This window comes from Chenopodium quinoa, unplaced genomic scaffold (assembly GCF_001683475.1).
Source record: "Chenopodium quinoa cultivar QQ74 unplaced genomic scaffold, ASM168347v1, whole genome shotgun sequence".
Lineage (NCBI taxonomy): Eukaryota > Viridiplantae > Streptophyta > Magnoliopsida > Caryophyllales > Amaranthaceae > Chenopodium > Chenopodium quinoa.
The window spans coordinates 3,652,998-3,715,982 of NW_018745080.1; the positions used below are offsets into that span (position 1 = coordinate 3,652,998).

Genomic DNA, 62,985 nt, shown 5'->3' on the forward strand with positions numbered 1-62,985 from the left:
CATCAGCAACCGAGCCAGCATCAGGAGCAGACAGCGCAGCACCTTCAGCAGAGACCTAAGGATCAAGAACTTTAGTCTCCTTAGTCATATTTTGTAAGTCGACGAGGACGTCGACAGCTTAAGTGGGGGAGGATGTTAGGATCCAACCTATTTCATCATGTATTTTGCTTTCTTATGTCTTTACTTAGTTTATGTTAGACTTTCATTGTATTCGTGTAAGTAGTTTAGGCGCTAGAGTAGATTATTGTGTTACTGTCATTTCAGTGTTCATTAGTATTTCTCCATGTAAACAATATAAAGCTCTATATGGAGCGATGGTTGAATGAATGAAAAAGCTCCTATTTGGGTTGCCTTGCTTTAAGACTTGCGTGTTGATTTAAGCCTTTATAGATATTGTGCTTGCCTTGTTTTAAAGCTCCCCACCAAACCAAGAGACTCTCAAAGACGCCTACATCCTTGTCGGTTCCGCTTGTGCCCGCTTCGAAGTATCGGCCGTCACAAGCCCCGACCCTGCACTCGTTACTAACGATTGCCTCATTGAGATACCCTTGGTCCGTGTTGCTGTGTGCCCACGAACCTCTCTCACTCTAGGCTTGCGTTCTTGTTTCCAAAATATAAGAGCGCGCCGCACGATCCGGTGTCAAACCACTCGAACCGTGACACATAGCCACAACTCTTAAGAGTACTATCAAACTTCTCAAACCATTGCTTAGGTGCTTGCTTAAGACCATAAAGAGACTTTCTAAGTTTACACACTTTATGTTCTTGCCCTTTCACCATAAACCCTTCCGGTTGAGTCATATAAATTTCTTCATCAAGATCTCCATTAAGAAAAGCCGTTTTGACATCCATTTGGTGAACCACTAAGTCATGAATTGCCGCAAGGGCTATCAAGGTTCTAATGGTGGCAATCTTAATCACGGGAGAGTAGGTGTCAAAGAAATCTATACCTTCCTTATGGGTGAAACCTCTAATGACAAGTCTAGCCTTGAACTTATCTATGGTCCCATCCGGTCTAAATTTCTTCTTGAAAATCCACTTACAACTAATAGGTTTAGAATCCTTAGGCAAGTCACAAAGGTCCCAAGTATGATTGGACATAATAGAATCAAGCTCACTCTTAATGGCCTCTTTCCAAAAGCTAGCATCTATAGACCTCATTGCCTCATCATAAGTCTTAGGGTCTTCCTCCAAGAGAAACAAAGACACAACATGCTCATTCAAACAATTCACATCAAAGTCTTATACCACAAAGGAAGTCAAAAAGTCCGGTCCAAAGGAAGACTCTACTCTAGGTCTCTTACTTCTCCTAGGTACAACTTCTACCACTTTGGTAGAAGAAGAGGGGAGACTAGAACTAGACAAAGAATCAACCAAAGGCACATTCATACTTGACTCACTAGCATGTATATCAACATTAGAAGACAAAGACTTATTCATAGGAAAAATATGCTTAAAAAATACCGCATCTCTAGCTTCACAAATCGATCTATCATTTAAAAGCATGAATCTATAGGCCGCACTATTATAAGCATATCCAATGAACACACAATCAAAAGTTTTAGACCCGATGGTGGATTTTTTTTAAATCCGGAAGGGCCACCTTAGCCAAACACCCCCACACTTTCAAAAATTTTAAATTTGGACTATATCCCTTCCAAAGTTCATAGGGGGTTTTATCCAATTTTTTTATGGGGCACTCTATTGAGAACATAACAAGCGGAAAGAACCGCCTCTCCCCATAAACTATCGGATAAACCGGAACTAAGAAACATGGCATTCATAGTCTCTTTTAAAGATTTATTTTTCCTTTCGGCAATACCATTTGATTGGGGTGTGTAAGGTGGACTTGTTTCATGCATGATGCCATTGGCTTCACAAAAATCTTTTAAAGAATCTTTACCATATTCACCACCTTTATCGGTCCTAACTCTTTTGATTTTTAAGTCCAATTGATTTTCAACTTCGGCTTTGTACTTTAAAAATGCACTTTTGGCTTCATATTTTGTTTTAAGCAAATAAACTTTGGTATAGCGAGAAAAATCATCAACAAAGGTAATATAATAATTTTTCCCACCTCTACTAGTGCAATTTTTAAAGTCCGCTAAATCCGAATGAATCAATTCAAGTAATTTTGTACTTCTTGAGACCATTTGCTTAAATGGTTTCTTAGTATGTTTGGCCTCAACACAAATTTGGCATTTGTCAAGTTTATCATCCATTGAAAAATTAATCAAATTCATGTCCTTTAACTTTTTCAAATAAGAAGAATTTAAATGTCCCAAACGATTGTGCCAAACATTCAAAGACTCAATAATATAAGCAAAAGAAGTACTTCCATTCTCATTCATGATATTCAAAACAAACAAACCATTATTGAGGTAACCTTTCCCAACAAAGTCTCCATTTTTAGACATTACAATCTTGTCGGCCTCAAAGACAAGTTTTAGGCCAGCTTTGTTGAGAAGGGCTCCCGAAACCAGATTTCTCCTAAAAGAGGGAACATATAACACATTATTCAAAAATAAAGTTTTTCCGGAGGTAAGTTTGAGATGGACCTTTCCTTTGCTAAGGACTCCGGCGGTACTACTATTGCCCATGTAGACATGATCGCCGTCGGAGACATCTTCAAACTCAATCATCAAGGCCTTGTTTGCACAAAAATGCCTCGATGCTCCGGTGTCCAAAATCCACTCTATTTTGTTCTCCACCAAGTTGGCTTCAACCACCACTGCTACAATGATGTCCTCCTTCTCAACAAGATTAGCTTGGGAGGTATAACCATCTTTCTTAGCTCCATGCCTACGGGTGCATAGGTAGGCTTTGTGACCTATGACTCCACACACGTAGCACGTCACGTTAGCCTTTTGGATTTTGTTGTTATGAGTGAAATTGACTTTGGACTTGTTGCTTCCCTTAATTTCTTGGAGATTTTCCTGTTTTTAGATACGTTCAAAGAAGACTCAACAAGGTTAGCCTTGGAAGAATTAAGAGACAAAGTTTCAAACTTATCCTTGAGGCGATTGGCCTCTTCGGTTCTCATGTGGCTAATGAGTTCTTGGAGGGTCATGTCCTTCTTCTTGTGCTTCAATAGATTTCGGTAGTCATTCCAAGAAGGAGGGAATTTCTCCAAGAGAACATTGGCTTGAAGAGTCTCACACATCTTCATGCCTTCACCAAGGATTTCAGTCACTAAATTCTCATAATTATGGACTTAAGACATGATCGGCTTTTCATCGTCCATCTTAAAATTGATCCACTTGCCCACCATGTACTTCTTTTTACCAGCATCATCCGATCCATATTTCTTCTCCAAGGAGTCCCATATTATCTTGCTTGACCTGAAATTAACAAACAAATCAAACAAAGTATTATTAGCCACAAACAAGCTTGTTGTCCTTCTCCTTCTTTTTCAAAGCTTCCGTTATGGCCGCCGGGACTGCCTCAATAGCGGTCTTGGCAGCTTCTTCCGCATTCTTGAGGGTCTCAACAGCATCTTCATTCAACACATAGTCAACTTCCAACTGTTCAAAAAAGATTAACAATTTTTGTGACCACCTCTTATAGTTGTTACCATCAAGCGGTTCCAACTTAGAGAGGTCGAGAGGAGTCTTGTTCAAAATGCTACTTGTAATAGACATATTCGTTGTCAAAATTGTTGTAAAATAGGTGTCTAAAACAAGAGCAACGATAAAACAAAAGCAAAAATAAGAGAAGGAAATTCGGTGTGGCGTGAATAATCACTGCCTTTGAAAACGAATTCCGGTGCAACCCGGGTGCTCAATTGTATTCACCAGATCGTTCCCTAAGGTTATACACCACTCTCACGCTAAGGCACTTTAGAATGAGAGGTGGAGCCTACGCAAACTTATGCCCAAAGAGGAAAATGTGTTTAGCTTAATGTGTATCTTCAAGAGTATTTTTCATATGTATATCTTCTGGAAAAACTGACCATGAAATATATAGAACAATAGAGGGAAGATGAAAGATCAAGGGAAGTGAAAAGGTGTGAAAAAATAGAAGAAAAACATGTGTTTTAATCATCATAAAACACCTCTTAAGTGAGGGGTTACAAGAGATTGAAGAAGAAAAGAATTCAAGGAAGTTAAGCAACCCAACAACCGCACTCGTGCCCGGACGGGCGGAGCTTCGCCCGGTCGGGCGAGTATCCAGCCAAAAGATAGGCTGCTCTCGCGCCCGGTCGGGTGAACATCCCTTCATTTTCCAAGCTCCTCTCGCGCCCGTTCGGGCGACGGAACTCGGGAATTACGACCCTTCTCGCGCCTGGTCGAGCAAAACTTCGCCCGGTCGGGCGCCCGGGTCAGGCTATTTTGGATTCCTTCCTTTATTCCAACAGTCAATATATACAAGAATGATGGTCATTGGTCAAGAACTCAAGATGATAAAAGTGCAATGAGATAACTTCACTTATGGTGGTGGTGGTTTGGAGAAAGGAGTGAGGGTGAGTTAGATATCATGTTGGAGATGGTGAATTTCTGTTTATATATATGAGGGTAAATTTGTAAAATGAATTTTATTTTGTGGACGTTAACTGGAGATTCGAGGGTGGTTTAACAACCCCTTTAAAAAAAAAATCAAATGATGATAATTTGAAAATTGGCAATAGAAAGACAATAGAAAAGTAAAAACACAATTTTTGGTTTTTTTGTCTTCAAAAATCGGGATACTCTAAAAAAAGAAAAATGTCAAGCAAAACCTCAGGTGGCAGTTTCCATTCATTATACATTTATACGTCGTAATTTTTTTTAAAAAAAGAAAAGAAAAATTTGAAATCGAGTCATCAAATCTACGTAAGCATACAGGGTACAAATCAAGGATTAAATTGAGAAGGTCAATCCCAGATAAATAATACTCCAAATCGATAGTATAAATCAACATCAAATCACAATTTGGTTGGATTACACATAATTACAAAGGTTGACTTTTAGTGGCTTCTAGTTTTTTTTTTTCTTTTAGAAGTTCTCATTTAGTTCGCCGGAGATCGTCATTTCGTGGAATTCTGCCTCCATATTTCAAGGTATGTAATCTCATCTTTATAGTATCAATTTCTAGAAATTCATCATGATTGAACAGTACCAAAATTTTATTGAAATTTAGTTGGCTCAATATATTGGGAAATTTCCCGTTTCTCATATCGAGAAACGAAATTTGTTTCTCATTGGGTATTTTTTGAATAAATTAACAATTTTTTCATTATTATGGGCTCTATAATTGAATAAAGTTGAATAAAGTTGGTTTATTTACGAAAATGCTACGTGAGAAACAAAATTTATTTCGAGAATGTTTCTCACCATGAGAAACTGGGGCATTATAAATTGAAATGAATAATTAGAATTTCTTTTGAAGAAGTTGAAGTTTCAGGAAAACTTAAATTGTTATTTCACCTGGAATTATGGGTATTTGCCTGAATTTCCTACCATGTGTGAGATCTTGTGTTTTGCCTCGTTGCTCATTAGTGGAATTGTTGTTATTGTTTTTTTTTTTTTAGCTCAAGGAAATGTATTTGAGTTAAATTTGATGTTAGAAATAAAAAGGGAGCCCCATTTAATCTTCAAGTTAAACAAAGCGTTTATCCAGTGACAATTATGTAAATATATCAACATACTAATCATTATGATATTTTCGTAGATAGATCAACATTTGTGGAACCCGTGTTTGATAAAAGTTGTTTATTTATTTAGAGAAATGCTACTAGTAAACATTTTCTCGGAAAGAGGGAGCCCCAATTAGTCTCCATAACTTTGGTTGATTTATATCGTCATATCTTTGCTCCTAGGTATGTTACCTGCATGTTTTGATTGATTATGCTAAATAGCCCTAAATTGCTAAGATTGTTCTCTTGAGGAAGGTATATGTGTAGAGTATAGAGTGATTTCTTGAGCTAATTATTTTTACATAATGTATTACTCTTCCTTTAGAATTACTATTAGAGATTCCATTATATTCTTGATATTTATGTAAAAATTTTGTGAACAAAAATGTATCTACTTTCAATCTTTGGGTTCATTTGGTTTGATCAGGCACTTGTACGGTTTCAATTTCGTGCTCAAAGAAACAAAAGTGACCATGAGATAGATGGATTACATTAGTAAGCTACCGGATGCACTGCTTTGCCATATCTTAACTTTTGTGCCTACAAAACTTGCTGTTGCAACTAGTATATTGTCTAGAAGATGGGTCTCTATTTGGACTAAAGTTCCTGTGCTAGACTTTATCAAGCTTCCTATAAGGACTGTGAGAGATATAATTTCATGAGTTTCATAGATAATGTTCTGCTTAACAATGACGTTCATGTCTGCAACGTTTTCACTTTGAAATACTTAAAGATTTTATAACCGTCCATGTCAACACATTGATCAATTCTACACTGAGACGTGAAATTTGGGAGCTTTATCTGATTAAAGATGATTGGGGTTTACCAAATAAACTTGTGCGCCTGCCAGTGGACTTATTTGCTCGTCAGACACTTAAGGTGTTGAAGCTAAGGGGTACTTTCGAAATCAATGTTTGGTTGAGCTTGCATCTACCAAAACTTGAGACTCTATACCTTCATGGATCGAGGTTTGTAGGTAAAGATGTGCTGAAGATTCTTACTTCAGGTTGACCTGTTCTTAAAGAGCTGATGATTATATATTGTGAAGGCATAAAAGAGCTATATATAGATTCTCTGACCTTGGATAAACTGAAAATATGTAATGAGAGCCAATTTATTGCTGTTAAAGCACCAAATATTAGATGCCTTGATGTAGCTGTTGATGGGTCGAGATATGAAGTAAGCAACCTTAGTTCACTTGATGAAGCCAGGATTTGCTTAGGTGGTTATGAATACGAACCTTGGAAACTTGAACTTATCAGAAGAGTCTCCAAAGTGCAGACTCTATGGCTATCACAGTCTACTGTTGAAGTACGTCTCCTAATCCTTAATCATCTGAATGATGGCGCTAATTTCTAGTTACATTCTGTAGTTTACACTATGTTTTACTCTATAATGATCATCTTTCTTTTTGCAGTTGTTTGGTCATGTTAGTGAGAATGAGCTCCCCATGTTTCCGAACTTGACTCATTTGGAGATTGAAATTGAAAATATTATGTTCCAGATGCTAAAACTTGCTCCGAAGCTAACACATTTAATTGTGGATGTGGTAAGCGCGATATGTATTGGCATTACCTTAAGTGATTGTTCATTTACAGGATCTATGTCTATGAGTGCATGCCTTTCATTTTATTGACATTACCTTATGTGATTTTGTGTATTGATTGTCAGTGTCACTTATTAGATGATGACGCTCTTTCATTTCCATCTGAAATAGTGCCTCTGTGTATTTCATCCATTCAATATATTGAGAATCAAAGATTCTATTGTTTGGAAGAGGACACAAAACTAGTAATGTACATTTTGAAGAATGCAATGTTGTTAAAGGAGTTGAAACTACACATGCATCATCATTGTGTGAGTTTGAAACGTGAAAGGGATGCATTTAAGAAGCTACTAAGTTTTCCAAGGGTCTCCTTTTGCGAAGTCATTATTTGTTCATCTTGTGAATGGGAAACATTGCCCCTTCACTTTCCTGCTATTTCTCCTCAATAATCTCAGTAAGTAGAATAATTAACTCCAATGTTCTCATTGTGGAGGGAACTTTAATGTTTATGAATGTGATTGAAGACAATATATACTCTTTACTGTACATCTGCTTATCACAACTTTTTTTTTTTTTAACTAAAATTATTCTTATTTCAGCTTTGATGCTTATTCTTATTTCAGCTTTGATGCATTACTGATGTTATCTTCATAACATTTAACTCCTAGCCATCTATTTGTAGAACTAAGCTCTTATTTTGTGGTTCTGATTATTTATGTTGCATCTTATTTTGTCAGGAAAAATATTAATAACAAAATGGAAAAAAAAAAAAAAAAGGTTTGAAATTGTAAAACCTCAATCTTGACACCTCTTTCTTATGGAGGCTTTTGTTTGACCATTGCTTGAATGTAGTCCTAGGAAACGCTTTACACTATGTTTGGATAACAATAGTGAAAGGATGGAAAGAAAAAGTAGGAAGAGAAAGGGAGGTAAGGGGAGGGAGAGAGTTACTTTCCAATTTTCTTCTAATTATCCCTAGCAATGGAGGAATTTTGTTTATGAAAAATGGAAGCTCCATTTCCTTTCCCATCAATTGCCCGATGTCTATTCAGACAAGCTAAGAAACATGTGTGAGTAATTGATCATACTAATCATACTGATTGAATTAATTGAGCATACTATCACTTCTTTAGAATTGGTTCGATAACTAATTGAACATACTAATCATTTTAGACCAACCACTTCTTAAGAACCAAGCGCCCTCGTGTGAATAGAGGCATGCAAAAAAAAAAAATCTAACCTGTTCAACCCGATTTGAATTCTAGGATATCTTAATTGATTTTTATGTTTTAGATACTTTGACTCGAATTCGATCGTCGTATATAATTTTTGAATATCTAAAATATTCCATATTTTAATTTATTTTTATTAAAACCAAACATAACAATTGAGAAAAAAAATTCATCAAAAAATAATGTATTTTAATCTGATTTTTTCCGATCTGAAATTTGACTGTACTCAATTCAGTCACTTTCGAGACGGATCTACGTCACGGCCTACGTTTACCACAAACAGTCTTTCCATTTTCAATTCAGATAAAGAAAACTGTACTCGTCAATTAATCAAACCCCCCAAATTAGACACTTCTACTCTTCCTCCTAATAACCCCCAAAAATAAATAAAAAATTAAAAGATTCATCCTTTTTTATATATTCTCTCCAAAATATTGCGTAGAATTTGCCCAATTTGGAGGGAAATTAACGTATTATTATATTTCATTCTTTATTCATTTTATGAGCTTAATTAGGCGGTGGCGTAAATCGTCGGCGGAAATTGTAATGGCGGAAGAACTCAGAACGGCGGCTGCTGCTACTGCCACCGCAACCGGCGCTGCTACGGCGGCTGAAACTACGGTGGATTCTAATGGTCGGAAGAAGTGGACGTGGCCTTCTCTCCTCCGTTGGATTCCTACCTCTACCGATCATATTATCGCTTCTGAAAAACGCCTTCTTTCTTTGGTCAAGTAATTGCCACTTTCTCTCTCCTCCGATTTTGTTTTTGGGTTTTTGTCGTTTTTATGATTTTAGTTGACCCCGTTTGTTGAATTTGATGAAAATGGGTTTAATTTTGTGTTTTTTTTGTTGATGGGTTGTTAGGGTTTTTAGTAATTGATTGGAAATTTTGCTTTGTAATTGTGTTGGATTGGGAAAGTTGGAATTTCATGAATTTATGATGATCATTTATTTCTCAATTTGAAAAATGCATCTGGGATGTTGAGGCTTTTTTTTTTTCCATGAAAGTTGGATGATATATATATATATATATATAATATATATATATATATATATTATATATATATATATATATATATATATATATATATATATATATATATAGCTTTGGTTCATAACCTGATGATCATAACTATAACTATATGAAGTTCAAGGTAAAGTGAAATGAATTAAATTAGTGTCTGGAAGTAATCATCTTATTCTTCTTAATTGTGTAGGAAGAGAGGTATAACTTAAGAATGCATTTTGCAATTTGATGTTAAGTTCATTCTATGAGATGATATGACATCTTGGGTTTTAATGAGTTTGGGATCGTATGTATGTATTGGAAATTTGCCTTATGGGGTTTGATCATTTCTATTTCAGGACCCCCTTTGTGGTGGAACAAGTGAATATAGGTTCTGGTCCGCCTGGTTCGAAGATTAGGTGGTTTCGATCTGCAAGTGATGAATCTAGGTTTATAAATACTGTTACCTTCGACAACAAAGATGAAAACTCCCCGACAATTGTTATGGTTCATGGATATGGTGCTTCACAAGGCTTCTTCTTCCGGAATTTTGATGCTTTGGCCCGTCGGTTTAGGGTCATTGCTATTGATCAGCTTGGGTAAGTATTTAAGTTGTTATTGATCACATGAATCTTGTGTTAGCTTAAATCTGTGGTAGTAGTAAAAGCATCACTGTTACATTTTGGGCTTCCGAACAATCTGGTCTACATGACAATTTTTTTAAGGGATGTAAGTGATCAATTCGGTTGTCTTTCCTTTCCATTCATATTCTTGACAGTGAGAAAGATTTCATTTTTTATGTCATAGGAAGCATGGTCACGAGATGAAAATCATACATACCAACCTACGTGAATTTCCTCTTCCATTATTCCGTGTGTTGAATTTTCTTTAATGATTGCAGAGATTTTTGTTAAAGTTGGTTACTTTTGTTGATCTCAAACATACAGAGGTCACAATGTCCATGAAAGCGACGAGTATCCTTGTGCTGTGGTCTCTATTAAATTGTGACTTAATATAAATGAATTTTTAGAGTGTGGGTGACTAGGTGGAAAACCTACCTCGGATGTTGCTGAAAAGAATCAGCAATTTATTGGAAGGTTAAGAAATTGGACAGAATAATAGAAGTGGCTGATTCATTTTCCCTTTCTGCACCCCATCACTCTCTGTTGGGGTGGATCGAGCTGGATTAATTTTCATATATTTTTTTGCTTCATTGTTTAATTTCTTGCCTTGCAGTTGGGGTGGATCAAGCAGGCCTGACTTTACTTGCAAAAGCACTGAAGGTTAGTCGTGTTTCTTGCTTGTCGATACTTGAAAGGTTAATTGCTTATATTGTTATATGACAGTCCCTAATTATGTAGGTGGTAATACTAGCAGTATAAATGTCATTGCGTTTTTTCTTTAGCTGATTGCAGCTGCTGTAATCTTGGAAAACGCGACTCTTTTCTAATGCATTTCATTTCTTTTTGCTTTGCAGAAACTGAAGCATGGTTTATTGACTCTTTCGAGGCATGGCGAAAAGCCAAGAATCTTGATAACTTCATTCTTCTTGGCCATTCTTTTGGGGGTTATGTTGCTGCTAAATATGCTCTTAAGGCAAGGGATTTAGTTTTTTCCAATCTTCAACTTGGAATTTTCAGAGAACTTCAGGATTATTTTTTCTTATCTAAAGAATTCGTAATTTTTGTTTGTGTAGCATCCTGAGCATGTTCAGCATTTGATTTTGGTTGGACCAGCGGGAGTTTCTGCGGACACAGATATGTCAGAGCGTTTGACCCAGTTTAGATCAACGTGGAAAGGAGCTGTCTTGAACCACCTCTGGGAATCTAATTTTACTCCTCAGAAGCTTGTGAGGTGATTTTACTTATAGTTTTCTTAATGAATATGTTGATATCAAACTAGTAATTACAGGGCATCACTCATGTTTATTAATGCTCTCTAAGTCATGGACAAAGAGTAATGCAAATTGTGAATATGATCTCTTTATGCAACTATTTTTGAGAGAACCTTTAGAGAAAAAGAAACTTGATGAGCTGGTATACATATATGATATATCTAAACTATGGTGTTGAGTTTCTTAATATGCATGGTGCGTTCATGCAGGGGGTTAGGTCCATGGGGGCCAAATCTTGTCCATAAATATACAAGTGCTAGGTTTGGTTCATATGGAACTGGTGAATTGTTGAGTGAAGAAGAATCAAAATTGTTGACAGGTAATTTCACATAAGATTTGCGCTGACAAAGTAAATTACCTATTAGCTATTCTAATTTAATGTCTCTTTCTATTTAGATTATATGTACCACACACTAGCAGCCAAAGGTAGTGGAGAGCTGTGCCTTAAATACATATTCTCATTTGGAGCATTTGCTCGGAAACCGCTTCTTCATTGGTTGGTGCCTTTCTGTGTTCCTCTTCTTCACTCTTAATTTCTATTCCCCCCCCCCCAAAAAAAAAAAAAAAAACAAATATATGCAGGAACAGTATTGGTAAGTCATGTGTATGGTCATTGTTTAAAGGTTAATAACAGTAGTTGTCCTATATCAAGATTTACTTCTCCCATTATTCAAAAAATATTAACTCCACCATTCCCTTCACTCCGTAGTAGTGAACATACCACTGATTTCTTCCATAGATGACAGAAGAAATACAATTCGTTTTTTTAGAAGTTCAAAAACAAAGTGTTACGAGTAGTTATAATCTTTAATATGCAGACGGACATGAAAATGACAGTGTACATAATAAGTGCTAGGCATATACTGTATTGCTTTGCATTCTAAACCTGTCATTCTGGTGGAAATGGGCTCACTATTTTGTGATGGCTTACTGGCTGAAAAAAAAAGAGAGTAGAAATAAACGAAAGCTCTATTCTGGTTCCTAGACTTTCAGCTGCTCGAAAGAGCTTCTTGACTGAAGTATATGAACACCTTTTCTTCTTTCAATGCAGTGCATCAGAATGGAAAGTACCAACTACTTTTATCTATGGTTATCATGATTGGATGAGCTACCAAGGGGCCCAAGAAGCCCGTAAGCATATGAAAGTCCCTTGTGAAATCATTAGGGTTCCGGAGGTATGTCTCTCTCTTTGTTTCTTTCCCCCTCCGAGCCCCTGGAGTTGTCTGTATATTGAAAGCAGTGATATTTATGCAAATTTGCAAGCATATATGGGTGGTTGGGCTGCAATATTTGTTGGCATGGGATCTTTGTAATCTCATTTTTATCTTTTTGCCATTGCAGGCTGGGCATTTTGTTTTCATAGACAACGTAAGCGGGTTCCATTCGGCTGTTTTTCATGCTTGTCGCAGATTTCTGTCATCAGATCCTGATAATGAATCTCTTCCAGAAGGTTTAACTTCTGCTTAATATTGAACTGTATGTTGTAGCTTTATCATTTTTGTGTCTCGCTTGTAGTAAGTACCACCATGTAATTTGTTTACCTGTAAAAACTTACTCGTTCATGGTAGTGAATTTACTACAGTGTATTTTTTTTTGCTCTGTTACAGAGTGATGCTATATAGTATAGAATACGTACAATTCTTTCACTTGTTGCTCCCTACGATTCAACTTTGGTGATTCTCTCATGTATTTGTGAATATTGGTCAATAAAGCATGGTTTACTTACCCCTATGTTTATTTACGTCTAGGGCGTGGCATGCCTCAGTACTTAACGAGGTTACTTCCTTACTGGTATATATTTTTTTCCCCTTTGATACTTATTAAGAATTTAGTGATCCTTTTCCTCTGTGCAGTCCGATAGTATTTTTCTTAAGAAGGTACATTGATTGATCTAACACGTAATCGTAACAAAATAAGATGTTTCATTGGAAATCAGCTTTGGTTAGAATGAGGTTAGCTTTGGGGAAGAAAGTGAACAAGAGCTTATCTCTGAAATGTGGTAAAAGTCTTTTTTTTTTTAATTGAGAGAAAGTGTTGCTATTTGCTGCGATGCCGAGTAGTATTTATGTTATTTACCTATGAAATTTCAAAAATCAATTGCATTTCTATGCAAAGAATCACATTTTAGAAGAGAATAAGCAACAATTTCATTTGTCCATAAGTAGAACAGGGTCAAAACCTTCCACACCTCAGTGTATGCAAGGTTTTGAATTGAATTCACGAACCCTTGTATGAACTTATCGATCCTTATCCTTAGCTTATTACATCGGCAACTCAATACTCATTCAGGTGAAAAGAACAAAACCGTAGTTGGTAGTCGTAGTCCCACTCTCATTAGCACCCTTAACCTCACTATCAAACCCACCTCCTTCGAACCGTACATGTCAAAATCCATTTGGCATCACAGTAGATGAATAAGATGATAATGGATCTGTATCTAGTAGAAACTGTATGTACATGTGTATATACTGAAATACTGAACCCTACTTTGGTTTAAAGAGTTAATGTCGTTTTGAACGTCTTCTACCTGGAAAACGACATGCGTGGTTAATTGCTGTAATATTGTACCTGACTTTGTCTGTAAGACTATATATAGCTAGGTTCCTGCAATTGTTGTCATCTTTACATTCTTGACTAAAATGTTGTCAGTGAAAATAATGCTAAACATTGCGTTTATTTATGAATGTTGTACCACTGCTTTTTTCTTGCATTTGTCACATGCTTTTCTGCCTTTGTTTGAATTCTGGAATGGTGGTGAGATGAGTTAGGGAGAAACATACAAAAAGTGTTTTGTTGAAAGGAGGAAGTAATATCAACTAAACACACTTTATACTAAAACAACTCGATTTATGTGTGACAGTGAAGTTATATGGTTTTACCATGTTATATTAAAACAACTCGATTTATGTGTGATGTGCAACTAAATGTACGAAGAGTATATCATTGTTTATTTGTTTGTAACCCGAAGGCCGTAACTTTTCTAAAGCTTACTAGTCTCTCAATCGATGAGTTAATGGTTACCCCATAAATATTGTGATATTTATATGAGGATAAATTTTTAGTTGGATTAATGGTGAAAAGTGAAGCTTAAAAGGATCTCGAACACATGATTGAAGTAGGTTTTTTTTTCCACTGTAATTTCTTACGTATTCAGAATATATTTTGTTAAATTTCTATGAATTTTGTATAGAAAGAAGACGAACAAATAAAGACGGACCCCTTTATTTGCCATCTTATACAAGCCTCTTTGTTTAATGCTCTGACGTCTTCACGGGTCCCTAAAAACCACCCTCTATTTTTCCAAACAAAATAAAATAAAATAATTAAATTAAAAGTAAAAAAGTTGCTATATTAACGGCTACTTTTCTTTTATATTCCACGTGTCGATTCCACTTTTGGCGGGAATTATATATTTTTTCTTTTTGTACCCAACAAACTTTCCGGATTTTCTGAATTCCCGGGTTCAATTCCTTTGACTGGATGCTGTGATGCAGAAGACTATTATGAATTACTCAACTTTTTTTTTTTTTTACCAATTAATTTACCTCAACTTGCAACATTATAAAATCAAATAACTTAATTAAATACTCTATATACACACATAAAAATCACCATTACATTTTGTTAAAATTGAAACAAAATCACATCATCTGATTTTTTTTTTTTTTTCACCAAAACAAAGTTGGTTGGGTGATCAACTTTTTTCTTTCCTAGGTTATCCGACAGGGGAAGGGAGTGAGGTCGGATCCGTGGAGGACGGGATATCGGGTCCTACCCGACAACCCTCGAGCATGAATACAATATCACCCATGGATGGTCTTTCACTCGGGTCGGGTGCTGTGCAAAGGAGACCTACTTTGATCCCAAGTAAAAATTCTTCCCACTCGGATGATTCAGGGTCTAGTTCGAGCAAACCCGGGTCGATTAGCTCGGATATTTGACCTGTTTGCAACTGTTTCTTGACCCATTTTACAATATCTTCATCTTGCTCAAACATAATGGGTTTTTTCCCTGTCAATATCTCTAACAAAACAATCCCAAAACTGAACACATCCCCTTCTCTTGATACATGACCTGTTAACAACACTTCTGGAGCAACATATCCAAGTGTTCCGATTGGCAGTGTTGATGTTGAGGCTTCGATTGGCGTTGCAATTGTCAATCTGTCTAGACCAAATTCTGATAAATGTGCTTCAAAATCAGCATCAAATAACACATTTTGAGGCTTGATATCACCATGAACCATATCTAAGGAGTGCAAGAATGTGATCCCACGAGCAATCCCAAGCGCGATTAAGTGCCTCATTGGCCAATTCAGGACATGCCCATCATGGTGTGATGCTTCTTGAAGAAGAGTGGCCAAGTTTCCATTAGGCATGTAGTCATAAACTAGGAGTCTTATGTCAGGTGGACCGGCATAATACCCTCTCAACACGGTGATGTTCCGGTGCTTCACTTTCCCGAGCATCTCAGCCTCCTTCTTGAAGCCTCTATCATCAAGGAAACCATCAGGTAATCGCCGGATTGCAAGAACCATTCCATCAGCAAAGGAGGCCTTGAACACCATCCCATACTTTCCTCTGCTTAGAACATTTTCTTCATCAAACTGCCTTGTTGCTTCTAAGGCCTCTGCCAATGTAATCTTACTAGTGAACATGACAAGTTTTGGGACACCATTTTCGCTGCTGCTTCTACTTCTTTCGGCTCCAGAGCTTTTTCTCGGTGGGCTAGGTTTCTTCTCTCCCCCGGCTGCCTTACCTTTGAGCTTCTCACGCCAACGTAGGAGGCTAATGATGTAACCACAACAGCATAATGCTAGGAAAAGAAGCCCAGCAAGTGCAACACCAATAATCAACATCAACTTCCTCATTTTTCTCCGCCTCAAATACGAGCATTCCTTCTTCAATGGATACCCACACAGCTTTCCATTGTCTGCAAACACTGAAGGATCACTGAAATCAGAACCTAGAGTTTTTGGGATTTCACCTTCGAAATGATTCGAGGATAAATTTAGGTTTTGCAAGCTTGATATATGGGTTAGATTTTCTGGGATGGAGCCACTCAAATTGTTTGATGAAAGATCAAGCATTCTAAGGTGTAGCAATTTTGACAATGAGCCTGGAATAGGCCCTGAAAAATGGTTAAAATCCAAGACCAACTTTAGCAAATCAGAGCATTTGGAAATATCTTTTGGTATATTACCATCCAAATTATTATGACCCAAATCAAGCTCCTCCAAATGAGATAACCTTGACAAAGAATTTGGAATATTGCCCACCAAACGATTCCTTGCAAGTTCAAGTACTTGTAACTCTGAACAATTGCCAAGCTCAGGTGGAATTTCACCCGAGACTCGATTATTTGATAGAGAGAGGACATTCAGGGACCGGAGGAAGCCAAAAGTCGCCGGTATGTCACCAGATAAAGAATTGGAGCTAAGATTCAAGTACCTCAAACCAACTAAACTACTAAAACCCTCAATAATATCCCCATGTAAATCATTCTCCTGCAATGCAACAGCCTCCAAATTGGGCAACCCAAACAGTTCAGCAGGAAAATTCCCAGATAATCTCTGTTTGCTCAAATCTAGAACTCTTAGCCTCATCAAACTCCCAATGCTACTCGGAATCGAACCCGAAAACCCACAATGACTCAAATTCAACACCGCTAAACTCTTCAAATCACCAACTTCTACTGGAACATGCCCAGAAAAATTGTTAAAACTGAGGTTCAAAGTGGTCAAATTAGTGAGTTGAAGCACCTCATTTGGGACCACTCCAGTCAATTCATTTTCACTCAAATTCAACACTTCCAAACTCTGAATACTCCCGACATCAAAGTCAATCAAACCCAAAAATCTGTTTCTTCCTAATGACAAAACCCTCAAATTACTCAAATTCTGAAAAATTTCTGGAATTTTCCCAGAAATTTGATTCCCTTCAAGATCAAGAACCCTCAACATACTACATTGTCCTATTTCCTTAGGAACTTGACCTTTCAATGAATTATTAGCCACCCTAAACTCCTCTAAATTCATCAAATTTCCAAAATTTGCAAAAAGTGAACCAGTGAAGAGGTTTCCAGAAAGATCTAAAACCCTCAACGTTGGAATATCCGCCACCCAATCCGGAAACTCGCCAACAATGCGGTTCCCGTGAAGGTCTAAGACCTCCAATCCACTCCTAAATGTGCACCCATTTGGCGGCTTAGCGATTCCCGTGAGGGCATTGAACCCTAAGAAAACGAATCGAAGCGACCGAGGGTTGGACACATTACAAAACACAGAGGCAGGGACTACACCAGAGAGTTTATTAGAGGTAAGAGAAAGTACCTCCAACTCCGGCATTGCACCAATCGTCGCCGGAATATTACCGGAGATGAAATTATCCTCGGCAGAAATATGAACAAGCGATGTACAATTCAGTATCGCCGAAGGAAGAGTACCCACTAAAAGATTCGAATCCAACCACAAGTATTGCAGCCGTTTAAGCGCGCCAATGCTGGCGGGTATCTCGCCGGAGAACCTATTCGACGAGAGGTTAATCAGCGTCAGCTGCAAGCTCTCCGAGAAATTCGCCGGAACCAACCCGGAGAAATTGTTGTACGAGAGGTCGAGTACCCGGAGACTGGGTGAGATTCCGCCGGAGATTCTACCCGACAGGTCGTTACCGGCGAGATTAACGATCTGAAGATTACTAAGAGAGAGAATCCCCGGTGGAACATCGCCGGAAAGGGAATTATTATGAAGGTAAAGAGCACGAATAAGAGAAAGTTCGGTAAAAGAGCGAGGAATAGACCCATGAAAGTGGTTAGAGTGGAGGCTTAACCGCCGCAACTGCCGTAACTTTCCAAGCTCCGGCGAAAGTACGCCGGTGAGCTGAAGCCGTGGAAGGCGGAGCTGATCAACTCTGCTAAAGTAACAGCCGACGCCACGCCAGTCACAAGGGGCTAATGGCGTGGACGCATCCCAGCCGTCTAATACGCCAAGTGGGTCATTTAGATTGCGCTTGAAGGCTAGTAGTGAGTCAACCTCCGTCACTGTAGCACCGGAAAAAATGGTAGCAAAACCAAAGGTAAGAGTGAGGGAGACAAGAAAAATAGCCGTTGCCATAAAAATGAAGCATAAAAGAAAATGGTGGGATGAAAATGCAACGAATGAATTATAGTATTATGGAATTATAGAAGGAGAATAATAATTGATGGTTTTTCATTTCATAGTTGTTGTTATTGTTGATGGTGTTTTTTTGTGGGTTTTGGGGAATGCGAAGTTGGGAAAATGGAGCGTATGTTGCTTTTTAGTAGAGTAGAAGTGGACTGTCAAATTTCTGGCTGTTTTTTTAATCGTACATGTATTTTTTTTTTTATTAACTATTCACTGTTCATTTGTTTATTTCTTCCCAAAAATTATGTAAGAAGCAATAAATAAATAAATAAATTATTAGTATGAGGAATACCGAATACTAGATCAGTAGATGTATGCCATATTGGCATATCAAGGGATACTAAGGATGGAAATTCTTGATTTTTTGTGTTCGTTATTGTATGGATAGGTTTGGCAAAATTGACTCGTATTTTGTTGATTGTTTAGTCCAAATTTGTTTGAAAATTGGGTTTTTGCTTGTATTAATGTTAATGAGACCTAGAAATTAGCTAAAATGGTCCAAAAGTAAGGATGATTAATGTGGAGAATTGATTGAAAGACTTTTTTTTTTTTTTTTTTTTTTTAACAATTGATTGAAAGACTTATTGGTCAAATTTCACTTAAACCAATTTTAAAAACCAACCTAGAATCCTACCCATCTAAGTTCCAAACTACTAGTAATTACTCTTTTAATTTGGCAACAACCTTCTTTAATCTGGAGTATGAGATTGTCAAACAATTTGGTCCTTGTAGCTATTGTGTGGTAGCCGGTAGGTGCTATGACTTGATGAGCTATACATTAGGATTTAGGAGTATTATTAACTCTTTTAAGCGTAGTGATATGGTCTGATACATTTCATTTGGTTACATCTAGGGATTCAAGACATAATTTTTATTTTACAAAAAAAGTAAAAAAAATTGACCATTATGTAATTTAAGAAACATACTTAACAAAAATTAAAATTAGAAAATAAACTTAAAAGTTATACAAACTTCTTATGATTAAGTAAAATGCGTAAAATGTCATCTTAAAGTTAAAAAAAAAAAAAAGGGTTTGGAAACACATTTTGATAAGTTAATTTACCTAGCAAGACACTGAGCATCAACATTCATGGGGCTTCCCATAGTTTCTCTCTCCTCACCTCATTAGTGTACATCACTTTCCACTAACCTTATCACATAACCTTCTCACTTTACAATTCCATACCTATATTCATTAACCTCTTCATTTACTTTCTCTCTCCTATTTTTCCATACTTCACCACCTTTTCTTTCTCCTACTTTCCATACCCCCACCAAGTATTTTGGTATCCAAGTGTGCAAATTGGGTCTACTTGAATTTTTGGGAGGCTTCCCATCAAATTAAACCCTCACCCCCTCCCCCCCCCCCCCCCCCCCCCACCAAAAAAAAAAAAAAAAAAAAAAAAAATTATCAAATGGGAATAGAGTAACATTGGTGGGAAGGTCCCCATTTTCATTTTTTGGCAAATGGGGAGCCTATTTTTCCACCAATGTAGATGTTCTAAGGCCATATTTAGTAAATGACTTTTTGGTTAGCTTTTAGTTTTTCTATGTGGTCAAACAGCCAAAAAAAGTGTTTGGTAATTGGTTTTTCGGTTAGCGAAAAAGCTAGCTTTTAAGCCAAAATGAAAAAGCTGCTATGAGTAGCTTTTTTTGTCGGCTTTTGGCTTATTGACCCACAAATTATCTAATAAACGGTAACCGCCAACAACTAAATTTACCTAACACTTTTATGAACAACCAGCTTAAACAGCCAATTTCAAAAGCTACTCCGTATTATAAACAGCCAAACATTCCAACTGATCGAACAAGCTAAGTGATCCAGCCAACGGTCATTTGCCAAACAAGGCCTAAGGCTACCAACTTATGAAAAGAAATTGTGATTAAGTTGCTTAAGCATCTCTATTAGCTTGATTATAACAAGTTGAAGTCTTTTTCGTTCTATCACATCCCAACATTTCTCCCTATATTATGGCAAAGATATTTGAATTGAATGAGTTCTTTTTTAAAACATACAAAAGCATGTCTGCATTTGAGTGTTATCAGGTCTTTGAATTAATGTAAAAGGTCACCCAATTCTTCAACTGTAAAGCTAATAAATACATATCAATCGAGGCATCTAGCTAACATTAATCTTCAAACTAGCATTAATCTTCAAAATGAGTTAGACCAAAGTTCCCATTATTCAACTCTCTTTTAAATTTATTTAGTTACCTATATAATATATTGATCAATCAAAGTAAATTTTAAAAATTTCGTGCATTAATCAGAATTTGAAGTTATAAATTCCTCTCTAAAAGCTTAAATTTTAGATGCATTAATTTTGAATTTATACATACACTTTAACCTTTTTGTCACAGTCAACCACGAGAAAAAAGAAAGGCAAAGAACATAGAATATAAAACCAACAAGTCGTGACTTGGACATAGTGCAGTTAGTTGAAGCACCATCAAAAACCAACATATCTTCGACATCTACTATAACCCCCCTCCCCAAATTGTACATCAAAATGAATTGGAAAAAAGATGGAATCTTTATTGAAACAAATTAACATGTTAGAAAAACTAATCCTTGATAATCCAATTTATTGGAATCAATAACTAATTGTTGTATATTCCAACAAAATAACGAAACCAATTAATTGAATTAGTGTCAAGAACTCAAGATCGAGTCATATACATTAGAAATTGTGAAATACAAAAAATAAGAACAATTTCATAAATTGCACCTCGTATTATTATCTACACATAGTTATAATACTCCTTCTATTCGTTTTTATTGATTATTATGCTTTGACCACTTTTGTATCTTAAAAAAACTTACACGTAAAATAGGAATGGAGGGAGTATTCTCTATCAACCTCTATCCATTGCAAGAAATTATAACACTCTTTAGAGGTCTTTGTCTTTGATAGTATCACCTGAAAGTTAAGGTATAGGTAGGTGTAGTGAATTGTCAATGGATTATTGGATTAAGCATAATTAATGATGTTAAATTTCTAGGCATTGGAGCATGTTACACTATATGGTGGTCCAAAGAAGGATGCTTTTATGGGAGCATTGTGGGTAAGTTTAGCCAAAAGTGAATCATAAAGTTATTCTATGTAGCTCTTATATAAAAGTTGTTATTTTTCTTTCTTTTTCTTGGATTCTAGCTTAAGAGTAACCAATAGAAAAATGTGTTGCTTTAAGATCTAAGAATTGGAGACCACTTTAGAAAATCCTCAAAGCATATGAAAACTAATGTGAATTATCATTTTGTCAAATTTTTAAGTCATGCTTTAATTTATTTCTTAGGTTTCATCACGTGGAGTACCATGTTTTGTCCATGAATAATTGATTTCAGTTGATAATTAGTTACATAACAAATCTTGGAGATTCAACAGTTCTTTGACAATACTTTTCAAACAATCTCAATCTTGATACATAGAAAATTTAAAGTAGTTACGTTGTAATATATTTAATCGCAAATTTATGATATTATTTCATATGCAATGGACAGTAAAGTTGTGATGGATTGACGATATTTTTCTAGTGATACATCAATGAGTTGATCATGGTGGTTTAATTTGTTATGTAAATTAAAGTACGTCCCAATGACTCATTTATTGTTGTTTAATTTGTTATAGGATTGACTATGTCATGATTTTATTTAGTACTATTTTCCCAATTAATTTTTATTGAATAATGATCTTCAACCTCTTTTAATATAGCTAAAGAATAAAAACCTCTCAAATTCAGCAATTTGTCTCATTAATTGGATCGTATGATGTATGATGGAGCTTATTTTGTTGTTGGGGTATTCATTCTTTGTTAATTTTTTTTTGCTCCAAAGTAATGTAAATAGGGTAGGTGATGGATTATTTATTTATGTTCAATAATGCTTTAGATTTGATTAATAAATCATGATGATTACCCTTGTGGAAATAATAGGGTCTTTATGCACCCAAAAAAAAAAAAAAAGAAAGGAAGTCAGATCATGATGTACAATCCTTAATAGTTGACATGATGAATGTTTCATGAATATGTACTTCGTACTAATTATATTTCGTATATCAGTACGAAGTTTTATGTTAGGCCAACATTATAGCATTCTAAGGTTGTACATTCAATTATTTATCGTGGTGTTTTCATACAAGTACTTTGATCGATAACCATTTTACTATGTAATCCATTTATCCACAAATAAAATTCAAGTACGACATTTTTTTGCTTAGATATGTTAAACTTGTTGATAATTATATACATCAGCATGTACATCTTTCGTCGAGCAACTTTTTAACATATGTTGCTAATATGTTACCATCAATGAACCATGGAGTTTACATTTTCTATCGGCTGCTTCTTTATGAACATGTAATCTTAATAATATTATATGAAATGAGACTCCTGAATGAATAATAACGGTGATGATTTTAATGATGGGTGTAAGAAGCTTAATGATGAAATCAATCTATTTTATTATCAATTATCATTTATCTAAATAATTTCAACTGAACTTTAATCTTTTATCAAGTATTCAGCCGCTTCATAGTATTTAACAATGCAAATGCATATGATTGTTATGTATTGCATCAACTTTTCTACTAGTGTGATTGGATATTATATTTGTATGAATAACATAATTTTTTTTTAAAAGAGATAACCTTTTTTGTACGTTTTACGTTTTTTAGGGCATATGGCCTTGCCCTTAGCTTGGTAGTTGATTAGTTTTCCATAATTTTTTTTTTCATTTATTGTTTATTTATTTGTACTAATCCACAGCCTTCCATCATTAGCCAATGGTGCAAATAATTTTCTAGAAATGAGCTTAATTAAGAAAAATGATCATCTAAACTACTAACATCAATGTTGTCTTGAAACAAGCACCAAAAGAATTGAAATTGACAAATTAAAGCACATTTTTTTTTAAATCGACAAATCAAAGAACATAGATCTAACTTTAACTTAATAACTTATAAATTTCTAAAGGATAATATTAGGAACTTGATTATGATATCTATATAGATTTTGAAATGCTTTTTTCTACCATTATTGGATCGGCTCGGCCTCTATAAACTTTGACATGCTTTGAACATCATTGATGCGCTTATTAACTTGATTTTCATTTATATATCTGAACATAATTAACTTAATTAATTTAGTACTCCATAACCCTTGAACTAATCTTATTAAACCTTATTTTTCTTAAAATTAAGTAAAAATAATTAATGAGACCTAATTAAGTCTCAACTTTAATCATGTACGCATTTTGTATTGTGTTAGGATCTTACGTTAAACTATAAACAAATGATCTCAACAGCTAAAACCACATTGATTGTAAATAAAAATTTACTGGGATCTAAAAAAAAAAGTAGCCCTATTCTATTGCCCATTATCTGAACCCTCTCATCTAATTGTAGAGGGAGAATTGCGTGATTGGCAAGTTACAAAAAAATCCTTAATATTCCCTATTGCTTGTGCACAAGGGAATTGAATAATATACATACGAAATGGTTGTAGATTATTATTATGGTAGTACATGTATGTATTTATTTTTGGATGATATTAAAAGAAATCATGACTTTTTCAACTTGACCATATTTAAGAGAAGGCATATATATATGTAGCTTAAATGTGAGATGTAATAATGTTAGCATATAAAGATATACCACATCAATAACTTCTGCACTACATATATGAATGTATATGGCTGCGTTCGTTAGTTCATCACGTACATGGTGTGCACATTTACTATACATGCATGTACGTCGCCGTCTTTGATCCTGTAGTTTTTTTTTTATAGTAGCAAAATACTTATTGCTGGTTTGGACGACGATATCCTATGTTGTTGGAAACTAGAACAGAAGGTAAAATTAACAGCTATTAATAATATTCTTAATAATAGTTATTCATTAATGTTTTGGTTGTCTAGCTATTGTATAATTTTTTGAATATGTTAGCACACATTGTTTGCATAAAGTGCTACATTATAAATAGCTGTTACGAAATTTACCTGAATAATGAGGAGAATCATAGTCAAAGATAGAGTAACATAGTCCGTATCACAAGATATCATCGGAAACTCGAGGAGATTATATCATGTAAAAACAACGTCGCATATGGATATGGGAAGAGTCAAAATTAAGACCTCTAATCTCTCTCAAAAAGTCAAAATTTACTATTATGCAACAACTTGGTCAACATCAAGGCCTATTTGCCTTTGTGAGGAAGATCATATCAAGAATTATGATTCTTAATAATATTCACCGCGTTTTCTGTGTGGCTAGCTGACACACACTATAATACTAAACGGGTAATTCCTAATCAAGTAATTCCTGACCGACTGAGTAACCATTGACTAACCGAGTAACCCCTAATCAAGTAACCCTCGACGGAGTAACCGTTGACTGACCGAATAATCCTAAATAAGAAACTCCAACCACACGATGTGGCCAGTTACATATGAAACTTTGTGCTTAATATTATCTTCTAGTATATAAACTTGCATTGCCATCTGGTCCAATATCCCCAAATAAATCACCATAATACATACCAAAATATACTCATAATAAACTTCCAAAAAATTGATGAATTATTAAACAAGAAACCGAGATAATGTATGTAATTACGGAATATCAAGATACTGCATGATGAACAATAAAAGCAGCTTCCATATTTAAGCCAAAAAATACAATAAAATAAGAATGTGGCTTGTACGAAATATTATACTCGTAAGAAAAATGATGTATATATTCCTCTCTTTAGGCTACATAAAAGCAGCTTTCATATTTAAGTAAAAAATATTACATTGAGTCATTGATGTATGTGTGGTTTTATCATACTCTGTACATTTTTTAAATTAATTCCAATTTAGAAATAATAATTAAGTGTTACATATATCATTAATTACTCTATATATAGACTAGTCCGTAGTTGTATAAGTATTAACCAAAACTAAAACCCTAATCTTTCCACCCAACAAACATGTCATCATCAACCATGTCCGATTCTCAAAACTCAGAGTCAAAAATTGTTAAAGATGATGAAAAGCAGCCGGAAGATCCAAAAACTCAAAAGAAAAAGTTCTTTTGATGCCCTGCTAGATATAAAATTAAGCGAGGACGACAACGATAACGATGACAATCTTGACGACGACGAGACGGACTGCGGGCTTTGCTTGTTAATCAAAGCAGGCGGGTGCAAGAAAGAAGCGACTCCTTATTTCAATTGTATAAAAGCGGCCAAAAGTGAGGAAGATGTAGAAAAGTGCATGGAGTTTGAAGAGAATTTGTGCAATTGCATGCTAACTAAACCAGCTTATTACGTACCTCTTGTTAAAGCACTCCATGCTATGGCAATGCGTAATATTTGAAATTTTTAAGTAGTCTTATTTACCTGAAGTAATACTCCTTTCGTCACTTTTTTTTTTTTATTTTTACACGTGAAATCTTTTTGTGAGAGAAAAATTGACAAAATATTAAAAAATCATGAAGAAGTGATCAAGGAATATTCTTTTTTTTTTATTATTATTATTATTTTTTATTTTCTTTTAACTAATAATGAGATCCTTTGTTTTATTTTTAATTTAAGTAGAGGTTAATTCGGACAGAATTCTTAGCCCCGTTTGGTATGCTTATTTGAACGACGGAGTCATATTAAAACATTATTTGTCTAAATAATATTTATGAATTTCTTTTCTTGTCTTTGATAAGTTATTATTAATTCCAATTATATTGGCACACTTTCATGTCAGAAGAACATAAACCGTTGCTAGAAGTTTGAAACTAAATTTATTATATGAATTTAGTGTGATACTGTGATGTATTATTCTATTAGTATTATTTTTTGCATAATTAGAGTCAAGTATTAATTAATTGTTTTACAGTACCATAAATTATTAACTTCAACAAACTATTACTTGTACGATAAAATTTATGATCAATGATATTATATTGTTAATACAGTAAACCATAGATGTACAACACGTAATTAACTCGAAATCCTGGTCATAGGCCAGAATATGAATTGCTTGGTCTAATGCAAAGTCTACAATACAATTAGAGAAGATTACTTGGTCTAATCACTCCCTTTGTTTCATTACGAGTATTTCGACTTTCACGCTAATCAATGCACGATTTTAACATATATATGAAGCTAAGCTTGTCATATACTTTGACTAGCCTTAGACATAACTCACCAAAGCCCACATGAGTTGTAGTCTCAGCACTCAGGTGGCCTTATAAATACAGGCATGTTGTTGGCAAGAGTTGTACAGTTGTATGAACCAAGCTGCTTCAAAACACATGTATGTAAATTGTGTAGCCCAAGCCCATTTGATTGGCACAATGCAACCAAGTTGGTTCTGTGCATTTGCAGCACTTGTCGCCAATTGTCGGCCCAGAAATACTGTAAGGTGCAGCTCTTAATAATCCACGCATCATTCAATAGGTTATGGTCCACTTGGTTTATTTTACCATAGCTCAGAGTCTCAGACCAAGTACCCACCAAGTGTTCCTCATTTAACTATCTTGCTTAGTTGTATTGAGTGGGTAGCTAGATTTGTACGCAGTTTAGTAATTAGTATATGAAATAGAGAGTATTAAACAAGGGCAATTTGTTTATTAGGATGGATAAAAATGGGGCAATTTTTAGGACTAGGGATTGAGACGATTTTTTTTAGGTATGTGTTCAATCCTTTTTTTTTTTTTCAAAGAGTCGAATAGATTTAAATAAAGTGACAAATGTACATATATTGTAGGTAAAATAGGTAAGGTTATAAGCTTGTCACGATCTTATAAAACAAAAGTATTATGATTTAAAAAAAAAAAAAAAAAAATCGGAGGTAATATTTGACTATAGGTGCATGCCAATAATTTGTTTTGAATCAATGTTGCATTATCATTTAGAAAAGGACAACTTATGATTTTATGAGGGCAGGACAAGGTGCTACCAAAGCAATTATGAGGACAACAAAGGTACTGCTTATTTATTTATGTACTCAGCTGCAGCTTTCTGGTAACAGTTTTGTTGCTTTCAAAACATATACTCGTACTATACTATGGGCTATTAAATTTCCCACCAAATTCTCAAAAAATAGGCACATTTTTAGAATTTAAAGCTGCCCTGTTTTTTTTTTTTTTTTTAACACCAAACAATCAGATTATATTAAGAAGAAATGGCCTCTAAGTCAGACTATGATTATCACTAGGATACTCTTCAAGCCGTACTCTCACATTCTCAAAGTTCCTGTTTAGTTTAGCAAAAGAGTGGGCTACATTTATTTCCCCCTCTTTTAAAAAAAGTAAAGGAAACAAAGGCACACAGAGCAGCCATACTACGGATATCTTTCCGTATATGCCCGAATTCAGATGGATGACACACTCCCTGCTTCAAGTGACTATGGAGCTTACTATTATCAGTTTCAAGAATGAAGTTCCGAAAGCCTGCATCATATGAGATCATGAGGGAATGTCAGCATCGCAAGAGCTTCACCAACCTCAACTGTCATCACTAGACCAAGCTGCACACACGTTGCAACATCACCAGTAGCATCTCTAGTAACCCCTCAAAACCCATTCTCTCATTCTTAAAAAAAAAAAAAAAAAAAAGCAACATCAGAATTAATTTTATTCACGCCTTCAGGGGGAGTGTGCTGCCAAAATAACAAAGAAGACTTCGATAAATTTACAGACAAATATTCTAACTAAACAATAAATTAGTAGGAAACAAAAAACAGGCAAAATTTCCACTCATTCTAGACTTAGCTATTATGCCTTTTTAGAAGAGCTATTATGCCTTTTTAGAAGATAATTATCAATTAATAATTCACTTTGGGGCCTACTATTGATTTGAATTTGAATTGAAGTTGATATAAAGTTTTGATTTGAATCCAATGAATATTATCTTGCTTGTGAATGCAAACATTGACTTTAAAAAAAGGAGCATTGCAACCCCGGCAAATGAACACAAAAGTCTTGCGCATGCTACAATGACTCAATGAATTAACAACTGGAATCTGTTGCAGCGCAAACACGGGTTTTTCAAATCGAACCCGGATTCTACACTAAAATGAGCCGAACTAAACTACTAGAATTCAAGGCACAACCTAACAAACAAATCAATAGCACCAATACATTGTGTTAAAACAGAAAAAAAATTAACATGTTTAAGAAAACTAAACTGGTTGACAGCAGCCAGCAGGGTGTCTACTCTCTTACAGTCTTACCCAGCTGGGGAAGGGAGACGAGTCGGATCTGCTGAGGAAGGGATATCAGGCCCCACCCGACAACCCTCAAGCATAAAGACGATATCTCCCATTAACGGTCTATCACTTGGGTCGACTGCAGTGCAGAGGAGACCAATTTTGATACCAAGTAAAAACTCCTCCCACTCGGATGATTCCGGGTCAAGTTCGAGATAACCCAGGGCTAGTAACTCGGAAATTTGACCCTTTTGCAGCTGTTTCTTGACCCATTTCACAATATCCTCATCCTGCTCAAACATAATTGGCTTTTTCCCAGTCAATATTTCTAACAAAACAATCCCAAAACTATACACATCCCCTTCTTTGGTAACTTGACCTGTTGACATTACTTCCGGGGCTACATAACCAAGTGTTCCAATTGATGGAGTTGATGTCGAGGCTTCAATTGGTGTTGCAAATGTCAGCCTGTCTAGTCCAAATTCTGACAAATGTGCTTCGAAATCAGCATCAAATAGCACGTTCTGAGGCTTGATATCCCCATGAACCATTTCTGAGGTGTGCAAAAATGTGATCCCTCGAGCAATCCCAAGGGCAATCAAATGCCTCATCGGCCAATTTAGAACATGCCCATCATGGTGTGATGCTTCTTGAAGAAGAGTAGCCAAGTTACCATTAGGCATGTAGTCGTAAACTAGGAGTCTTATATCTGGTGGACCTGCATAATACCCCCTTAAAACAGTGAGGTTCCTGTGCTTCACTTTCCCGAGCATCTCAGCCTCCTTCTTGAAGACTCGATTTTCAAGGAGTCCATCAGGTAATCTTCGGATAGCCAGGACCATTCCGTCATTAAATGAGGCCTTGAATACCATCCCATACTTTCCTCTGCTTAGAACATTTTCCTCATCAAATTGCCTTGTTGCCTCTAAGGCTTCAGGCAATGTTATCTTGTTATTGAACATGACTAGCTTTGGGACACCACTTTCACTGCTGCTTCTACTTTTAGAGCTTCTTCTCGGTGTGCTAGGTTTCTTCTCTCCCCAGGTTGCCTTTTCTTTGAGCTTCTTGCGCCAACGAAGGAGGCTTATAACGTAGCCACAACAACATAGTGTTAGGACGAGAACCCCAGCTAGAGCTACAGCAATAAGCAATATCGACCTTTTTTTCTTTCCCACAGATGGACACGCATTCTTCAATGGAGACCCACATAGGTTGCTGTTGTTTGCAAATAATGAGGGATCATTGAAGTGAGTACCTAGGGTTTTCGGGATTTCTCCTTCAAGATGATTAGAAGACAAATTTAAATATAGCAAGGTGGGAATATGGGTGATATTTTCTGGAATGGAGCCACTCAAATTGTTTGATGAGAGGTCCAGCGTTCTAAGGTGTAGCAAATTTGATAATGAACTTGGTATGGAACCTGATAAATGATTCGAATCCAAGGCCAAATACTGCAAATTAGAGGAATTGAAAATCTCATCCTGAATACTACCATTCAAATTATTATGACCCAAATTAAGTACCTTCAACTGAGATAACCTTGACAAAGAATTCGGAATATTGCCCGCTAAATGATTCCAGGCAAGTTCAAGCACTTCTAACTCTGAACAATTGCCAAGCTGTGGTGGAATGTTCCCTGATAATCGATTCTCCGATAGAGAAAGGACATCCAAGGACCGGAGGAAGCCAAAAGTTGCCGGAATATCACCAGAGAGTGAATTAGAGCTAAGATTCAAGTATCTCAAACCAGCCAAACTACTAAATCCCTCAATACTATTCCCCTGTAAACTATTCTCCTGTAATGCAACAACCTCCAAATTAGGCAGCCCAAATAACTCAGCAGGCAAATTCTCAGAAATATTCTGCTTGCTCAAATCTAAAACTCTTAGCATCATCAAACTCCCAATGCTAGCCGGAATCGGACCCGAAAACCCACAATGACTCATATTCAAGACCATTAAATTCTTCATATCCCCAATTCTCACAGGAATCTGCCCAGAAAATTTATTAAAACTAAGGTTCAAAGAAGTCAAATTACTGAGTTGAAGCACTTCATCTGGGACCACTCCAGTCAACTCATTTTCACTCAAATTCAATACTTCCAAACTCTGAATGCTACCCACATCAATATCAATTGAACCCACAAATCTGTTCCTCCCTAATGACAAAACCCTCAATTTATTCAAATTTTCGAAAACCCGAGGAATTTTCCCAGAAAATTGATTTCCTTCAAGATCAAGAACCCTCAACACCCTACATTGTCCTAATTGACCAGGAATTTGGCCAGTTAGAGAATTATTAGCCACTCTAAGCTCCTCTAATCTCGTCAAATTCCCAAAGTTCGCGATAAGTGAACCCGTGAAGAGGTTTCCAGAAAGATCTAAAATCCTCAACGTTGGGATATCCGCCACCCAACTCGGAAACTCGCCAACAATGCGATTCCCGTGAACATCTAGAATCTCCAAACTACCCTTAAAAGTACAGCCTAAACCCGGCTTTGCGACACCTGTGAGCGCATTGTTGCTCAGAAAAACAAATCGAAGCGACCTAGGGCTTGATACATTACAGAACACAGAGGCAGGGACCATACCAGAGAGATTATTAGAGGAGAGAGAAAGTACCTCCAGCAACGGCATTGCTCCAATCGTCGCCGGAACATTGCCGGAGATGAAATTGTTCTCTGCCGAGATATGAACAAGCGAGGTACAGCTGAGGATCGCCGAAGGCAGCGTTCCCACGAGAAGATTCGAGACGAGCCACAAGTACTGCAGCCACTGAAGCCCACCAATGCTCGCCGGAATCTCACCGGAAAACCTATTTGACGACAGATTGATCAGCCTGAGCTGCGACCCCTTTGAGAAATTCCCCGGGATTTGTCCGGAGAATCCGTTGTAAGAAAGGTCCAGCACTCGGACACTATCAGAAATTCCGCCGGGGATTCTGCCCGACAGGTTGTTACCGGAGAGATTAACAACCTGAATATTCTTCATCTCGAGAATCCCCGGCGGAACATCTCCGGAAAGGGTATTATTATGAAGGTAAAGAGCACGAAGCAGAGGCAAAGACGAAAGCGAACCGGGAATCGACCCATGAAAATTATTAGAGTGCAGGCTCAACCCCTGCAACTGCTTTAAATTCCCAAGCTCCGGCGATATTTCGCCGGAGAGCTGAAGCCGTGGAAGACGGAGGTCCTGAACTTTGCTAAAAGAACAGGTAACACCACGCCAGTCACAGGGAGCAAGTGACGTGGACGCATCCCAGCCGTCTAAAGCGCCAAGTGGGTCATTGAGATTGTTCTTAAAGGCTAGCAGTGAGTCAACCTCCGTCACCGGAGCCGAAACGGCGGAGGAAATGAAGGTGGTGAACAAGAGGAAGACAAGAAAAATAGCCGTTGCCATTAAAAAAGTGGGGAAGAAGAAAGTGGGAATAATAAAAATTAGATATAAGAAGGAAGAAGAAGAAGATTGAAGATGTTCATAGTTTATTTGTTTTTGTTTATGTTTTGGAGAACGCAATTAAGGGCAAGACTTCAGACGTTTAGAGTGGAGTAGTGGAGTGTCAAGTGTGAAGTGTGGTTTTTTATTTGGTAAAGAAATCAAGTATGTGCAGTAGCGTAGACGGACTGTCGCAATCTATTTCCCAATAATGTTCCGTATGATTCATTATTATTATACCGTTGTTATACGGAGTACTTTGTACGTAGTATCAATTATTTTACTCCGTATCTATAGAATCAAACAAGTTTTAGTGTGGTTGGTTCGGATTTATCTATTGTGAGGTTACAAAATCAAATTTTGCTGTTTTGATTAGGAGCGGGTTCAATGAGCAGTTTTGCCTTCAAGCCGCTAATTTGAAAACATTGCTTTGAGCTGCGTATTGAAAGAGAGGGTAGCTGATTTGGACTTTATCATATTGCAAAGATAATTGCTAGCCATATCGTGTGGCCATTTAACACACGAGTAACCCTTGATCGATCGAGTAATCCCTGATCAAATCACTCTTGACCGAGTAACCCTTGACCGACTGAGTAACCCGTGACCAAGTAACCCTTGACTAACCGAGTAACCCTTGACCAACCGAGCAACCTCTAACTGGTCGAGTAACCTCTGGCCAACCGAGTAACCCATGACTGGCCGACTAATCTCTGACTGACCGAGTAACCCCGACCATTCTTTTAAAAAAAAGAAATATGGTTGGGCACCTAGGTTGCACAAGGGTACGAAACGGATATGGAAAAACGTATATATCAAAATAAGGGACATGGGTACGGGGTGTAAAATTCATATAATATATATTTTTTTTAAAAGAATTTAATTTGTCTTTCCGTCATCTCATTAGATCACAATCAGCTATATAGGAAGAGATCCATATTATTTAACAATTGCTTTTTATCTTACTTTACTTAAATTTTCTCATTAAAAAAATTAAACAACCCATATCATAGTAGGATTCGGTCCGAGACGTATCGTCGTGTGTCCCACGAATGTCAGTGTCTGACACGGTGTCCGATATGAACACGATAGTTAGATGAAATGTCCATATATCCTAGCTGACCACACAATGTGGCCAGCTACTTGTTTGAAATTTTGTGATCTTTAAAATCTCCCGTTCTATAACGAAAAAAATACTGAGTAAAGTGAATCATTAATTCATTATCCATCATAGAGAAATAAATACGGATTTTTCACCATATATCCCTAATTTTTTTGTTTATTCATCATATACCCCTGAAAATTTTCAAATTCACCATATACCCCTAAGTTGTTACAAAAATTCACCATATACCCCTAATAACAGTAAGATGAGTGGAATTTGGTTAATTATGCATCGAAACCACCTTAGATCTCTCCCCCATCCCCATTGATTTTGGGGATGAGAAAAGAAAATTTGGGGTATTTTTTGGAATGGGAAAAAGGAATATAGGATGTTTAGGGGGTAAGGGAATGTATTTAGAGTGGTTTTGGGTCATAATTAACCCTAACGACTGACGAATTTAACAATCATTAGACATTTTGTGAAAACTTGAGGGTATATGATGAATTTAAAAAAGTTCAGGGGTATATGATGAATAAACAACAAACTTAAGGGTATATGGTGAAAAATCCGAATAAATAATGATACGGCGGTCGCTTCCAGGATGCAAACTCGGCTTCATTGCTCCAAGAGTAAGTACTAATTACTTTTTATAAATTAGGGTTTCTTCCCTAACTAACCCTAATGCATTCTTTATATCCAATTTATTATTATGAAATCCACCGTGGTGAATTTCTTCACTTCATATTCAATCAATTGATAATCAATGTCATTGGCTTAATTAGAGTTGACGATGAACAAATAATTCTCCAATTTAACTATACAGTTTTCGCATCAGTAGCTACCCCTGTCAAAGGTTTGTCTTAAGCTTTACTACGTGATTTTATAACCTTTTTTAATAGCTTTTGAATAAAAAAATTACTGGTTGATTTTAATTTGAAATCAACTAATTATAATCTATGTATTTGGATTCCCCAATTAATTTTTGTTTGATTTTATTAAATTTGTTTTTCATTATTGTTAATGTTAATTATACATGTCGTATGATTTTAATTAATTAAGAAAATATATTGTCATTTAAAACTTCTTTTTTAATATATATATATAAAAAGCCTAATTATTTTCAAGGATCATGATATGTTGCTAATGTAGCCTAATAATTTTTTATTTTATTTTTTGAAAGTAGTATACGATATGGAGTACGTACCTGGTTTATATACTTTTTACGTCTCAAATTTATTGACACATTTGAAATAGGCACGCAAATTAAGCAGTGAGGAGATGAAAAATCAATGGTGAGCCGTGAGCTCTATAGTGTGATCCTTTTAACTTATTATCTAAAGGGTTTAGGGCTATCTATTTCATTACTTCTTGTTTGATTTATTTGAGATTAAGGTTCTGATATATATTGTTGTTTTTTCCTATTTTTATCTTTGATTGTTATCTTATAGAGGATGAAGCGAAGGCTAATGAAGGATGATTCTACAAAGATAGATTACTTGAGTAATCTACATGACACAATTTTATGTCATATTTTATCTTTCCTTCCAAGAAAGTTTGCTATGTTATTGTCACGAAGATGGAAGTATCTATGGACCCAAGTCCCTGCACTTGATTTTACTGATATGATAACGCGTAATGTAGATGATATGAGTGAAGAGGAGTATACTAATTGCATGAATTTTATGAGTAAAATTCTACTTGAAAATAATGTATCATATCTACGACATTTTTGTTGCTTCTTCAATTTCCACCTAAACCCCAACTCGGAATCATGGATGGATGCTATCAAATGGCGCAACATCTGTGAGCTCGATATGAACTTGTGTGGAGGTGATCCTGTGTTTTTGCCTAGAGAATTTCTTTATGGACAAACACTCAAGGTTTTAAAACTCGGCAACTTTTATCTTGAGGACACACAAAATCCTTTTTATCTATCCGATCTTGTGGATAGTGTGGGGTTTCCAGGAGATCAATTTCTCAAGAGGTTACTTGTAGGTTGCCCTGTACTTAAAGAGCTTGTTGTTCGAGAGGGTTGTGGTTTCGACGACACTATTTACATCGAGTCTTTGACCCTGAAGTCGTTAGAAATAATACAGGCTATTCTACATGTGGAGCAGGTGATTTATGCATTAGTGTTAAAGCACCAAACCTTAAGGTGCATTACAATCTTTCAAAGAATACAGACATTTTGTGACTTTGATGATGTAACGTTGCTAAGTAAGGCAAAGTTTTGTCAAGATGGTTGTTTTCCAGTTGTGACAACTCAACAATCAGCAAAACTTAAGGTAATGTCATCCATCCTCTTGCACTGCTTTGGCAAATTTTACTTGATCGACTTTTCGAGTTGCTTATCATAGACTATAGTTGTGTGATTAACAAAATTGTTTATTTTCTTGTAGAATAAGCTACCAATCTTACAGAACTTGACCCATTTAGAGCTTGAGCTCGAAAATTGGTACGAGTTACTAAAATGTGCTCCTAAGTTGAAGTCATTATGTTTTAGGGAGGTAATGAAGCTCATTATTGTTCTATTCTTCTCCTTCTTCTTAAAATTTAGTGTTTAATTTGATAGTTTTTGAGATATCAAATTGGTAGCTTATATTTGGAAAGCTGCAACAACCTTGAAGGAGATGATAATTAAGTTGAATTATATGATGAGCTCAGAACAAGAGAAAGCTGTTTATCAAATATTATTGAATCTTCCAAGATCCTCTCTAATTTGCCAAGTCAAGGTTAAATATTCAGACGACGATGATCCGTAGTCTAGTACAAATTGATTTATTGATCATACGTTCTCTCTGTAGTCTAGTACAAATTGATTTATTGATGAGAATTTGATCGTTATTTTGTCAAATATCGGTTGTTCGTATACAATCATATCATCTAGATTAATGTAGTAGAATTAGAAGTGCTAGCTAGAGATATATTCAAGCAGAAAATACCAGTTTATCAATATGATAAACATAATTTGTTTATCAAATGTCAAAATTGTAAATAAATAGAAAACTTTTTATTAAATATGGGTCCCACTGTTGTTGATATATTTACGAAAATGACATGCTAACTGGACATTTATGTTGTTTTATTTACCATTTTGTCATTTAATTATCAAATTGATTAAGTGGAGTTTCCTCATATTCCAAGGCAAATTTCTTATTTCGGGGCTTCATCAGCTCGTGACAGTAATTGAGAACCTAGAGGACCACTGGACCAATTTCATACTTTCATCAGCCTCTATTATGGATTTTAGAATTGCATGCAAAAAAGTTTAGTATTTTAACTTGACCATTAAACATTAACTTAAAATTATTGAATTTATTATAAGCTTTTGCACACCATACTTTGACTAAACATTTTGCTTTATTTTAATTTAGGGTAAAGGTGATGTCAAATGTAGTAAAGATTTATTAGCCAGGTGACATAATAGAGCATCTGTTCTCAATAATCTTATAGATTATTTTAACAAGTCCTTAATTATGTACGTAGTACTTCACGGGAAAAAACTTGTAACTCACTTTATGTTGAACATAACGATGTTAAATTTAACATAGCGACTGGCAAGGACGAAATAATAACAAAACCATGAATCGGTAAATGAAGGGAGATGCAAGAGACAGAGATGAAGATGGTGGGAAAATAAGGGAGAAATTTTGAAAATCACTTTATAAAAGAGAGTGAGTTACAGCGTGAAAAGCAGAAACCAGCCATAAAACAAAGTCAATGTACGGAATCTTGACTTTTTCACCGGAAAAGTGACACAAGATGCTGTTTTTTATATTTTTGTTAAATCAAGGTACTATTTGACAAAAAAAATTCAATACACAAACTTGACAAAAAACAAGGTAGTTTTTGACAATTTTCCCTTGTTGGTATGATGGATGATATCAATGGTGGCCTCGTGGTTGACTACTTGGTGACCTTGTACTTCTGGAAAATAGGAAAAAAATCAAGTTAAAACCCCAATGATTTAAATGAGTGCGTAAATTATACAAAAGTAACAAAGATGTACAAACCTTGATCTTCTTTAATAGATTTCGGGCATATTCATTGTTGACAAAATGATCTCGGACAGGCTGATAGAAATATGAATGAAGATGTTTAAAACTCTATTGTACTTAACCAATTAAAACAAATGGATTTCTGCAAGATCAAAAATATACCTGCAGAATTTTGTTCAGTGACTTTGTTAATGCAGATTTCAAGTCCTTAGGGTGCAATGCCTCTGCTTCATAATCAGCAACTATTTCTTCAAAGGTAAGGTATGTTCTAATATAGACAGTAGAATGGCAAAGGTAAGTCAAATATAAGAATAGCAAAGTATTTCATAATCAAGACCCAGTAATGGTGCAGGGCTTACTTAGGTCCACCATATGCAGCTTCGCGGTCAATAGTAAATTCCTTGAACCATGGCAATACAATGTATTTCACATATTCTAAACATGGATTTTTCTCAACTATCTTTGGTGGACAGTAAGCTTTCTTAATCTTCAAATTAACATCAGCCTAAGAAATACAGACAAAAATACAATGCTGATCAATAAAAAGTGCTTTTCTTTTGACTATTTATCAGTCAATTTACAGATCAAAGATCTCTCTAGTATCATACCTCCGAATCATCCATAAAAATCGCAGATGACGCATCAGACTTTGACATCTTTTCTTGCCCTTGGAGCAAGCCTGGAAGCATATCTGTGAGCCACCATCAAACAAACTAAAATAAGTCATCAGCGCAACCAATTTATGATCATATTTGATACAACCTAGCTGACATAACTTAAAAGAATACAAAGCAGAAATGCATACGGTGTGATAAAATGATAGGCTTATGCTTTCTTTTGATATCATCACAGTACTCCCGAGCAAGCACATTGACCTTGCGCTGGTCCATGCCGAGCTGGCAGATGTCCGCCTATTTACAAAATTGTATTTAAATATCACAGTAAAAAAAATAGTTTTCCATATAAAGCAATGAACAAAAGGAATGTTAAGAAGGGCAATTCTTATCATAATAACAAAACAAATATAGAAAAATAGGTAAATAATTGTCAACATGAATTTAACATTTTAACTACATGCAAAAGACAGGGAAAGAACTCAACTATCACAAAAATAACAAACAATTCAACTCTTAATTACAAAGCCTGGTGCCAAGACAAATTACAGGTGCAGAGTTACTAAAGTTGTACTCATTATGCCAACAACATATCAGCCAGCTATAACGCAAACACGGCCTAAACAAAAATAGTTGACAAGGATGTCAGCGGAAAGAAAGAGCATAAACCAAGCAACAGGCCACCAGGTTATAAAATGGTCACTGCATAAGCTAAACATATGACAAAGAGGTTCATTGTTAATAATATTGCAAAATAACATCTATTGAGCACCCTGAATTTGAAAAGAGCAATGAAGGAAAGCGAATCTTGTAGCATATACGAGTATGATCAACTCAGACAAGCATCATCTTCACATGATCACAATTTCTCAAAACATACGCTTATTATCCTACCTTGTATTTGAGTGTTAGTGTGTGCACAAGTTCTTTTAACTCCACTCCCTATAGTGGACTTTAAGGCAGAATATATATGGTACAATTTCAAGAGCTTTGTACATATTACATTAACTTAGCTCCAATTAATATCCTACTTAACAGTACAACTGAAAAAAGTGAGTGAATACTCTTAACAACATAATATAGTGTACCTTCAGGAAAAAGATATCAGCGCATTGCATGCATGGATAAAATATCTGAGCGCCAGTTAAATCTTCTGGGTCTTCACGACCCATAATTTGACAGCACCTACAAGCAAAAGTTGCATGGTCCATCCATAAGCTTAATTACGAGAATGAACTTGATAAAAACTAAATCTTATGGAAACCCCAATCACCTCTGGAGCCTTGGCAGCTTGTTCTTGGCAGCTATATCCATCACAAGAGGCCAGTACTCGTGTGCACGTTCATTGATTTCTTTGGAGGCCCACAAAAACTCAACCTTTCCTGAATCAATATCCATTCCAGCAGCCTTCCAGACTTCAATGAAATAGTTCCCAACATCTTGTATTTTCTTAATATCACCACCCATTTTATTATTAAGTTGGGCAAACCAGTCTGCAATCCACATTCTTACTCTACAACCGGCAGATAATAACTTGTTCACGTTTATTATCTTCATAGCCCCTGGACATAACAATGGTAACAAGACCAGAAATCCAACATTAGCATAATTCACAATCACAAACCTTGATAGCTCACTAGCCCAACTATAAAGGTAAGGTTAGAAAACACTACAGGCCGGTCACACAATATTACATCAAGTGAATGTGTAGATTGAACATAATGAACAACACCAATACTAAACACAACACACAAGGCCAGTAAATGAACAAAACCCTCGGTAATCACATCATTACTGCAGGGGATGGAACCAATTTTCATGTACCCTCCCAACCTAAAGTAGGACCTCCCAGACCAATGTTCACACCTTCCAGGCAGATTGTGGAGCACCCTCACTACTCAGACCGGCCAGAGCAGAAGGAGCAAACCTCCCATGATTATCGGCCAGATGATGTTATCCTGCTTTGAAACTGGAGGCCACAATCTCACACCTCTCTCTAAAACATCATTTTAACTATAGCTGTTTAGCATCATCGGAGGGGTTCCCTCGACTATAACCTCTGAGGTAGCCAACATTTGTTGCCAGGGACAGGGATCAACCTCGACAAGCACCTCCATATTCTATACTGGAACAATTACTAACAACTAGCTTGTTCGCGTGTATTGTAAAGAATGCCTATGTTAATCAACTAGGTAAATTTTTTAGACCTTGTAACTAAACTCTTAGAGATTTCAACTCAAAAATACAACTCCAACTTAACTAACGTCCCCTTGCAAATTATAATTCGATAGCTTGCCATTGTTATTTTGAAATGTTATTATCAATCTATCAAATTGGCAGCATAAGACAGCACAACCACTCTATGTATTAAATGTAGTCTATGTTATTCTTACTCCTCATTTCACCCCTTATGTACCCGTGTTACATCCTCGACACTCCAACACTAGTCTTAACACTTGAACACGTACCTGTACCCGTACCCACATCCGATATAAATCACCATTCATATAACATAAACTAATCCATTTAAACCCCACCCCAACACATACACAGTAATTCCCAGCTACAAAACAAAATAAAAACACTAAATTTGGAAAACAAAACAATAAAATTAGAATCAAACCTGGGCAATATGCATATGACCAGAAGGTTCAAACCCATCATAGCAAATAGGCTCAGGTTTCTTCGAAAGCAGCAACATCAGCTCAGATTCTTGAATACATTCTTCCCCAACACTCTTAATGATCTCAAATCGTTCCTCCAATGTCATCCTATTTCATCCAAATCAAGAAAACCCCATTAAAATGAATTCAAATGAAGAGAGAGAAGATGAAGCAAAAGTACAGTGGTTTACCCGGTGGCAGAGGATGGTTCTGCGGCGGCGGTGGTAATGGAGAGAGAGTCGAGCTTCTCCTCCGGCGGACATGGTTGCTCCTGAGCTTTGTCGACCTCCATTGAAGTTGGTGAGTGAAGCGAGGAGAGAGAAAGATGAATTAGGGTTGTCGAAATTCAGAAGTTTTACTTGTTTAATTGTATTTTTTTGGGGAAAAATTGGGGAAATTAAGGGATTATTTATATATGAGGATTAGAAGAGATCTTGATCGTTCGTTTTTTAATCGATGGTTGTCATCAGATGGGATTTTTTATGTGAAAGTAAGATGTAAAAAAAGTCAAATTGGTACTAAGATTTTTAGTTAGGAGGAAAAAAAAACACAATTAGGGATAATCTAATAATGAAGGATGGTTTATATTATATTTGATGATATACGGAAAGATAGTTTATATTTTGATACCTGTTCTTTTTCTTATGTTAAGCGTAATTGTAATACTGTTGCCCATATTGCTGCAAGAAGGGACACTGGTTGTAATGTGGAACATGTTACTTTGAGTTCCTTTCCCCAAAGCTTCACCACTTGACGGAATTGGAAATAACTTAATAACACAGGCAACTATATTTCCATCAAAAAAAAATGAAGGATGGTTCTCTCCAAAATAAATAAATAAATAAATAATGAAGGATGGAGGTCTTAGAAACAGCTCATATCTATTTAACTTCATGGTCATAATTATGAATTGAGCACTATGTTCATTTTGTTCTTATAAATGTTCATTTTTTACGATGAAATGCGACTAATAAAAATTTGAATAAGAGCCTTAACAACCTTCCAAAAGTTGAATAGAAAATTTGGGATAAATCAGAATTTGATTGATGGTTATTCAATAATTATTATTGTTCAAATTTATTTAACTTAACATTGATAATTTTGAATTTTTTATTAACCCTTGTGTTTATTATGTTTTGTATAATGTTCATTTTTGGCACATAGATGAACATGCACAACCTTCTAAACAACCTATCCCTTTTTACTCTTTGAATTTTTTATTGATCCAATTTACTCCTCAATTTTGTTTAACTTCCTAAGCTTAATATTGTCTTGTTTTCATGAACCTTTTATGGCTTTCTTTTTTTTTTTTTTTATTATTATTATTATATCAAATTTATATATATCCTTTAAAGTAGGGATAATTTAATGGAAAAGAAATCTAAACATAAATACTTTATCTATTTCATTAGAAGCATCACTTTTTAACTAAGGAACTTTCAAATCAAATTTATCATTTCTTTAGTTTTAGTTAATAAATTATCTTTATCTTTCTCATATTACACGGGTCCTCTTTTTTTTCCCTCTCAATCTCTTTGCATCTCCAAAAACGACCTAAAAATCCGTGTTTTTAAAAGTGATATATCTAAAACATAAATGTTGATTATTGACCCTAAAATAATTAAAAATACAAACTCCAATGATGATGACACTTATAATGGTTGTCAAGGAATTACTAACCTTTTTTTTTTCAAAAGAACTCAAATATGTGTTTCATGCACATTAACATGAGGTCACATGCGGGGCTTAGCCCCTTGTTTGCATCAAAAAAAAAAAAACAACAACTGTGAGGTCACATGCCAAATTAATATATAATCATTGAACACAATTGCTAATTATCAACAACGTAAAAAATAAAAAAATAATAAATAAATAAATAAAGTGCTAATTTCTCATTTCACGATACTACTTAATTATTTCAAGCAATAATATCTTCAATTTTCAGTATGTAAAAGTTATATAAAAATTTGATAATATGAAATGATAATTTAAAGCAAATCTAATAAGATTTTGCATTATATTTAAGTTTACCATAAATAATTAAATTAGTCAAACTGGAGTATATGAATAGTGTATAAGGCCCTGTCATTTCACCTTACAAAAATAATATTCAGCAAAAATAATTTTAGTTCAGTAAAAATAATTTCAGTTCAGCAAAAATAAGTTCAGTTTAGATTAGATAAGTTAAGTTCAGTAAAGATCAGTAACTTTAAAGAAGAAATATAACAGAAAATAAGTAACAAATAATTTCAGTTCAGTAAAATTAGTAAAAAATAATTCAGTTCAATAAAAATAATTTCAGTTCAGTAAAATTAATTTCAATTAAGTAAAAATAATTTCAATTCAGCAAAAATAAGGTGAAGTGAACGGGGCCTAAGTAAAAGAATTACATATCAAAAACACAAAAAGTAATGTGTATCAGTTTGGATTTTCTACCAAAAATTAAGTACAATTTACATATGTCCAAAATCTTGAATTGATCCACATCACTGTGATTCGATATTACTTCCATAATTTCATTTTAATCTAATATTAAGTCTTGAAATCACTTAAATCCTTACTTCCAATAAAAATTTATAATAAATTCTTCTTACCAAAAAAAAAAAAGCGTGATCAAGAAGTTTAGAGAAAAATGGTGAGACCAAAGATGCAGTTGGAGAAGTTGAATGGGGAGCTATCAAGAGAACAATACTACTTGCAGAATAAATCAATCGTGGAAAAGAAAGTTGAAGAAATGAGTTTTCTTACTGAAACTGATGTTTTTTTCCTTGGAGTTTCTCCTACCGGCATCCCTAGTCTTCATACGGGAAAAAATAGGCAAGCAAATCTTTATCTATTTGCATTGTATGTATCATTTCATTCATAATATATATTAACATTTAATACTTAAAATATAGTGAGATACAATTTGATATGAATTGAAGATTGAAACAATAGAACATCAATAGATATATATATATAATATATATATTATATATATATATATATATATATATATAATATATATATATATATATATATATATATATAATATATATATATATATATATATATATTTTAAAATGGTCACCATGCGCGTTCTTAAAATCCAAAAATATATGTAAGATCTTAATTGATGTGGAGAGTAATCGTGTAATTGGTGCACTGTTAAAAAGACCAATAGTTATAAGTCTTAAAAGGATAGATCAACAACACCGGTGATGTAAGGAAGAACAATTAAACAAACGCGAGATGTTACAAGCGTCCAACTAGGGTTTTATTTTGTTATTTTACACATACTTTTATAAATATACATTTGTTATTCTTTTTTTATTATTTTTTTTTGACAACATACATTTGTTATTCAACTACGCATAAAGTATTTTATTTTATTGAGGAAAGTCTTAGAATTTGAATAGTTCTTGGAATTAAAGTCGTTCATCAATTTAAATTTATGAAATACGCTATATATTTGATTTAGATGCAATCAATTTTTAATTTTTTTTTGTATCATATCATAAAATTTATCACGGTTACATACTTAAAAAATATTCATATAATTGTGGATTATCGAAACAATAATAAAATGATTTGATATTTATTTTTGGAAGCCATGAATGTTCTTAAATTTCGATTTTATAAGATTTAATTAAATGATGAGTAAACATGTAGCAGGCGCGCTATGAGAAACACCGGTACTTAAAAAAACATACATGAAAAAATAAAAGGAAAATTAGCCAGATTATTACAATTTAAGCTTTTAGGAGATTAGTTTTGTTCCTTATTTGCCTTTAAGAATATTATAGCTTAATTAACACAACAAGCAAGATTTATATCCAAAGACATTCAACTAAGCAAAAAGTTGGTAATTTTTCTTATAAAGAAAAGTCTCGTGAATTCGGATAGTTCTTTGAATGATAGCCGTTCATTTTGCAATTAGAAAATATATTTTATTTACATGCAAAATTTATTGAATTCTATTTGAATCTACGACGTATTAATAGAACAAATTCTTCTCTATACCCTTTGTATTACAATAACTTTTATTCTAGTCTTTGAATTTCAGTAATTTTGTGAATATGATGAGGTTTTCTATGATTCCTTATGGTGATAGAGAAAAGAGGTTAGTGTTTTACTTTGTAATTCCTCTATATCTTTTGTTTTACATCTTTCCATTAATTTGTTATACACTTACGTAAATTTGTTTATTATACTTTTCAGGAGACTTGACAACCTTCAGGTAAATATCTAAATTTCATTGATGAATAAGCCCAAATGATAATTTAACTTCTATTTACGATGTTATTGTACAATTAATTTATCAAGAATTTTTATTTACTTTTCTAATTAAGATGATTTAATTCACCTTTTTTTTTGTTATAGGTAAGTAAATAATAACTGGTTTTCTTTTTCTTTAAGCTTTATGAGAGCATTATATATTATTATTATATGTTATTTTTTCATTTGTGGTAATTAGACAATCAAGACTACTTATCAAAAAGAAGGATACACTGTAGATGTACAAACCCTTTCTGAGGCATGGTATGATTCTTTGTCCTAGATTCAAATGATACACTTCATACTTTATACTTCTCTTTTTCTACGACGTTACAATGCATGACTGCAGTCTTGAGAGAAGAGTTTCCTACTTTCTTGTGTACTTATTCTTTTTAAACAAATAAAAAGCGTAATGCAAGCACTCATGCAAATGTAGTATATTACTATTGTCATACCATATTCAAAGCCCATACATGTAAAAAGAATCAACAAAATTGGAGCATTGATTATTGTTGCTTCTCTCTTCCCCTTACTGTGAGCCTATCTTAGGGTTCGATTCTTGTTCATTAAGTACTTGTTTTCGTTGTCTCAAAAAAAAAAGTACTTGTTTTCGGATAGATTGAAGAAGTGGACATTGCAGTAATAATTATATAACAAAACATTTAAAATTAAATTGTACGTGTATAAAGTGTTTTATAAGTTGGGGTTAAGAGGTAAATAGGGCCATTTTCCAATCTCCAACAAAATACCTTACCAAACAAAACACACACACAATTACATATTAATAGTAATTTCAGTTTTAGAGCACATACACAAACACACAAGAATATATATACTTGTATTAATTATTTATTTAATTTATATTGATGAGAGAGAAATTGATGATAATATATTGATGATAATATATAATTTTTTAATTAATTTCAGGAAAGTCAAGACAGTGGAGGTTAGTACATCTTCCTTTCTTGTTTAATTTACTTCTCTAATCTTTTAATCGATTAAATCTTGAGTTAACTTGATATATATATTTTGATGTCATGAAACAGGATTTGGGACAAAAATTAATTGAGAAAAAAAAAAAGAAACTTGCTGATCTCAAACTAAAGAAGAGGTATTATATAGTTACTATGTGTATATATATTGTCAATTTATAAATTTATTCCAGTGTATACTACTTAAATCAAGCATATAATTAGTCAGAATTTTCAAAGATTTATTTGTTTTGAGTCAAAATTTAAATGCAGTTACTGGGAGAATCCAAAAACTGTGACTAGCATTGAAAAAATTATGGAGATGAAACAAAGTTTACAGAAAACCCTTCAAGACATTCGCAAACGCAAGGTACGTATCTAAAAGTCACTCTTACCTTGTATGATCAAAACTACAAAACTTATGAATTGTTACGTACCCTCCTTTTGTCTTTTTAGGTTATTTTATATCTATACTTATAAGTATTTAAAAACTCTAACCAGAAAAACACATGTTCCCATCCCATTACACTTCTCTATCTTATTCTCTAACCCAAGTGCCACATGTCTTCTTACATTATTAATGTTTTTAAGTTTTTTGGTAACTCTTTCATTAAACTTACCTCATCTTCCATGCACACTTCATCTTCATCTCCCCTCTTCAATCCAACCTTTTCCTTTTCTCTCTTTAATTTTAGCCCCTCCACCTCCTTTATTTAAGCCTTATTTTCAATTAAAATTCCAACAATTTAATTTCTTTAATCATATATTCGATTACACATTATACCTGTAAATCTATAATGACTTATTGATATTTCGTCACTCATCTTTCAATGCAATTTTCTGTAAATAATCCGTGCATTGCATGGGCCAAAAGGCTAGTTTATTGTAAACTCATCAACCATTACTAATTTCAAAATTTTAAAATGCCATGTATTTATAAATGACTATGGATTGAAGTTTAGTAAATGATTTGACCTACATATATATTTGTAACTGAATGACCATTATATATGTAACTTTTTTTTTTAGGAAATATATGTAACGTGTTACTCCATACTTGTTTGTACTTTTCTTGTATCACAGAAAGAATTAGATGAGCAACAATTGATGATATCTCAAACTGCCGCGGAGCCCTTCGAATTCAAGTGTAACTAATATGCTTTGAAGTATAATCCTCACCCTTTATTATTTATACGTCTATTTTGTCTTATTATTTGATCTAATTAAAATCAATTATTTCTAACACATGTCATTTTTAATTCTTGTTGCAGAAATGATGACTTTTGTGCATGCTCTACTAAGTATCATCGTCAGATTCAATAGCATGAGAAGTATATTAAAAACTTTATAATAATAAATATGTACCCATTTAAGACTTACAAATAAATAGTCGAAAAACTTTGTTATGACTAATAGATTTTTAAGTTTGGTGTATTTAAAGTTAAGTGAAGTTGAGAGTTATTTGTGAATGTAAGTCATATTTGATTTGCAAGAATGCTACAGACTTTTATTTAGAATTTCAACAATGTTATAGACTTTTCGTATTGTTATGTGAAATATTTATACTATTTAGTATACAGTATATTTCCAAATTTGATCAAATCAATATTTTCACAAACTACTACTCCGTATTAAATTAGTAACTTAGCAGTTAGCATGACAAAATGTGTACTCTACCTCTCTCTTTAACTATGATTCGCAATGTTATTAGTTGACAACATGTTTTTTTTGCAAAAGTGTATTCAATTTGATATTAATAATAAATGAAGCACACTACAAAGTAATTTGCATAAATTTGAATTCTTATTAAAATAGTAAGCTTGTGTAAATTCATAGTTTGTACGTATATCATGCAAGAAGATAACTTCCAATGCTTAAACAGATTTTGCATTCAAGAGTGAAGCTTGTTACTACCCTTTTTTTTTTTTTTTTTCTCTCTCTCTCTCTCTCTCTCTCTCTCTCTCTCTTTTCAAAAAGCTTCCAAGACTTCGTTACTAGGTTAGTCATAATCTAAATATGAAAGAAATTATGGACTTGTTATGGTAGAATAATCTATTTGGCTTTTTAAGGTAGCAAATATATCTCTTGCAATAGACCTAAACCCTTAAATTTCAAGTTAACTTTCCTTTTGTTTAAATATCGAACTATGCCGAATAAACAGGCAAGCATCCAACCCTAAAAAAAGCCTAAAAATTTGGACCAACCCGGCTCTTTGATTTGCTCTAAATCTTCGAAAATTAGGCCATATATGATGATAGCGTTTTAGGCAAAAGTTAGTGTACGACAATGCAATTATTTAGGTAGTGAATAGTGGTAGAGGTAGCGTTTTTCAAACGTTAAATGTATTAACGTTTAAAAGTAATGTTTGATAATAAAAATTATAGTCCGTATATGGTTTTTTTTTTTATTGATTTTTTAAGGGTAATGCTATATGTAACCCTTAGGGCTAAGAATAATTAAGCATTTAATATCTTTCCTTATTTGTTATTAATTAATTTATGACAAAATCACGCACAAATTATTGTAATTTGTATTTTTTTTTTTCCAATTTTAGCTCTTTATATATATATATACTCCTTCCGTTAATTTTTATTTGCAACTTTTGCCATTTTAGTCTGCTAAAAATTATTTGCAACTTTCTATTTTCTTTCCTCTTTTAGTAAAAAAAAAACTAGTCAAATGTCAATTTTACCCTCATTTAAAAAATTAAAACACAATTTACTAACTATAATCAGATTTTATTAATCACTAATTCTCACCCAATTTTCACCCCAACCAACCTAATCTAATTCATCAACTCTTCATCTTCAATTCAAGAAACCCAAAACCATCTTCATTCATCTTCATCTTCCCCCATATTTTCTCTCTCCTCTTTCAATCTCATTATCCCTTTGATTTTTTTACAAATCTTCTTTCTCTCTCTTCAACTTCAACAATTTCGCTGGATTTTTGGGAGTTTGTGGGCGTGGATTTCGTGGGGGTGGTGGTGGGTTTCGTAGAGGTTGAATTCATGGCGTTGTTTGGAGGTGGTGGCCTGGGTTTTTGTGGGTGGTACAGTGGTGATTTCGTGGGGGTGGTGGTGGGTTTCGTAGAGGTCAATTTCGTGGGAATTATTTGGAGGTGGTGGCCTGGGTTTTAGTGGGTGGTACGGGGGTTGTTTGGAGGTGGTGGTGGGTTTCGTAGAGGTCAATTTCGTGGGGTTGTTTGGAGATCGTGGCCTGGGTTTTTGTGGCTGGTACGGGGGTTGTTTGAGGTGGTGGTGGGTTTCGTAGAGGTCGATTTCGTGGGGTTGTTTGGAGGTGGTGGTGGTGAAGGCGGTGTGGGTCGTGGTTTTGGGTTCGAGTTGGGGGTTTAGTTTCTGGTGGGTTGGTTTTCGTGGTTCCGTTGATGGGTTTTGGTGGGTGGTCGTGGATTTGTTTGGTGGGTGGTCGTGGATTTGGGTTTTGGTGGGTAGTCGTAGATTTGGGTTCTGGTGGGTGGGTTTTGGATTTCGTGGGGTTGTTTGGAGGTGGTGGCCTGGGTTTTTGTGGGTGGTACGGTGGTGATTTCGTGAGGGTGGTGGTGCTTTCGTGGGGTTTGTTGCGGTGGTGGTGGTGTTGGCCGGTCTTGGTGGTGACAGTGGGTGGTTAATTAATTATCCAAACATTCTCTCTCCACCTTAATTACATACCCCTATAATACATTAATCACCATTATCAAATTTTGCCTCGTCAACCGTAAAGTTCTCCAAAGTTGCAAATAAAAATTAACGGAGGGAGTATATTTTTTTAAAAAAAGTATTTCAATATTCTAACAACTAACTTTTGTTGAGCACTAATACTATCAACCAATAATTTGACAACTAACCTTGTACTCTATAACAGTTGACAATTACGCGCTACTCTGATAGATACTCGCTATTCAACCACAAAATTTTACCCACTACCATTAACTATACCAAACAAGCCTCTTCAAAAAAAGAAACTCATATCTAGAGAATTGTGGAGTTTTTAAAGAAAAGATTTTTGAGAGGGTTTAACAAACAAAAAAACACACATTTAAATACACTACAATCTTTACAATCACAATTCAGCAAACAAACAACAATGGAAGCCCTCACTCATTTGGGCTACAATCTCTGCTACCCCACTCTCCGACCACCTCTCTCCTCTTCTTCTTCTTCTTCTTCTTCTTCAAGAAAAGACTTCCTTCACCGCTCCACCACCGTCACCGCCGCAAGCGCCGCCACAAACTCCGGCGCATCGACGTCATTTCCCGGCAGTAAATGGGCTGACCGCTTACTCTCCGACTTTCAATTCTTGCCCACTTCAATTTCTGATACTTCCACTTCATCTTCTTCTTCTACCCCAACTTCTATTCCTCCTTCTCTCTCTCCTCCTGACCGCAATATCTCCATTCCCCTTAATTTTTATCAGGTATTGTATAAGATTCTCATCTTTGTGTTTGTATTATGAATGAATGTATACCCAGGTTTTTTATTGATGATTTTGTGATTTTGAGTTGAAATTGTGATTACCCATATTGTGTGGATTTATGATTTTGGGGTTATCATGAGATTTACCCAGCTTTGTAATTTTTTGATTTTGAGTTGATAATGTGATTTGCCTAACTTTGTGATTCTTAGTTTTGGGTTGAAATTGTGATAATCTACCTTTGTGATTACTAGTTTTGAGTTGAAAATTAAAGAAATTTGAGATTGAATTGAGATTACCCACATTTGCAATTTTTGTTTTTGGGTTGGAATTCAGAATACCCACTTTTTTTTTTACTGATTATTTTGGTTGAAATATTTAATTTTTAATTGAAAATGTGCTTAACTAATTATTGTATTGTTCTTATTTTTGAATTGAATATGACAGATTTAGCTCTGCAATTTGCACTTTTTTTTTTTTAATTTTTGACACATTTTTAGAGTGGAATTCTTAATTTTGAGCTGAAATTCAGAATGCCCAACTTCAAATTTTGTACATTTGAACTTTATCATCCTTCTTTCCTTTCAGGTGTTGGGAGCGGAAACCCATTTTCTGGGAGATGGGATAAGGAGAGCTTATGAGGGAAAGGTTTCGAAGCCCCCGCAATATGGGTTCACCCAAGATACTCTTATTGCCCGAAGACAAATCCTTCAAGCTGCTTGTGACACTCTTTCTAACCCCAGTGCTAGAAGAGAATATAATTCAGGCCTTTCTGATTCATTTGAAGAGACTACCCTCTTTGATGTCCCTTTCGACAAGGCAAGTTTTTATTTTTTTTATATATGTGCCCTCATTTTAAATTTTGTAAATTTTTGGTTGTTCTTTTGCTTATTGAAATGGACAGTTAATTGGTAGTACTGTGCTATCTATGTCACGAGCTTCATTAGGTTTCGACTATGTAGAAATGTAGTTAGAAGTGTTGATATGTGGGCAACACTATATTTGGGGAAAGGATATCATATTACACATGGTCTTGGGTAGCTTGAAGATGAAATTTAATGAAAATTCCTCAAAAAACACATTGGCTTTTGTAAACTCATTGGCATTTCTCAGTATATTGGGAATCGATAATGGAAAATGTATATGTTACCACATGTTGAAAGAATTTTCATATTAAAGGGCACTACATGTGTGATTATCTCATTTGATTTGTGGGTTTTGGTGCTTTAGGTTCCTGGTGCACTGTGTATTCTGCAAGAGGCCGGGGAGTCCGAACTAGTCCTTAGAATTGGAGATGTGTTGCTGAAAGAGAGACTATCCAAACCCTTCAAGCATGATATTGTGTTAGCAATGGCCCTTGCTTTTGTTGACTTCTCAAGGGATGCAATGTCATTGTCTCCTCCTGATTATGTCTATGGCTGTGAGGCCCTGGAACGTGCTCTAAAACTCTTACAGGTAACAGACTCAGTAATTAGTTGGCTATGATGTAAGAGAATTAAATATTCTTTTTAAGACTCCAAAAATCCCATATTCCATTTGATTATATTTGTAGTGAATGCATAATGAGGCGGCTTGAGGAAGTCACTAAGAATGAAAAGCTAATTCTAGGATTGGGATTATCAATCATAATCTTTTCCTAAGATAGAGTAAATCTGAGTGTTATTCATTTCTCCACTTATAACCTGACTTTGGGTAATAATAAAGCATTGGGCCACTAAATTTTGGATTGGATTGTGTGTTTAATTATAAATACGCCAAAACTTGGAGGCCCTACCTTGGAACTCTGATATTCTTGTTGTGTAGGAGGAAGGTTCAAGTAGTCTTGCACCAGATTTACAAGCACAGATTGATGAGACATTGGAGGAGCTTAAACCTCGTTATGTTTTGGAGCTCTTGGCTTTGCCTCTCACTGATGAATTTCGGAAGAAAAGAGATGAAGGTCTGCACGGTGTGCGCAATATTTTATGGTCTGTTGGAGGAGGTGGTGCTGCAGCTATAGCTGGAGGTTTCACTCGTGAGGATTTCATGAATGAAGCCTTTTTGCATATGACAGCAGCTGAGCAGGTAAGTTCAGCATTTGCCTGTTTTTCACTATGTATTGTGTAAATCATGGCTTTCATATTGTAAATTGTAATTTTTCTTTCTATATTTTTCCTTGGTGCTTATTTTGGAAGTGCAAGTAATAAAGAGATAGGAGAATGGTTTATATGCGAATAATGTTCACTAGACCTTCACAGCAAGAATGTAGAAGGCCAATCAGCTTGGTTTTTTTTTTTTTTTTTTTTTTTTTTTTTTTTTTTTTTTTTTGGTGTTTAGAGAGCCACAAGGGCAGGTGATTTAAGAAGGGGCTCATTTGAGGGGGGAGATAAGGAAAATCCCTCAAATGAGTCCCATGAGGTGTGATCCCTAGACCTCAGGGATACAAGGTGGGAGCGATGCCACTACTCCATCACCTCAACCTCAAATATGGACAAGGAGGTTCGAACACCTTTTGATTGGTCCAACCTTTTGATTTTATAGTATAATTGAGGAAGAGAGTTAGGTAAAATCAAGTTCCATGTTGGAACCAAGTTGAAATAGTGGCCGATGCTCTAAAATGCAAGAAATCCAATTGTTTGCAAGAAGGTCAATTAGCTATTGGACTGGTTGCAACAGCTCTTCATTGGTCAAGTCCATATTTTTGACTTTCATAGGTTACCTTTCACCCCCTCCTTTACCCCTACAAGTTTAGCAAAACCTCAGATACATTTTAATAGTTTCAGAAAAATACAGTTGAATACTGTTGGACATTACTTGGATAGAAGAAATTTTGGTTTTGAGAATAAGGGCTGCGCACACATCATTCCCTCTCTGAAGTCAGGACTCCCCACCACTCGACACCCTTGCATGGAATCTTTTCCTGAAATTAGGAGGATGCCCCCTCTCCTCCTCATTCCAATTTAGAAATAAATTTATTTGCTTTCTTTTGTCTCAGGTTGATCTTTTCACTGCCACGCCAAAAAATATTCCAGCTGAAAGCTTTGAAGCTTATGGAGTAGCTCTTGCACTTGTTGCTCAAGCTTTCATTAGCAAGAAGCCTCATCTCATTCAAGATGCTGATGACTTGTTTCGTCAACTTCAGCAAACCAAGTTGGTGCCCATAGGAGATTCCATTCCTTTATATGCTACTCAAGAAAATCGTGAGAAAGATTTTGCATTGGAGAGGGGTCTTTGTTCTCTGTTGGTTGGAGACCTTGATCAGTGTCGGACATGGTTGGGTCTGGACATTGAAAACTCGCCCTTTAGAGATCCATCAGTTGTGGAATTTGTGCTGGAAAATTCAAGGAATGATGAGGATAGTGATATGCTCCCAGGACTCTGTAAACTATTGGAAACCTGGCTCATGGAGGTGGTTTTCACCAGATTTAGGGAGACAAAAGATGTGCAATTCAGACTGGGGGATTATTATGATGATCCTATTGTTCTGAGGTATTTAGAGCGGCTGGAAGGAGGGAGTGGCTCCTCATTAGCTGCTGCTGCAGCAATAGTGAAGATAGGAGCTGGAGCTAGTGCAGTAATCGGTAACGTTACCACTAGTGTCATACAGGCATTGCAGAAGGTGTTTCCTCCTAGTTCTGGAGAAGAACACATAACCCGACAAGAGGATGTTGCGGTTAATGGCTTTGGATATGAGGATGCATTGGCGGAGGTGGGGCTTGGTTTTGATAATACTTCAAATTACGCTGAGTTGGCCAGTAAACATCTTGCTGAAGAATATCATGAACAAGAATTGATTACTGAGAAGATAAAAGATGTAGGTGTGAAGGTTATGTGTGCTGGTGTGGTGATTGGGTTGACGACTTTGGCTGGCATGAAACTCTGGCCTGCTAAAACTGGTTCTGCTATTCTGCCCAAGCATGTTGGCTCAGTAACTTCATCTGTGACTTCTGATGTGTCCAATGTGGGTATGACCTTTTAAAAAACCTCTATTCTTCACCTCATTTGAGTACCTTTAAGGCTTTAATATACTCCATCCATTCTATTATGAGTGCATCATCACAGAATTAATGTCCTACTCATGTTTGTCAAATGACAAAATTACATGTCAGATCTATAGGCTATTACTCTGAATTGTGATAAATGTGGACTGCAATGTCTATTAATTATATAGTCCCAGCATCAGGTTGCGCATATATGCTTTATTCTGTAATTACAATTCATTAAAATATTTGCAGGCCTCGCAATGAATGAAAATAGTGAAAAGAAAATACCAAAAATGGATGCAAGACTTGCAGAGGTTCTGGTGAGAAGATGGCAGAGTGTTAAATCGCAGGCTTTGGACCAAATCATAGCCTTGAGACGTTGCCAGAGTTAGTCTAAGCCTTCCCTTGTTTTTGTGGATAACACTATTAGAATCATTTAGTAAATTATTCTCTAACTACTAACACTAAGGAACAACTATCAGGTTTTGGATGGCAACATGCTTAAAATTTGGTCTGATCGTGCAAAGGAAGTTGCAGAGCGTGGTTGGTTTTGGGAATACTCCCTATTGAATGTGATTACGATAGTGTGACAGTATCCCTTGATGGTAAACGGGCAACAGTAGAAGCTACTCTTGAAGAGACGGCGAATTTAACTGATGCTACCAACCTGAGCACAATGATTCTTACAGCAGAAACTTACACAACAAGATATGAACTGTCTTATTCTGATTCTGGGTGGAAGATCACTGAAGGTGCTGTCCTCCAATCTTAAATTTCAGTTTATCTGTAAATATCTCTCCTCTTTTGGTTGTCTTTGTACGTATATTTTTGTTGGCAGTACTTGATGATGCTATGTCAATTTGTTGCTAAACCAGCTTGGGTCATTTTTCATAGTAAAATTTGCTTCTGGTTGTGACGCAAAGTAATTTGATTTTTCAAACACCATAAGTTCAACTGTTTGGTTGAAATTTTGTGATCAACTCTTGTCTCCTTTCATGTAGGCCTTTGGAAATTGTATTATCTCACTCTCTTATAGGACCATCAATAAATTATTTTAAGAAAAATTCTCAAAGATTCTACATAAGAATTAATTTTTTTGAATTGAAACAATTTATAAATATCGGGGGAAAAAAAAATATTACCATGGTACCCAAAATTATAGAGGGGGATAGTGCGTAAGGCAATCCATAAGTTATTTATGAGTCAATTACACATATCTTTATGAGGAATAAACACAGAAGTCAGAAGTTAAAGTTGCTGTTTTCCAACACCCGAAAGTTTAACAATCAGAAGGAAAAAATTAGATTAGTAATGTAATTAATACCAAAGTTTGTTATTGTAAAAGAGTGAGATTATAATCTATACACTTACATGTCAAAAGCATTAGGATACCCTCGACATGCTTGATTTCCAGCTATAAGATCTTCGGTTTATGCTTTTAGTAGTGATACTTGGACCAACAAACATCTCCTTAGGCACTTGACCTTCATCTACGAAACCAACCAGCTTAGCCACAAGTGTTGCACTTTCTCTGATGTGTTGCATGTCTTTGGTGTCTGTCCAAAGGCGGCGAGCTAGTTGCAGTCTCCTCTGCTTGCTGTTCATTGTGATCCCCCACTGCTCGAAGATTGACTCCCTCTCTTGTACTGGAATTTTCTTGTACATTTGCCTCATTAACATCTCCCTTTCTTGATTCAATGCCCTCATGCTGTGTTATGAAATAAAGAGTAGCAAGATTAGGCTTTAAGGGTAATGATGCATTCTAATGTACACAATGCATAACTGATCAAAAGCTGGAAATTTCAACTATACTCATAATACAGATTATAACCAACCGAAAAAATTTGAGTTTTGCAGATAATTTCGTAAAATATCTAAATATAAAATATGGTCTTGGCTTAAAAAAAGGCATTAGTAATTCTTGCTAGTGTACAAGTTATAAGATATACCTTGAAGATGGTGTAGAAACTTCACCATCCACAACAATCTTCTGGCCTTGATCAAACCTGTTTTTGATGAAAGACAGCCTTCGGAGTTCTACCTCTAAGTAAATCTTATCAGATGTATCACCCTTGAACAGCAAGTAAAAATAGGTTCTGTGGACTAATGGTATATGGCAAGCATGCCAAAGTTCAATTATCTTGAACCGTAGACTCTCAAATTCTTCGAACCAGTTTGCTGGGGATTGTGCAGTGCTCATCGCTCCTTCTGACATGGAATCCCTTACCCTCATCACATATGAAGAAACATCTCTTGCACTTTCACTAGATTCACTGTCCTTTGGTTCGTTTTCCTCCTCAACTTTGTTACCATCCTGCAAAAAGCAAGTATATCAATTCCCTTGTGTGTTCATATCTCCCTTTTTTTATGTCCTACATTTTTATCTGTCCACTTGAATATTTTACATCTACCAATAATTTTGCAAATGATGCAATTCCTGAACACTGACTAGTTGAAAAAGATTGGTAAAAGGGACAGTATTTAAAGAACTTCGGTTCACTAATTCATGGAAATGGAAATTCGCAATTGTAAAATTTGGGTGTGAAATTCATGTCCTACCATGTTACTGTGAATCATAACCAAAATCAATGCAAAACAGGACATACTAAATTACTGACCATCTCATATCCCATTTGCTTGCCAGACTCATGTTCGGCATTTCCATTTGTTTCTACAGCAGAGCTGTAAAAGCTGGAAGCATCACTGACATCTGAGTTCTTAGCATCCCGTTCCATTTCGTTCATTATTGCATTCCTTATAGAAGGTATAGGGAGGCCAAATCTCGAAGGCTTTCCATTACCCGTAGGAATGTGATCTGATCCCGAGGCAAGCCCTTTGGTCTTTCCGAGCTTATCTCTTCACCAAATCCAGCAAATGATAAGTCCCTAGAATGGAGGACTACCTTATCGAAAATGATAGATGAGGCGGGGTTTGATGTAAGAATTGCCTTGCAGCTTCTGCTTCTGCTGAAGCTCGACCCTTTGTTGCTCAATCTCTCTGAGTCGATGGAACAAGGAGAGAAATTTCCCAAGGGATTGTGGTTAACAAGCATGTCAATAGTCCTTTGGAGTTCCTTGATCCTTTTTACCAATTGATCGTGTTCAGAATCACAGTGATGCGACTCCTTTTCTTCATTCTTTTCAGTCACTGGTGCATCATACTCAGCAGCAGAATGTGGTGTCTCATTATCTTCATTCTTTCCAGCTGATATGGCATACTTCTTTTCTTTGACATTAAATCTTTCTTTTTCATTTTCATTTTCTTTCTCCTCTTCACTCTCTATTTCATCTGATATCGTATGCTCTCTTTCATGCACATCTTTTACGATACCCTCTTCCTGAATTTCTTTCTCTCGAGGAGAAATCATTACAGGAACTGATGATTCAGAATTCTTGCTAATGCTTCTTTCTTCAACTTCAATACAACGAACCTCCTTGCAGTTATCTTCATCGTCTTCATCGATTCTTCTTCTGATGTTGCCAGTGCTGCCCATTTCCCCCCAGCTTAGTGACAGATCAACAGGAGTGAAATCTAGTGTGGTGTCGTCCAGTGGTTGCAGTGAGGATTCATTTGGCAGAAGGTAAATGTTTTCTAGAAGATCAGACCGTTGAGTGCTAAGGTCAAAATTGTCCTGTTGATCAAGATACTGAAAGGATTCAGAAGTTGCCAGGTCTGCATCAAGACGCCGGTAATCTGATCCGTCAGATATTTCTGATGTATCGTCAAACCATGATAATTTATCCCGTGAATCAATTCTATGATGGTCATATTCATCATCCTGTGGTTTTGAAACCTCCTTTTTGCTTGACTGTAGCAGCTCTTCCACCTTTGTTTGAGCAAGGTCACGTTGTCTACTGAGTTCTTTTATTTCTTTGTCCATCTGTGTTACCCAGATTTTTACAAATATAAGATAAACATATGCAGACATATAAACACAACTTAAATACAATTGAAAATATGTTTACACCTTTTCTATCTGAATTTCTTTCTCTCTCAGAGCAGCTGCAACATCGCCCTTGGAAGAAACCATGGGCATATTCTTCAAATCGCTCTCTAATTTGGGCCAATTCTTTCCTTAGCTGCTTCACCAATGCTTTGTCAGACATTACCACATTAACCTGTGCATTGGTGCTAACTTCTTTTGCACAACTTGCAAATAAGAGGGTGTTTCTTGATTGTTCTAGATGACTGTGAGCAGGGCTCATGGTACATATAATGGCAGTTCTTGCATTTCCTCCTAAAGAGTTTTGTAGTATACGTGTTAACTTGGAGTCTCGATAAGGAATGTGCCCATTCTTTCCCTTGCTGTAATCAAGTTATAGTAATGCCTTAAGACTTCACGTTCTTATAAATACTGTAATATTTTTTCCAAGACTTAAATGAGGTTAACAAACAAACCTTAATGTGCGAATAACTTTTCCAAGAGTTAACAAACTTCGATTTATGTGGGAACCTTCTTTCAATCTTGCACCAGTTGCTAATGTCTGAGAAGTACGCTCGCTTCCTGCAAGGTCCACAAAGTTCTGCATGCCAAAATTGTCAAGTTAACAACTACTTTTTCAATTCCTTATACTACTATAAACATAGAGTTAGGAGCAAAGATCAACTAATACTTCATACCACATTTGCGGCAAGAATACTTGAATTTCCACCACCAAATCTACGAGCAGAGCTTTCAATCGTCTACAAAAGTTCCAATTAGGTTATTAGTAAATCATGGCCCAAAATAGTTTCATTTGCGATTGAGCTAATTCAGTTCTTTAATGTAATTGAAGAGCTTACCAGTCTGAGGATTTGATGAGATCTAGAGCTGGCTTCATTCAGAGAAGTCTCTCCCGTCTGTCTTTGAGCTACGAGTAATGAAAACCAAACATCAGTTAGTTTCTGTGACATCAACTAAACACTCTACATTTGTTGTTGACTCTGCACACATCTCTACCTTCACATACAGCAATGAGCTCTAGAAGATGGCTCTTATCTTGGAGAGTTTCTTCGGTTAACTTCTCAACAACTGTACCTCTCTGTTAAACCAAAGTCGACCAGAACATTTAAGGTGGTTTAATTTCTTATGACAAATCTCAAATATGTCTGTAAAGTACTGATCTAATACAAACCTCAGGATCATCCAGAAGTCGGAGAGGATTAGTGTCCGTGCTTAGAAGGTCCCTAACAAGTTCATTATAGATTTCAATGGCTGAGAACTTCAACACAAATTCACGCTCCTTTTGCTGTTACATTGTCCAAAAACACATAATTTTGTTAGAAAATGTCTCAGTGACCGGCTATTACTGGTTCTTAAAATTTTAGATGCACAAATATGTTTTTTATTTCTGCCTGTATGTTTTAATTATATCAGAGTGGTATATTCAGCAATCTTGGGGACTTATAAGGGGGCATCTTGGGATAGAGGGAGAATTTAGTGTTATGCATAGCTGTGATGTGCTGAATTCTCATATCACGGCTATAAACTTGGAGTTTCTCATACCTGTTCTATGTAATCATAGATATCTGCTACAGCATAATGTGTAATTCCGTTCATTGTGAAGGTCTTCCCACTGCTTGTTTGTCCATAAGCAAAGACGCTAGCTAGATCAGACAAATCGAAAAAAAGTAAACCTACTTTGAAACAATAACACGGAAATTAAGCACCATAAACACAACCAAATTGTATCAGATTTTAGAACATTACTCACAGTTAATGCCATTGAGAACAGAGAGAGCAATTTCTTTGGCTGCTTCCTCGTAAACTTTCCTTGTAGAGTCGTTATGACCAAATACTCTGTCTGTCAATGTATAGCACAAAAACAGAAGGAAAAACTTCATTCAAAAAATCAATCTAAACATTCTAAACATGAAGGTACATCATCATAATTAATAGCTTTGCTTTCTTGGCTACTTTTCGATATTCAATACACGACAAAACAGCAAAAGAAAGGCAATGTACTTACCAAAACATGCATAAATCCTGCTTATAACAGGTCTAGCAGATATTAATAGCAGAAACTTCAGAGTTTAAGGCGATTTGCTTACCAAAATTATAGGCATTCGGATTCGTAGACCGTTCACCAAGGCCATTCTTGAACAAAATGGTTGTGCTGTTGATGCTCTCCCAATCCGCAAAGTCATTGCTTTGAATTTCCTTTTCATTGAGAGGCCTTAATCTAACTGATACAAATATTTTTTCGTGGCGAGCATCGGACCCTTGTGCATTCCATTGCTGCAGGTCGTGATCCCCACCTGCCACCATCTTTCCACCCTTTGCACCTTCCTTCTTTCAACTCTTTAGCATACGATGATCATAATCTCGGGTTCCCTTGTTGTCGTAATCAGCTTGTTGGAGATAACTTAGACCTTTATTTGGTTGATTGTTTTTGTTATTTTTAGCATACTCTGAAGCCAAAACAATGAAGATGTCAAAAAAAATATTGACTTTGTTTTCTTTGCCAGAATGAAGCATTACAAAGAAAAAATTGAACATGTCAAAAGGAAAAAAAATTTAAAAACTGTAATTTTATATGATGGGAATCCAAATATCCAATCAATCCAGTACATTGCACAGCTGTTTGAATGTTTAGAAAAATACAGGTAGATTCCTAGAAAGATTAAAAGATGAAAATCATTTTCAAATGGGATTTTAGAACATGACCTTTTAAACAAAAAAATTGACAAAACTTTAACTTCAAGTTGATAAATTCAACCAAATCTTATTATGCAATGCTTATCTAATGAAATTATCCTATAGAATTTACATGAAAGATTCAGAAATCAACAAAAAAAAAAAAAAAAAAAAATGGCGAAAATTCGAATGCAGTTAATATTTGTTACCCTCCTTGGCTCCTTGAAACAAATGTATAAGGTGAAAAAATTTTGGTTGAAAATGAAATATAGAACCAAAATGTACAACTTTTTTTTCAGGGTAAAAAATTGATAAAACCCCACCAAAAATAAAATATTTACAGCTATAATGTCGTTGATTATTTTACCCCTAAATAAATGTTGTTTATTTGATGAGAACGTGAAGGGAAATAGGAGGAGCAAGAAAGGCGAAAAAATCGGGAGAAGAGTAGTTTTTACAGTTTTTTTTTTTTTTGGATTTTGTATTTTAAAAGATATAGACTTGTTAACAGAACAAATAACTGTCATTATTCTCACTTTTAGTCAATGAAACAACTAATGTGACCGCTATCACTTGTAAGTTGTAACATGCCCATTTTTTATTTTTTTATTTGTGAGGTTGAAATTGTTAATGGACCAATTCAACCAAAAGTTTAAGCTTCTGAGGTCCAGAAATATGTTTTATACTTTATCATGCCAAGTGTGGATGTAGCATGAGCCCCACCATATCCAGTTTAATATTCTACTTTGAAATGAGGGGTGGATGAGATTCAAACCCGTGACTTTTTAGTCACACTGGCTCTTGATACCATGTTAATGGACTAATTCAAAAAGTTTAAACTGATGGTTGAGGGTCAGGAATATGTCTTATATTCTATCAAAAATAAACGGTTGAGCAAGAAAATAGCCTTAATAAAATAAAAATACACCCGAGTCACCGAGTGTAAGATAAATGTTATTCTTTAAAAGAATGTATCATTTGTATAGTGGTGTTGTACATTTGAGTATTTGTCAATGTATATCAAGTTAATGAGTTTGAATTATTCATAGACAAAAGAAAAAGGATGAATAATAAGGGTAATTAGGACCAGTAGTATTGGTTCTCCACTATGGGGAAGGGATCACTAAGCCTACCAATAATAGAATGTTTAATGATATATTATAGGAAAAGAAAAACAATCCTTGTCAATTTTTTTTTTTGGTTGCAAGATTAGATTTGAAAACATCTTCTATATTACGGAGTAGTTTGTTAAGCTCGTGTATTGTCCGAGTTGTATTGTTGTCGTGTTTTTGTTATGTGATTGTACTTTTTAATTGATTTTATTCTGGTAGTTGACACCTAAAGAGATTCATAAATTATGATAGTAAAGTACTATAATCATATTCCAATTGCAACTCTTATTTGTCTAATAACACGATATTCATATCACTATTGTAATTTCTTCATACTTATCCGAAATTCCAAATATATGACGAGTAATGGTCCTTCAAATTTACAAAAAAGAATTAGATTCAAGAATATGATAAATGGATATTATGTTAAAGCATATTTCAAACTTTTTACAATGGTATAGATTAGATTCGCCAACCAAACCAGCCATATATTAGATTAGAATTTTCAAATAGCCATCCATAGCACTGTATTATAAATTTAATATACATAGAGAAATGACATGATATATTCCGGAGCCAAGAACCTAATGTGCGAGTCTTGGATAAGATAGTCTCACACCAATGTTTGTGGTTCGTCTAAAGTTAACTCTAAAAAATACAGTAAAATCATAGACATTCACTGGTTACACAATTTGTTAATGTGAGATAATACAAGACTGAAAAAAGTAGCAACCTTCTTACAATCTCTTGTAAAGTATTGCTTACCATGTTTAATCTCTTATCATGGTAGTAGAAGGGAATTATTTCATTGATTTCGGTATCTCTCTATGTACGGGGTGTGAAAGTAAAGCTAATCGAGCGTATAACCAAATTGGATAGCATAGGAAACAAGGTGGTCGATCTCATTCTCATTGATAACTCCATCCAAATCTATATCTGTATAATGAATAGCGTAATCAGCCCTGTAACCAGGAACACGAGCTCCAAGTGCACGAAATGCCTCCTTTAATTCTTCCTTATCAAGGCAGCCGTCACCATTCTTGTCATGAGCCTTGAAAATTCTCCTCAGCTGATCTTCACTCAGACGACTCTTCTTCTTCGATTTCGCCATACATCTTAAAAGGTTTCGTAACTTCCCCCATTGACTTGCCATGTTTTCGCAGCAATGCAGCAGCCTGTCTTGTTAGTTTACAAGAGCTAATAATGAG

General features: G+C 35.2%; 7 protein-coding genes and 1 pseudogene across 7 annotated transcripts; 4 read left to right on the plus strand and 4 right to left on the minus strand.

The window, feature by feature from the left end:
* The first annotated feature begins 4,455 nt into the window (after positions 1 to 4,455).
* LOC110709866 (putative F-box/FBD/LRR-repeat protein At1g78840) lies at positions 4,456 to 8,524 on the plus strand. The gene is made up of 4 exons (XM_021888135.1): positions 4,456 to 5,038; positions 6,042 to 6,925; positions 7,032 to 7,163; positions 7,286 to 8,524. Exons 2-4 carry the CDS (start codon positions 6,644 to 6,646, stop codon positions 7,607 to 7,609), a joined length of 738 nt encoding a protein of 245 aa, XP_021743827.1. The 5' UTR covers positions 4,456 to 5,038; positions 6,042 to 6,643; the 3' UTR covers positions 7,610 to 8,524.
* Positions 8,525 to 8,732: 208 nt separating this feature from the next.
* LOC110709865 (probable 1-acylglycerol-3-phosphate O-acyltransferase) lies at positions 8,733 to 13,023 on the plus strand. Its single transcript, XM_021888133.1, has 9 exons — positions 8,733 to 9,123; positions 9,758 to 9,997; positions 10,635 to 10,681; positions 10,876 to 10,994; positions 11,095 to 11,252; positions 11,502 to 11,611; positions 11,689 to 11,788; positions 12,344 to 12,467; positions 12,634 to 13,023. The coding sequence occupies exons 1-9, from the start codon at positions 8,894 to 8,896 to the stop codon at positions 12,757 to 12,759; spliced, it is 1,254 nt and encodes a 417-aa protein (XP_021743825.1). The 5' UTR covers positions 8,733 to 8,893; the 3' UTR covers positions 12,760 to 13,023.
* Positions 13,024 to 14,739: 1,716 nt separating this feature from the next.
* On the minus strand, positions 14,740 to 19,814 carry LOC110709867 (probable LRR receptor-like serine/threonine-protein kinase At4g36180). The gene has a single exon (XM_021888136.1). It carries the CDS (start codon positions 18,401 to 18,403, stop codon positions 15,008 to 15,010), a length of 3,396 nt encoding a protein of 1,131 aa, XP_021743828.1. The 5' UTR covers positions 18,404 to 19,814; the 3' UTR covers positions 14,740 to 15,007.
* Positions 19,815 to 27,325: 7,511 nt separating this feature from the next.
* Positions 27,326 to 32,378, minus strand: LOC110709868 (probable LRR receptor-like serine/threonine-protein kinase At4g36180). Its single transcript, XM_021888137.1, has 2 exons — positions 28,661 to 32,378; positions 27,326 to 28,020 (listed from the first exon to the last, which is right to left on the minus strand). The coding sequence occupies exons 1-2, from the start codon at positions 32,032 to 32,034 to the stop codon at positions 27,990 to 27,992; spliced, it is 3,405 nt and encodes a 1,134-aa protein (XP_021743829.1). The 5' UTR covers positions 32,035 to 32,378; the 3' UTR covers positions 27,326 to 27,989.
* A 2,569-nt stretch (positions 32,379 to 34,947) lies between these two features.
* Positions 34,948 to 35,797, plus strand: LOC110709691 (probable FBD-associated F-box protein At1g32375). The gene is made up of 3 exons (XM_021887913.1): positions 34,948 to 35,457; positions 35,572 to 35,679; positions 35,768 to 35,797. The coding sequence occupies exons 1-3, from the start codon at positions 34,948 to 34,950 to the stop codon at positions 35,795 to 35,797; spliced, it is 648 nt and encodes a 215-aa protein (XP_021743605.1).
* A 1,004-nt stretch (positions 35,798 to 36,801) lies between these two features.
* Positions 36,802 to 40,838, minus strand: LOC110709869 (tyrosine--tRNA ligase 1, cytoplasmic-like). The gene is made up of 10 exons (XM_021888138.1): positions 40,639 to 40,838; positions 40,407 to 40,555; positions 39,058 to 39,346; positions 38,873 to 38,969; positions 37,976 to 38,081; positions 37,779 to 37,861; positions 37,530 to 37,675; positions 37,333 to 37,438; positions 37,186 to 37,245; positions 36,802 to 37,099 (listed from the first exon to the last, which is right to left on the minus strand). The coding sequence occupies exons 1-10, from the start codon at positions 40,737 to 40,739 to the stop codon at positions 37,079 to 37,081; spliced, it is 1,158 nt and encodes a 385-aa protein (XP_021743830.1). The 5' UTR covers positions 40,740 to 40,838; the 3' UTR covers positions 36,802 to 37,078.
* An 8,806-nt stretch (positions 40,839 to 49,644) lies between these two features.
* Positions 49,645 to 54,933, plus strand: LOC110709870 (annotated as a pseudogene).
* Positions 54,934 to 55,376: 443 nt separating this feature from the next.
* On the minus strand, positions 55,377 to 60,490 carry LOC110709871 (kinesin-like protein KIN-7J). The gene is given in 14 exon segments (XM_021888139.1): positions 55,377 to 55,757; positions 55,999 to 56,363; positions 56,668 to 56,870; positions 56,873 to 57,929; positions 58,017 to 58,109; positions 58,111 to 58,354; positions 58,448 to 58,572; positions 58,670 to 58,732; positions 58,832 to 58,899; positions 58,989 to 59,070; positions 59,164 to 59,277; positions 59,535 to 59,635; positions 59,743 to 59,832; positions 60,080 to 60,490. Coding segments are annotated over 14 exon segments (3,147 nt in total). The 5' UTR covers positions 60,297 to 60,490; the 3' UTR covers positions 55,377 to 55,432.
* Positions 60,491 to 62,985: the final 2,495 nt, after the last annotated feature.

Bases quoted from the DNA above. Each gene is read 5' to 3' on its own strand.
- LOC110709866 (XM_021888135.1), top strand. From the start codon at position 6,644: ATGATTATATATTGTGAAGGCATAAAAGAGCTATATATAGATTCTCTG. The intron at 6,926-7,031 runs GTACGTCTCCTA...TTCTTTTTGCAG, and splicing joins TATCACAGTCTACTGTTGAA to TTGTTTGGTCATGTTAGTGA. The intron at 7,164-7,285 runs GTAAGCGCGATA...ATTGATTGTCAG, and splicing joins CACATTTAATTGTGGATGTG to TGTCACTTATTAGATGATGA.
- LOC110709865 (XM_021888133.1), top strand. From the start codon at position 8,894: ATGAGCTTAATTAGGCGGTGGCGTAAATCGTCGGCGGAAATTGTAATG. The intron at 10,995-11,094 runs GCAAGGGATTTA...TTGTTTGTGTAG, and splicing joins CTGCTAAATATGCTCTTAAG to CATCCTGAGCATGTTCAGCA. The intron at 11,789-12,343 runs GTTGGTGCCTTT...CTTTCAATGCAG, and splicing joins CGGAAACCGCTTCTTCATTG to TGCATCAGAATGGAAAGTAC.
- LOC110709867 (XM_021888136.1), bottom strand. From the start codon at position 18,403: ATGGCAACGGCTATTTTTCTTGTCTCCCTCACTCTTACCTTTGGTTTT.
- LOC110709868 (XM_021888137.1), bottom strand. From the start codon at position 32,034: ATGGCAACGGCTATTTTTCTTGTCTTCCTCTTGTTCACCACCTTCATT. The intron at 28,021-28,660 runs GTAAGACTGTAA...TTTTTTTTTAAG, and splicing joins CGTCTCCCTTCCCCAGCTGG to AATGAGAGAATGGGTTTTGA.
- LOC110709691 (XM_021887913.1), top strand. From the start codon at position 34,948: ATGGATGCTATCAAATGGCGCAACATCTGTGAGCTCGATATGAACTTG. The intron at 35,458-35,571 runs GTAATGTCATCC...ATTTTCTTGTAG, and splicing joins AACAATCAGCAAAACTTAAG to AATAAGCTACCAATCTTACA. The intron at 35,680-35,767 runs GTAATGAAGCTC...TCAAATTGGTAG, and splicing joins AGTCATTATGTTTTAGGGAG to CTTATATTTGGAAAGCTGCA.
- LOC110709869 (XM_021888138.1), bottom strand. From the start codon at position 40,739: ATGGAGGTCGACAAAGCTCAGGAGCAACCATGTCCGCCGGAGGAGAAG. The intron at 38,082-38,872 runs GTACACTATATT...TTTTGTAAATAG, and splicing joins CTGATATCTTTTTCCTGAAG to GCGGACATCTGCCAGCTCGG. The intron at 37,439-37,529 runs GTAAGCCCTGCA...TGTCTATATTAG, and splicing joins GCTGCATATGGTGGACCTAA to AACATACCTTACCTTTGAAG.